Source organism: Pleurodeles waltl, chromosome 12 (assembly GCF_031143425.1).
Source record: "Pleurodeles waltl isolate 20211129_DDA chromosome 12, aPleWal1.hap1.20221129, whole genome shotgun sequence".
In the NCBI taxonomy this organism is placed as follows: Eukaryota; Metazoa; Chordata; class Amphibia; order Caudata; family Salamandridae; genus Pleurodeles; species Pleurodeles waltl.
Genome location: NC_090451.1, coordinates 166,816,341 through 166,888,429, shown reverse-complemented (window position 1 = coordinate 166,888,429; position 72,089 = coordinate 166,816,341).

The following is a 72,089-nucleotide window of genomic DNA, read 5'->3' as shown; positions in this document are numbered from 1 at the left end:
GTAATATGTCTGGGGCTCAGGTGCATCTGTTTTTTTAAAGCCATTACTTCCCAAGTTATATCTTAGTTTGATCACCTCCGAACCGCGCAGGATTTTACTTACTAGATTCCGTCTGAAATTTATGCATTTCTTATTGGCATTTCCTACTCAAGGTACCTGGTTCAGGAATCTGCCCCCATGTGGTTGTGATGGTAGTTCGCATCAAAGTACCTTTCATTTTATCCTCTTTTGTAATCTATATTGAGTCCCCAGAAGAAGGTTTTTACGCCTGGCCCTTGGGTATCAGATGCAGCTCCCCTGCCTTTTCCTATTTACAGGATTTTGGCAGAGAGGAGACAATAGAGACGGTGCTAAATTTCACAAATGCTGCTATCCAAATTCGTAATTGCTATTAACTGTTTTAATCTGTTTTTATATTTGACACTGTTATTTATTACGTTTTTTTATTATGATGCTTGTAATTGACTGCGTCTTTTATGGCTCTTCTGAGCCGAATAAAGTATTTTGATGATGATGGTGGTATGCTCAGACTAATTTTAAAATATGCAAAGACAGAAAAGAAAGGAGAAATAAAAGCATTTCTATAGGATAGCTCCTTTTTCAAAAGGTTGTTGTTTTTTAAGCTAAACGCAGTGTACTTTTTTTAGAAGGTGAGGGTTTGCATCAAAAAATATGGGTGGATGCATGGGAATGCCCATGCACCACCAATAGAATGCTTCTTGGTGCTAAGTTGTGCAAAGCAACGCTAGGCACTACTTTCAAGTGAAATTCCAGCACTTAACGAGTTTTGTGCTGGAAAATAAATTGGAAAAAAAATATTTTGCATTGATTTGCATCCCTTTTGTGATGAAAACCCCATGCAAAATCATAGTAATTATTCCCCTATGTGTGTCATCACAAGGAATGAATGGCAGTATTCATATTACTATTTAGTGTTAATGCTGCTTCCCTTAGTCACACTACATGTTGTGTTTGTTCTTAGATCTCCAAGCATACTTTTTGATTCTAGACAGCCATTTAACAGCAGTTTTTTTCATAGGTCTGCATGATGGCACGTGCATTATATTCTTTGGGCCAGATGTACGAAGCCAATTTGCATTTCTTAACGGTCCGAATCGGTATTTTGGGCCATTAAGAAATGCAAACTGGACTTTTCTAATGTACAGAGCCCTTTAAGGAATTGCAAATTACGATCTCTAACCTGAAGAAATTGCAATTTGCGATTCCCAGAATAGGAAATGCAAATATGGATTTTCTATTGTATATCCTATTCTGCATTTCCAAAATGCGATTTTGGCATTTTGGAGATGCAATTACCACAGACTTAAAGTCAGTGGTGCCCAGGTGAAAATTAAAAAAAGCACCCCAAGGTGTTTTGTTTAATTGCAATAGAGCACACACATGCCGCTTAGGCATATGTGTTCTCTACAGGTGCACCCCTATTTTTGAGGTGCACAAAAGTGGGCCCTTTTCTCTTTACCATCCCTGGTTTTGCATTTTCTAAATATGTATTTCTTAATAAGAAATTGCTATTTAGGAGATGCAAAACCGGGCCATTGACTCATATGCAATGGGATTTATTAATACTGATTTCCTAATAGCGATTCCTACTTTGCAGGAATCTCTATTAGGAAACCTGTATCTTTGTACACAGCATTTTGCATTTCTTAAATAGCAATTTCTGTGAAGTCGCTATTTAAGAAATGAAAGTTAGCATTTTCGTACATCTGGCCCAAAGTCTCTACAAATGAAGGATTCACTGGGTCCTTTGATAAATATCATGGAAAGAAGGAATTCTTTGTTGGTGTGTTTGTAAAAATGTAAAGGATGACTTGAGTATTGAAGTGTAAAACACATTCCAAACCTTCCGTTTCTAATGTTTATTCAGACTAATTTGCTAAAAGCTAAATTCTTGAAAACTCTCCATCAAAGCACAATGAATTTCCAATCTTCCTGCAAAGTATTTCCTACTGCAGCAACTATGCAGCTTGATAGTCTGGTAAGGAACACTCTGAAACCAAAGGAACTTATACTTTATTGAAGTTAGATGGCCACCACCATCACAAGCATTTTGACAGTATTTTGAAACTCTGGGAAATGGCAGGGCATATTTACAATGAATTGGCATAGGGCCACACCGCAAGTATTTTTGTGGCACTACCCTACCCCAATTTGAAATGGTAGGAATGAAACCGGTGCACAATTTGGGGTCATGTGCCAACACAGTGGTTTCTGCTGTGTAGGCAGGATTGTTTTTGTGCAGGAAAGGGCACGTTGCAGCGGAAGAATCAAGCATCCCTGAAGTTTGTTAGAACATCTCTCTGATCATGTTTAGTATACACAGGTGAGTGTGGGTGATGCATAATGGCAGTGCCTCCCACAAGGGTAAAATAAAATGGGTACAGGCCTAATCAGAGGATTTCAGTAGAACAGTCATAATAAGCAAAGAGCATGCAGACTAGAAGCAAGCTTCCATGATCACTCCTCAGTGCTGTGACCCTTCCAAGCCATTAAATAATGCAATTGTCTTTTAAGCCTTTTGCTGCTAGGCCTTTTCCCCTCTAGTGCGAAGTCTTTTGCGGCTATTTGGGGTAGTTTGCACTTAGATCTTCATAACGTGTTTTGTCCACATAAGCTATCCACGCCAAATTTGTGTCTTTTCCCAACACCCTCAGTACTCTAAAGTTACCCAGGGTTTGTGGATTACCCTGAAGAGGACTGAGAATATTAACCAAAATATAGCTACATTTTGGATTTTCGGAAGAAACATGGGAAAAAAATGATGATTGCGAAAGTGTCTGTTTTTTCCTGCAAATGGCGACAACAAAAGAGTTGGGGTGCTAAAATCACCATCTTCCTATCTTTCAGGAACAAGCAGATTTGATTCAGACAATCAAATGTTTTAAAACAGTTGTGGCATTTGTTGAAAGATAGCCCATTTTTCTTATTTTTTGTGCTTTCCAGCTACTTTCAGTCTGTTTTGGAAACAGGTATGAAACCCATGGTAGAGCCCGGTAAACTATACATTTCTGAAAACTAGACAAAGTTCTGAATTTAGCAAGGTGTCATTTGTGTAGATCCTTAAAGGTTTTCCCAAAGAAACTAAGGGCCAGATTACAAGTTTGGTGGAAAGGGTACCACCGTCAAAACAGCATCATAGGTCCCGGCTGCCAGCTTGGCGGTCTGCCCACCCAACTGCAAAGCAGGCAGGTGCAAATACTAATGGCAGCTGCTGCATCACCATTGCCACAGGAAATCTCAACCATTGCAGCGGTGGGATAGGCCAATGCATATGTCAGAGGGAAAATTTCCCTGCCGGCCCAATCACAATGCCCCTTCCTGCCAAGTGTGACTGTGGTGGCAAAACCCCCACACCTGAGTTGGCAAAAAGAGAGGGATAAAAGGCAGAAACTCACCTATACTCAGCTGAACAGTCCTCTGTCATTGTGGAGCCCATTGTACACATCCTGCTGCTGCTGCTTGATGACATAAAAAACACACACTGTTGTGGATGCAACCAATGAAAAGCCACAATCCTACCCGCTTACATTGCCATTTTAGTTAAAAGATGCACAGGCAGGTATGGCTCAAGGTGATAGGGGCCCTGGGCCAAACCTAATTTGGGAGTCCGTGTTCGGAACACCTTTGAATGTATGATTCAAAATATGCTCTTTGATGCTCTCTTTGGCCAGGTCACTGACACTGCACAGACACACTCTTCCAAATTCTAAATGTGTACACAACTAATATTCAGGGACAGTTATGAGCGCTTACAGTATTGTAATACAACAACAGCTCCACATTTACATTACAGCAAATAATCTATGAAATAAACTTAAGTAGTGATGTCTCATGAAACAGAAACACACCTTCTCTGCAAAATCTCTGAAATAGACTCTCAACCATCAGGCATATTAAAAAGTAACTTTGGGAAAATGGCATTTAAAACAATCTTTGTGAGAAGTATTGCAAGGTCATCAAGGAAAGACTCTCTGTAGAACAGGGCTGGCTCAATCAGGCCATCCCCTGAAACTCTTGGTTACTGGGCCAGAGACCACTTTGCTCATGCCCCAAAACGTCTGAGCACATGCCTTTGGGCTTTAAGTCTATCAGGAACAACTAGTAGCACCACCAAGTGCCATGCATATGTGTGTCATGTGTAAGTGCAAGCTATTGGAACAAAAAAATCAGTATCAGCATTTTTCACATACTACTAAAGTTTGTGTAAGGCACACACAAAATAGTGGACCCATCCAAAAAAGAAGACAAAAAGCTATGACAACTAACTACTCTCCAGGTGTTGATAAACAAATAACTCACTTGCACACATTCAACAGATATCCAACATATTCCATAGGGAGAAGAGTAAGCAATATTAGGTTGTCATTGCTCCAGACAAGCTGAAATCTTTACCATTTGAAATACCATCCACATTGATGTCTGGCCCAAATTGCCATAGAGCTGTGGATACTCAGCCAAGAAGAAGGACTGCTGTCTGCATCTTGATCATTGTGATCATTTTAACCACGCCAACACAATATTCACAATTTGTTTGATGATAAGTGGACCAACAAATGTGGGTTGCAACTTAGATGCTTATGCAAAGTATGTGCAAATAATGAGAATGTTTGTGTACTGCTGAACATCTATGGATAAGATGGACCACCAACAATATCTTTTGACTGTTTCTATCACTTTAATTGTTACAGGATGCTTAGTTATCTCAGAATCATGAAGCCAACTCATACCCTCACTTCTGTCTTCTGTGGTGCACCAATTGTACTCTTCTCATTTTCATGTTGTATTTTTCTTTAAGTGTTATGCAGCTGAAAGAGGAACTAACTACACTACTAAATCCATGATCACTGCTCATTACATAAGAGGATTCAAAGTTTGTGCTGAGAATAGACCTCCTCTCCTCTGGCCCCACGGTCTCAACTATTAGATGATTGAATGAGATGATATAACTTTTTAAATCTTGATGACCTTATCTGAAATTTAGAAACTCACTATTTAAGAAAAGAGCATCTGATTTCTGATCATTTCCTTGCAGAAGATTTAAACATTATACAGCAGTAGATCACTGTGCTCAACAAATAGAAAATACAAATTGGCAGAAATCCCTCTCAAATAAGATAGAACAAAGGACACTTCACTTTGTCTTGAATTGCCGTGTGTTAACATAGCAAATGCAACTGACAGGATGAATAAACAATAAAAATGTATGGGATTACCCGAAAAACTACCTGGGAGTGCTAGTGGAATTAAAATGTATACTTCTGGGCATAAATGCATGTAAGATTTTGGGGCCCTTAGTAGGTGTGGCAAGATCCAAAGACTAGAGGCAATGTCTTCTTACTGTGAGAGTCAGAGGCAAGGTCCAGGACAAGAGACAATGGCTTTTGAGTCTGAGAGCCTCTACTCCTTGGCTTTATTAGAGAACCTAATTCTCTGTTGGCGTGATATAACTTGGATTGTAAATTCTTATTTTTGATTTCATTACACTGCCTTCCTGTTGTAACTCTGTAACTAAGTCAAGGGTTTGAGACACCAATCAAGGTGGAATGAGAAAATGGTATACTGATAGACCTGGCATCCATAGTGTGGTATCCCCCTAACATTTGACCTTTAGACCTCTTTCTTTTGCTGGCCTCAGGACTCTGCACACTTTACCATTGTTAACCTATGCTAAAGTGCCTGTGCTCTTTCCCTAAAACATTGTAACATTGACTTATACCACATTTGCATATTTACCTTATTTGTAAGTCCATAGTAAAGTGGCTTTATCTGTGCTTAGCGCCTGTAAATTATATGCAACTACTAGGCCTGTAGCACGGGTGGTGCCATCCAATAAAGTAGCACTGTAAACATGTATCAGGCCTCCGATTGCTGAGCCTGTGTGTTCAGTTTAAACTGTCTTTCTGAACTTGCTAAATAAACCTTTTGCCAGGTCCAAACCTTCCTTCTTAATGCATGTAAGCCACCCTTAGGCTAGGCCCTGGACAGCCCAGAGGGCAGGGTGCAATGTTTTTAAAAAGCAGGACATGTACTTTAAAGTTTTAAATGTCCTGGTGCTGAACTCAATGCTGCCATGGCTGAACACGACTTCGACTGCGGTTGACCCATCAGGATCTATGATCAAGGCGGTGGCAGCAATCTCCTGTTGGTGTGTCTGCCAGGGTCGTAATCTGTTGGTCGGACTGCCACGAGTAGGGCAGTCTGACTGTAACAACGAATTTAGTGATCTCATGGCCACCAAACTCATCATGACCGCCAAACTTGTAATGAGGCCCTTAGTTTTAACATGTGTCTACAGCGAGTAGCCCCAAAAGCTATTTTTACTACAAAGGGCTTTGAGGAAAACTACTACTCTGAATAAAATACTATTTCCACTAGGTCTAGTTTTCAATATTTGATCAAAATTCAAATTTGCTGATGAAGTTGGATTTCTGCTAAATATTTAGGAAAAATAACTTTTGGGAAGGTGGATGTTGTCTCTGTGAAACACTGGGAGGCTAATTAGCCAGACAGTCAGAGATTGTACCCTGCATGTGCTTCCCCATAATGAATTATGAAAATTGCTCCCAAAGCAGAAACAATGGATTCGGCCTTTTGGCAAGAATACCTTTTGACAAGAAGACCTGGATTTGACGTATGTGACTGCTTTCAGCTGTGAAAGGGCAACAGGGCAGTATTTGTGAAATGCAATACCTTGAAAGGGAGTAGAGTATGGCCTACACATTCAAACCTAATAGAAAAGGGAGACTTGAAAAAAAGAAATCTTTGTTCCCTGGGCCAACTATAGCCATGCTGACACCAGCCTAGTAAGCCTAGTAAGTATGGGAGCTGGTCCCAGAATAAGTTTGGTATGGTTAATGAGGAGGCCGGGACACAGGCCACCTTCAAACACTAATGGGTTCTGTCATGTTGGAATTATCCTAGAATAGTGTGGGATAGTTTGCACACATGACACACAACTAGGAAGGGTTGCTTGTGGGAGCATTTTTTCATTAATTGATTAGGGGTTACCAGTACTCCCTAGCTAGTGAACCCTACAAAGGTGGCACCCACCCCAGCTCATGAGAGCACATTTAGACTAATGGAGGAACAAAAGAGGACTGGATCTGATTATTATGACCTTTGTTGACACCTGAGCGGCTGGCCTTGCTCCCATTTGCATCCAGAACTCTGAAGTGAACTCCAAGGGTGCCTGTTAATTGGCCTCTTTTGTGCCTACAGAGGCACAACAAGTTGTAAGAGTCCTTTTTCTTGGAGCGACCAACAGCTAAGTATGTCCTAGACCAAAACTGAACCCTGCTAGTGGCCTCTGCTGGAGCGAGTACTGGCCCATAGTGCTATCCCTGGGGTCTTGGGAGTCTGGTAAGAATCCAAGAGGAACTGCTCAAAAAAGTATGAAAAGTTGAGACTTACAAAATCAGAAGGGGCTCTTAGCTAAGGCGTGCAATCTCAAGTGAACTTTACTGGATACAGCCTGCAACCTTGCCCTGCTTGAGGATTTTGATTTCCATTTCAGAGTCTAAATCAAAAGGTAAAATATTCGACTGGTCCTTTTCAACTAACTACAAACTATAACTTTTGATTGGCACTTTTCTTTTTCTTGTCACATTTTGGCAAAAATTTAAGAAAAAAGCATAACTCTGGATCACCCTAGTAGATTTTAGTTGTTTTGGTTTATTGTTTCTAATTAAAAGTCTCTCTATTTTTAGAAACTGGTTGAAGGATTTTTGCTTGTGCTGTGTTTTGACTTTTTTAACTTATTTGGTACTGTTAATATACTATATACATGTTTCCTTAAGTTATACATGTCTCCTCTATGCAATAGCTACCAGGTTTGAGCCCAGGTTTATTAATTACTGCTATGTCTGACAAATTTTGAACTTATTAGTTTGCAAGCAGTCAGAAGCTTTCATTTATAACCCATTGTCTTGCACAATGCATGATGCTAATCATGCCCTCTCTCAAAGTAAGTTTCAAGGCATCATGCATGATATGTGCAGAGGATTCGTGTTCGTATTATTTGGATAACAAATGAGTAATTGTGTTCTTGATTTTTGTTAGGTAGCGGATCATTCAGTAGTTCCTCATTTAGGCCATTATTTTGGGGACAATGCTTGGTTTGCCAGCCTGGGAGACCAGGGGAGGCAATGGAATTGGAGATACTGCCTGCTCAGTGGGGTGGAGTTCTAAGTCTTCAGAGCAACTGCTGCTCTGGTTTCTCCGAAGGCTAAAGAGTTTGTTTTGCAGGTGCCATGTTTGTGCACTCTCTTTGGCAAACTTTTTTGTTTTCAAATAATACAATCCAAAGCTGGTCTTGAAAAACACCAACATAGATATCCCTGATGCATTGCACTTTTTCCTCCTACGGATGGGGTCCATTGAATAGCAGTTCCATGTTTAGAAAGTGTAACACCTATGGTACCAGAGTCTGAGGTAAAATTATAGACAAAAGTTAGCATTGGTTCTGTCTTTACCTTTTCTGCCCTTCACACCAGAATTTCAACTATCCTCAAATACATTTGGCATGGAAGAAACTAAAAAGAGGGAGATTGAGGCGGTCATTACAACATTGGTGGTAAAAGCCGCTTACCGCCGTGCAGAAGACCGCCAACACACCGCTGCTGCCACGGAAATCCGCCATAGCTATTATGACCCACATCACGGAACCTGCCAAAAGTCAGACACCCACACAAGTCCGCCACACCAAAGGTCAGTGATAAGCTGGTGAAAACAAATCCTCCACCATCACGGCAACAGAAATACGCCCACACTATCATGACACACAAATCCATGTGGTGTTTTTTCAACCGCGGTATTCCATTGGCGGTACACACCGCTGCGCTCAAAATACACACACATATACAAAACACAGCCACATTGGACAATTCCAAATACACACACCTGATACGCATACACACACCACTCCCACACACCCATTACAATATAAAACACACACCCACATCACCCACAAACCCCTACGACCAGAATTACTGAGAGAAGGCCAGAGAGAGACACTACAAACTACTACCAAGCATCCACAGGCACAAAATACCATCACCAACAGAACTTCCATGCACCTCACACAACACACCACTACATATCAGCACACTTCTTACCACACACACCACCCCACACATCACCCACACAACCCCATGGCCCGGCAAAGACACCCCAGGTTTTCTGAGGAGGAGCTCAGGGTCCTGGTGGAAGAAATCATCCGGGTAAAGCCACAGCTATTCGGATCACAGGTGCAGCACACCTCCATAGCTAGGAAGATGAAGCTATGGCGAAGGGTCAACGCAGTGGGACAGCAACCAAGAAATCGGGATGACATCAGGAAGAGGTGGAACGACCTACGGGGAAGGTGCGTTCCGTGGTATCAAGACACCATCTTGCGGTTCAGCGGACTGGCGGCGGACCCCCACCTCCTCCCCCACAACTAACAACATGGGAGGAGCAGGTCTTGGCGATTCTGCATCCTGAGGGCCTCGCAGGAGTAGATGGAGGAATGGACTCTGGTAATTCAAACCTTTACTATATCATCCCCCACCCTACCTGCATGCCATCACATACCCCCACCCTCACCCCATCACTCCAACTCCTCACAAATGTCCCAATATCACAAACCACCCATCCCACCACCAAGCCCTGCATGCAACAACAAAGCATGGACACCCATCACCAAAGCATGGCCACTGCACATACCCATACACCCCCCTAAACCATCATCACACAAGGTCCCAAACAGGACCTGTGATTTCGAAATGGTGTATTAGCAATTGCAGTGACAAAATGCTCTTTCAATTGTAATATCAACATACCTATGTCACACAGCTCTAGTCCATGAGGAAACAAAACAGATGTCACACTGTGGGACCCACATCTGTGAAATCATAAGGGAAAGTGACAACTCATTGACCATACACTGGGTGAAAACGACAGACAGTAGAGAGGTAGTAGTGTTAAAGGATATGTAGTAGGCAGGTCTGTACTCTTACCTGTGTATCACTGGAAATATTGCAAGATCACTGAGTTCCTGTTGTCCATGTCCTCTTCTTCTGCTTCCTCATCTTCACTGTCCACAGGCTCCACAGCTGCAAGAACACCGCCATCTGGACCATCCTCCTGCAGAAAAGGCACCTGTCGTCGCAAAGCTAAGTTGTGAAGAATACAGCAGGCCACAATGATCTGGCACACCTTCTTTGGTGAGTAGAATAGGGATCCACCTGTCATATGGAGGCACTTGAACCTGGCCTTCAGATGGCCGAAGGTCTGTTCTGTAATCCGCCGAGTTCGCCCATGGGCCTCATTGTAGCGTTCCTCTGCCCTTGTCCTGGGATTCCTCACTGGGGTCAGTAGCCATGACAGGTTGGGGTAACCAGAGTCACCGGCAAATGGCGAGGGACAACTGTTAGACACACACTAACCTGTAGGGATATCCCCAGACCCAGACAACCATTCCCACTGACTTGCTTCCAGGTGCTCACCTAATAGCCACACACGGTGCCTCTGGAGTTGACCCATCACATAAGGGATGCTGCTATTCCGCAGGATGTAGGTGTCATGCACTGAGCCAGGGAACTTGGCATTCACATGGGAGATGTACTGGTCTGCCAAACACACCATCTGCACATTCATCGAATGAAAACTCTTCCGGTTTCTGTACACCTGTTCACTCCTGCGGGGGGGACCAAAGCCACATGTGTCCCATCAATGGCACCAATGATGTTGGGGATATGTCTCAGGGCATAGAAATCACCTTTAACTGTAGGCAAATCCTCCACCTGAGGGAAATCGATGTAGCTCTGCATGTGTTTCAGCAGGGCAGACAACACTCTGGACAACACGTTGGAAAACATAGGCTGGGACATCCCTGATGCTATGGCCACTGTTGTTTGAAATGACCCACTTGCAAGGAAATGGAGTACTGACAGCACCTGCACTTGAGGGGGGATTCCTGTGGGATGGCGGATAGCTGACATCAGGTCTGGCTCCAGCTGGGTACACAGTTCATGGATTGTGGCACGGTCAAGCCTGTAGGTGATGATCACATGTCTTTCCTATATTGTCGACAGGTCCACCAGCGGTCCGTACACCGGAGGATGCCGCCATCTCCTCACATGTCCCAGCGGACAGTGCCTATGAAGGACAACAGCGAGCACAGAGTCAACCAACTCAGAGGTACGTACCCACAGCTTACACAGAACACAAATCCTAATCCGAAAAGTGGCCTGTATGTGTGTTGAGGCTAGGCCTAGGTATTTGTGACGCAGTTAAAAATTAAGCCATGTGGGCCCCTGAAATGGCGGCTGCCTGATGTAGGAGGCTGGTCTGGCTTGTAGTGGGTACCAGAGGTACTTACACCTTGTGCCAGGACCAGTTTTCCCTTATTAGTGTAGAAGAGGTGTTTCTAGCAGCTTAGACTGATAGAAGGTAGCTATGGCAAAGCAGCTTAGGCTGAACTAGGAGACATGTAAAGCTCCTACTATACCACTGGTGTCATATGCACAATATCATAAGAAAACACAATACACAGATATACTAAAAATAAAGGTACTTTATTTTTATGACAATATGCCAAAAGTATCTCAGTGAGTACCCTCAGTATGAGGATGAGAAATATACACAAGATATATGTACACAAACCAAAATTATGCAGAAAATAGCAAAAGGAAGTAATGCAAGCAATGTAAAGTTACAGTAGATTGCAATAGGAGCACATAGGTATAGGGACAAACCATATACTCCAAAAGTGGAATGCGAACCACAAATGGACCCCAAACCTATGTGAGCTTGTAGAGGGTCGTTGGGACTGGAAGAAAACAGTGAGGGTTAGATAAATAGCCCACCCCAAGACCCTGAAAGGTAGGTGTAAAGTGCACCTACTACCCCCAGAGAGCACAGAAGTCGTGATGGGGAATTCTGCAAGGAGAACAAATACCAGCAATGCAACAACAGTGGATTTCCAGACCTGAGTACCTGTAAGAAAAGGGGACCAAGTCCAAGAGTCGCGACAGTGTTGAGAGTGGGCAGGAGCCCAAGAAATGCCAGCTAAGGGTGCAAGGAAGCTGCCACCTGTTGGAAGAAGCTTAGTGTTCTGCAATAACGAAGAGGACTAGGAACCTCTCCTTTAGAGGATGGATGTCCCACGTCGTGAAGAAGCTTGCAGAGGTGTTACCACGCAGAAAGACCACAAACAAGCCTTGCTAGCTGCAAGGGTCACATTTTGGGTTTTTGGGTGCTGCTGTGGCCCAGAAGGGACCAGGATATCACCACTTGGAAGAGGAGACAGACGTGGCACCCAGCAATATAGGGAGCCCTCATAGAAGCAGGCAGCACCCACAGAAGTACCTGAAATGGCACTTAGAAGAAAAGTGAACCGGAGTCCACCCGAAGTCACAAAAGGGAGTCCCACGACGCCGGAGGACAACTTAGAAGGTTGTGCACTGTAGGTTATAGTGTTGGGGACCCAGGCTTGGCTGTGCACAAAGGAAATCCTGGAAGAGTCCACAGGGGCCAGAGCAGCTGCAAATCACGTGGTACCCAGCAATGCAGTCTAGCTTGGGGAGGCAAGGACTTACCTCCACCAAACTTGGACTGAAGAGTCACTGGACTGTGGGAGTCACTTGGACAGAGTTGCTGAGTTCCAGGGACCATGCTCGTTGTGCTGAGAGGGGACCCAGAGGACTGGTGATGCAGTCTTTTGTTGCCTGCGGTTGCAGGGGGAAGATTCCGTCGACCCACGGGAGATTTATTCAGGGCTCCTGGTGCAGAGAGGAGGCAGGCTACCCCCGGAGCATGCACCACCTGGAAACAGTCGAGAAAGCCAACAGCATGAAGCCATACAAGGTTGCTAGTAGTCGTCTTGCTACTTTGTTGCGGTTTTTTGCAGGCGTCCTGAGCAGTCAGCGGTCGATCCTTTGGCAGAAGGTGAAGAGGGAGATGCAGAGGAACTCTGGTGAGCTCTTGCATTCGTTATCTGGTGAGATCCCCAAAGCAGAGACCCTAAATAGCTAGAAAAGGAGGTTTGGCTACCTAGGAAGGAGGATTGGCTACCAAGAGAGGTAAGAGCCTATCAGAAGGAGCCTCTGACGTCACCTGCTGGCACTGGCCACTCAGAGCAGTCCAGTGTGCCACAAACACCTCTGTTTCCAAGATGGCAGAGGTCTGGGACACACTGGAGGAGCTCTGGGCACCTCCCCTGAGAGGTGCAGGTCAGGGGAGTGGTCACTCCCCTTTCCTTTGTCCAGTTTCGCGCCAGAGCAGGGCTCCCTGAACCGGTGTAGACTGACTTATGCAGAGATGAGCACCATCTGTGCCCCTCAAAGCATTTCCAGAGGCTGGGGGAGGCTACTCCTCCCCAGCCTTCACACCTATTTCCAAAGGGAGAGGGTGTTACACCTTCTCTCAGAGGAAGTCCTTTGTTCTGCCTTCCTGGGCCACGGCTGCCTGGACCCCAGGAGTGCAGAAACCTGTCTGAGGGGTTGGCAGCAGCAGCAGGTGCAGTGGAGACCCCGGAAAGGCAGTTTGGCAGTACCCAGGTTCTGTGCTAGAGACCCGGGGGATCATGGAATTCCATGATCTTAGACATGTTACATGGCCATGTTCAGAGTTACCATTGTGACGCTGTACATAGGTAGTGACCCCGCACTCACAAAGTCCGGGGAATTTGCCCTGAATGATGTGGGGGCACCTTGGATAGTGCCAGGGTGCCCTCACACTAAGTAACTTTGCACCTAACCTTCACCAGGTGAAGGTTAGACATATAGGTGACTTATAAGTTACTTAAGTGCAGTGGTAAATGTCTGTGAAATAACGTGGATGTTATTTCACTCAGGCTGCACTGGCAGGCCTGTGTAAGAATTGTCAGAGCTCCCTATGGGTGGCAAAAGAAATGCTGCAGCCCATAGGGATCTCCTGGAACCGCAATACCCTGGGTACCTCAGTACCATATACTAGGGAATTATATGGGTGTACCAGTATGCCAATGTGAATTGGTAAATTTAGTCACTAGCCTGTTAGTGACAAATTTGGAAAGCAGAGAGAGCATAACCACTGAGGTTCTGGTTAGCAGAGCCTCAGTGAGACAGTTAGGCATCACACAGGGAACACATACAGGGCACATACTTATGAGCACTGGGGCCCTGCCTGGCAGGGTCCCAGTGACACATAGAATAAAACAACATATATACAGTGAAATATGGGGGTAACATGCCAGGCAAGATGGTACTTTCCTACACCTGACCTCTAAACTGGGACAATGGGATGTGAGGTACCTGCGCTGGCATTGTACACCGTCGCGGTAGGCGGTCGAAGACCGCGGCGCAATGCTGCATTGGTTAACATTGGACCCTATGGGTCCCAGGAGCCAATGACAATGTATGCCGGCGGTGACGGTACGCACCGCCGCGGACGTGACCACCATTTTCTATCTGTTCAATCACTCGATACCTGATATTTGACAGGAGAGAACCTGCAATGCAAGTGCTGCTGTGACCTCGGTCTGGAAGAGACAGTGGCTCGAGTGTCTGGGGAAAGGGCCCCTTCCTTCACATCGGAGGAGTTGGAGAAACTCGTGGATGGGGTCCTCCCCCAGTACACGCTACTCTACGGTCCTCCAGACAAACAGGTAAGTACACTGGGAGCATGCTGTATGGGTTATGCCTGTGTGGAGTGGGGTGGATGAAAGAGGGGGGCGGGGAGATTGAGGCATGCATGAAACGACAATGAATGCATGTGCCACATGGCAAGGGTAGGGATGGGGTCCAATGACTGTGACGGTGCAGTTGGTAATAACATTTCTCTTCCCCTTGTACAATTCATGTAGGTAAGCGCCCACCAGAAAAAAGATATTTGGCGTTCCATCGTCAAGGACGTCCGGACCCTGGGGGTCTACCACAGACGGAGCACCCACTGCCGGAAAAGATGGGAGGACATTCGCCGCTGGAGCCAGAAGACAGCGGAGGCTCTGCTGGGGATGGCCTCCCAACGTGGGAGGGGTGTCCGTCGCACCATGACCCCCCTGATGTTCAGGATCCTGGCGGTGGTGTAGCCGGAGTTGGATGGGTGCTTGAGGGCATCACAGCAGCCACAAGGGGGTGAGTACACTCTCATCTTGCTGATTTTGTGCGCAGTGGAGGTGTCTGGGTGGGGGAGGCGGGCTGTGAGTTTCCCTAGGCCAGGGCGAGTTTAGTAGGCAAGGTCCCTCCGTAAGGCAGGCCATGTGGCACCCCACCCCACCTCTGTAGAGTGCCAAGTCCACCTAGTCATGCCCCTGTGTCATCCATGTGTGCAGATGTCGTCCATATCCTTGTAGGCCATGTCCCAGGGAATGAACAGTGGAGCCCAATAGCGGGCGTAGTGCAGGGGGCTTCTTTGTCTGTCGTGTCCGCCAACGGTTACTGTAATGCATGCACTCAACATGTCTTTCTTCTGTCATCCCCCCCTTTTGTGGTCTCCCTGTTCTTGTGTGCATTAGATCATCAGGCGGAGGAGCAGTGGCACCGGAGCAGGAGGGAGCTGCATCCCACATGGCCCTGGAGGGTGACACTATGGACTCAGAGTTCACCAGTGGGACGGAGGGCGAGGGGAGCTCCACGGCGGGGACAGGAGCTGACACCAGTGACACAGGCTCGTCCTCTGATGGGAGCTCCCTTGTGGTGGTGGCAACATCTGTGCCCCCCGCATCCACAGGTACAGCTGCCACCCCCCTACCAGCACTGCCCTTCCAGCAGCCCCTCAGCCTTTGCCCCGTGCCCGCTCACCCAGAAGGGTGAGCATCACCTTCACCCCAGGCACCTCAGGCCCTGCCCCAGTCACCCCTGCTGCCCTCAGTGAGGAAGCCATTGACCTCCTCTGGTCCCTCACTGTTGGGCAGTCTACCATTTGAATGCCACCCAGGGTGTAGAAAGGCAGTTGCAACAAACAAATGCATTCCTGGAGGGCATTTGTTCTGGTCAGGCGGCCCTTCAGCGAGCTTTTCAGACTCTGGCCTCAGCACTGATGTCAGCCATTGTTCCCGTCTCTAGCCTCCCCCCTCCAACTACCTCCACCCAGACCCAATCCCCTGTACCCCATCCTATCCTAAGCACACCATCAGACCAACATGCACACACGTCAACACACAAGGTATGCTCTGCCACACATAAGCACCACACATCCCACAGGCACTCACGCAAGCATCACACACATGCAGACCCACCAACATCCACTGCCTCCACTGTGTCCCCCTTCTCCTCGTCTCCCTTCTCCCTCCCAGTCTCGTCTACACTCACACCTGCATGCACTACATCTACAGCCACTACTGCCATCACCAGCACACACACCACCACACCTCGCTCACGTGCAGTCACCACCCCCACTACCATTCACACCTCCCCTGTGTCCTCTCCCATTGTGCCTGTGACACCACCTCCCAAGATACACAAATGCAGGCACACACCCACCCAACAGCCATCCACCCCACGACAGCCTCCAGCGCATGCACCTTCACCCAAAGTCACCAAACGAACACCTCCTACAACCACAACCTCTTCCTCCACTCCCAAACCCCCTCCAGCTACTCGTCCCAGTGTCTCCCAAAAACTTTTCCTGTCCAACCTTGACCTCTTTCCCACACCTCCCCCACCCATACGTCTCCTAGTGCCCGACTCTCCAGGTCACAACCTAGCACCTCAGCCACAACATCTCCGGGACCAGTGGTGCCTGTAGTCACCGGAATCTGGAGTGCACCGGCCACCAGGGCAGCCAGTGTGGCACGGAGCCACAGCACAGACAGTCCCCCACCTGTCAAGCATCAAAAGTTGCCCAGTGCCCGGCGGGAGAGGGGGAAGACTCCAGCCACCAAATCCGCTCCCAGGGATCCCGGTGGGAGTTTGGAGTCAGCTGCGACACCTTCCAAGGTGGGGAAGGGCCGCAAGAAACCCGGCAAGTCTGGGAAGAGCAGCACGGCGGAGAAGAACGCCATCATACCCGCTGCCCAGGAGGCCACCACCATCATCCCCGCTGCCCAGGAGGCCACCGCCAGCACCTGCCCTGCTGCCCAAGAGGCCACCGCCATCATCCCTGCTGCCCAGGAGGCCACCACCAGCACAAGCCCCACTGTGCTAGAGAGGACCGCCAGCACAAGCCCCGCTGAGCTAGAGAGGACAGCCAGCACAAGCCCCGCTGAGCTCGAGAGGGCCGCCAGCACAAGCCCCGCTGGGCTAGAGAGGACTGCCAGCACAAGCCCCGCTGGGCTAGAGAGGACCGCCAGCACAAACCCCGCTGGGCTAGAGAGGACCGCCAGCACAAGCCCCGCTGGGCTAGAGTGGACCGCCAGCACAAGCCCCGCTGGGCTAGAGAGAACCGCCAGCAGCTGAGTCACTGCAAAGGAGCCCGCCGCCACAAGCACCGCTGAACAGGGCACCGCCGCTACAACCACCACTGAACAGGGCACCGCAGCCACAAGCACCACTGAACAGGGCACCACCGCCACAAGCACCGCTGAACAGTGCACCGCCGCCACAAGCACCGCTGAACAGGGTACCGCCGCCACAAGCACCGCTGAACAGGGCACCACCGCCACAAGCACCGCTGAACAGGGCACCGCTGCCAAGGACACCGCCGCCACAAGCACCGCTGAGCAGGGCACCGCCGCCACAAGCACCGCTGAACAGGGCAACGCCGCCTCAAGCACGGCTGCCAAGGACACCGCCACCTCAAGCACTTCTGAACAGGGCACCGCCACCACAAGCACCGCTGAACAGGGCACCGCCACCTCAAGCACCGCTGCCAAGGACACCGCCGCCTCAAGCACCGCTGGCCCATGAGCACCAAGGGCACTAACGCAACTGAGTCCGTCATGAGCAGGATGAAGCACTCTGGGCACCATGCCCCCTCCAGAACCAGTGGAGATTCACATTCACTACCTCTGTCCTTAGCAGGATGAAGCACTCTGGGTACAATGCCCCCACCAGAACCAGTGGAGACTGTCATCCACTACCTCTGTCCTTAGCAGGATGAAGCACTCTGGGCACAATGCCCCCTCCAGAACCAGTGGAGATTCACATCCACTACCTCTGTCCTTAGCAGGATGAAGCACTCTGGGCACAATGCCCCCTCCAGAACCAGTGGAGACTGTTATCCACTTGAGAGACTGTGGCTTTACACTCCCCAGGATGGAACAGTGGGCAACCCACCCACTGTATTGACTTGAGAGACTGTGGCTTTGCACTCCCCAGGATGCAGCAGTGGGCAACCCACCCACTGTAGAGACTTGAGAGACTGTGGCTTTGCACTCCCCAGGATTGCACAGTGGGCACCCCACCCACTGTAGAGACATGAGAGACTGTGGCTTTGCACTCCCCAGGATTGCACAGTGGTCAACCCACCCACTGTAGAGACTTGAGAGACTGTGGCTTTGCACTCCCCAGGATTGCACAGTGGGCAACCCACCCACTGGAGAGACTTGAGAGACTGTGGCTTTGCACTCCCCAGGATGGAACAGTGGGCATGTGGCCCTCTCGTGGATTTGGTGTTGTGCACTCAAACGGCTGAGGTGCCCCCCCTTTCCCTCCCCATGAGGTGCCTGTTTTCTTGCTCTCTGATGCCCCTGGAGTGTTCTCTCCATCATGGTCGGGGATCTTGTGTGGGCCTCGCCTATACCATGTGGGCCCAGTGTTCCACGGACTTCATTGGAGAACTACCTGGGCTACTAAGCTTGGTGTATATGCTGTTTATAGTGTATATATATATATATATATATATTTTTGCGTACTTGATTTTAATATATTACAATGGTAACACTCATTTTCTTTTGTCTTTGCATTCTTCCAGGGGGGTTGGGGGGTGTAACTGTAATGTATCATGCTGTATTGGTGTGTGTGTTGTAGTGGGTGAGGGTGGGGGTGTTGTGTGTTGCATGTGCGTGTCCCTGTTTTTTCCCTCCCCCTTCCCCTGTGTCGTAGGTGCAGTACTCATCGTTGTCTTTGCCGCCGGCGTTCGTGCTCCTGGTAGAGCAGCAAGAAGATAAGGGCTGGCAGGATCTGCAGCTCTGGTTCCATGGCGTCCGAGTTCCTCGTGGGGTGTGTAGAGGTGAGCGTTTTCCCTTTGAAGTCCTGTTTCTGCCGTGTTTTTGTCCGCTGTGAATCGGCCCCAGAAAAGGTGGTGGATTGGTAGGTTGTGATACAGTGGGCGGTACTTTGTCTTCCTCCTGTCTGTTGGCTGTGACCGCCGCGCTGTTTGTTTGTACCGCCGTGGCGGTCGGAGTGTTAAAGTGGCTGTCTTTGTTGGCGGTTTCCGCCACGGTCGTAATTCCAATTTTTTTACCGCCGGCCTGTTGGCGGTCTTACCGCCGCTTTAACACCGTCCGCCCAGGGTTGTAATGATCCCCCTATGTGTTTTGATGCAGCTTTTAAATCTATGTTCTCAACCTCCATTCTGTGTCATGCTAACCTAGAGATATTCAAAACTGACTCCTACTCGTCCTACTAGGCAGGCTATCACAACGTCCAGAATCCTATTACTATACATGTGCTACACATTAATTGCATATATGTGTATTTCACACAGATGCAGAATGTCAGCACACTGTTATGGGTTTCAAATTGAAATTTATACCAGACGAGCCAGTAGGCTCTTCTTGCCTTGACACCGAGAAATAGGTCTGGTCAAACAAAAGATTCAGTGTGTCTAGACAGAATAGGAGTCAGAACAATGCATGCTGGAACCACGCATGCCTAAACAACGTAGTCGGAACAACGATCGCGTTGTTAACACAAATGCCTTTACCGCAAATGTCTTAACGACGATTTTTCGTTGTAAAGGCATTCCTGATAAAGGCATGCGTGAACGGCATGCGTGAACGGCATGTGTGGTTCCAGCATGCGATTCCCCCACCCCAACCCCCCACCGCTAAGACAATCATACCCCAACCAACCACCCCCACCCCTAAAAACAATTCTAACACTACCCCAACCCCCACCCCTAAAACATGAACTACCCCCACCCCTACAACTACCACGACCCTCCACCCCCTAAAAATTAAAAATACCCCAGCCCCCCACCCCTCCCATAAAAACTAAAAATATCCCAACCCCCACCCCGCCCCTAAAATTACACCAACTCCCCCACCCCTCCCCTAAAACTACACCGACCACCACCCCCCTGAAACCTAAACTACCTCGACCCCCCAACCCCACCCCTAAAACTACAGCAACCCCGACCCCCTAAAACCTAAACTACCTGATCCCTCCACCCCCCCTCTAAAACTACAGTGACCCCCCACCCCTAAAACTACAGCGAACCCCACCCCCCTAAAACCTAAACAACCCCGACCCCCCAACCCCGCCCCTAAAAACAAAAAATACCCGACTCCCCACCACCACCCCTAAAACAACTGTGACCACCTCCACCCACAAAGCCTAAACTACCCGACCCATCCCACCCCTAAAACTACCCAACCCACCACCCCACCCCACCCCAAAAAACTGATAATAACCCGACCCCCACCTCCGCCCCTAAACCTAAACTACCCCGACCCCCACCCCAAAACTAAAAATACCCCAACCCCCAACCCGGCCCTAAAACTAAAGTGACCCCCCACCCGACCCCTGAAACTAAAAATGCCCTGACCACCCCACCCCGCCCCTAAAACAGCCCCAGCCCCACTTACCTGAACGTGTCCTCCGACGAAGCTGACTCCCTTCTTCTGTGCCTTAACCATACATGTGCGTTGTTCAGTACATGCGTGGTTAAGGCACCAAACAAGGAAGTCGTGGTTAACTAAAGCGTTGTTCTACTTTCGTTGCCCACAACTTCATTGTTCGGGAGTCATGGTTGGGGATGTTTCCTAATGTATGACTAGAAAGACCACATTTCCTGCAGAGGCTACTGCTCTTGCTCTTGATAGTTCTAATACTCCTTGAATAATTTCTGTTAGTAATACACAGGTGATGGAAATGGCCCTCTCTGCAGGGCACCACTAACATTTTATCCTTTCCCTCCACTTTTTTTGCTGTATTCCATTTCGTTGGCCTTAAGATTCAGCGCATTTTACCACTGCTAACCAGGGCTCAAGTGCTCCCTCTCTAAAACATGGTTTGATTGGCATATACCCAATCAGAATATTTAATTTACTTATGGAATCCTAGTAAAGTGCACTATGTATGCTCAGAGCCTGTAAATTTAATACTACTAGCAGGCCGGCAGCACTGATGGTGCCATCCACGTAAGAAGCCCTTTAAACTAGTGTCAGACCTGCCATTGCAGAGACTGCTGGTGCAGTTCAAAGTACCATGCCAACCTTGCAAAATACCCTGTTTGCTAGGCCCAAACCTTACTTTCAAATACAAATAAGGCACTCCTAAGGTAGGCCCTAGGCAGTCCCAAGGGCAGGTTGCTGTGTATGTTACATGCCCTGATAGTTAAAAAAAATATTAAATCCAGTTTACACTACTGCAAGGCCTATCTCTCCCAAAGGCTAACACTGGGATTACTTTATTATAAGTGTAATTAGCAAACTAGAAATTTCTGGAAAGTTGGCCTTTTCCTATGTTAGCCATTTGGTGTTTGCTACCTGTCTTTGATCACATTTGGGATGGGTAACAGCTAGGCTTCGTGTATTCCCCGTAGACAACCACACACAAAGGGAGCTTAGGTGTGTCCTGGTGTGCGATCCTGGGCAGGATGGGAGGAAAAAGCTGCACACAGACTCACGTACACCTCAGTAGTGAGTCTGGAGCCAGGGCAGGCAGGGCAGGAATTCTGCACTTTAAAGGCATATTTTACAAGTCTCCTCACATCAAAAGAACCACTGGGTACAAGAACTGGACCTCAAACCCTACCACTTCAGTACACTTCTGGACTTGGGGATACTCTGCCATGAAGAAGGACTTATCTGCTCCTGAAGGTCTGCCCCCTGCTGGAATGCTGCTCTGGAAGAACTGACATGCTGTGCTGACCTGCTACCTAATGCCCTCCTTGCCTGATTGAAGAGGACTAGACCCACATCACTTGAACCCAACACCCATAGTGAATCAAAGGGTGAGCTGACTGGTTTCCTGTTTTCTGAAGTCTCAGGAACATAAAAGACTTCCAACCAACCCAACTGGACTCTGCTGGCTATGAGGGTATCCTGCTTACTGGTGCCACCCCAGTCCTGGACCTTTGGAGCTAGATCTTCAGTTGCTGCTCCAGTAGAGACACCACATGTCTGCTATTGCATGGACAGAACTGGTGCATCTCCATTGTTGCGTGAATAAAACTGGTGCATCACTTTTAGAAACAGCACTGCAGTGTTTCCCTTGGTGCAAAGTTCATGCTTTGATGTCAATGAAAGTCTCTATGGTGACTCCGAACTCCACATTGCAGCCACTGTGCTCATCCAAATCAGTGCATTTCCTTGACATCGACACGGCCATCTCCTGCACCTGAACTCCATTGTATTTCAGCTCCAACGCGTCACCCCCACTGCATGGGGAACATCGATGCACATCCTCGGCTGTGTGCGGAAAATCAATGCATCTCCTTGACGCATGATTCGGAAGTACCAGAATGCTCCCGCACTAGGAATTTAAGGTACTTTGGTTCAGTGGGCTCTACGGAACCCTGTAGCCAGCTCATGCTCCATTGCAGTCCGCCTGAATGTTTGTCTTTGTCGCAGTCTGGCACAACCAGATATCTCTGGTTGGCACTTGTTGTTCCTAAGCTAATTTTACAGTTTATTCTTTAAAAATTCGCAACTTCACAACTCAAGTTCTACTTCTTGGAGTTTTGTCATGTTGGTCTTGTTTTATTGTTTTATTCATTAAAAAGCTCTATTATTCTAACCAGGGGTGGTATCCTTTTGCGTGGTGTTTTTACTTGTAAGTTGAATCTGCTTGCTCTGAGCCAAGTTACCAGGAGCTGAGCACAGGTTAATTTAGGGTGCACAAGTTATAGTTACCTTAGGGCATGAGTTATAGTTACTTGAAATAACTCTAACGATAACAGCTGAGTTTCTATGGTTACCTATAGCCTTTGTTTATTTAACGTGAATTTATGCATATATATAAATATATATATATATATATATATATATATATATAAAATTCTTCACTTGATCGCATGAATCAGTGCCCTCACGGCAGACAGAGGTAGGGTTGCGAACCCCATAAATGCTTCTCCTTTTGTTTCTTCCCTTTGGAAAAAAAAACGCCTCTTTCACTCGATGTCCTCAAATCCAATTTATTTCGGCAAAACAAACACCTTACACATTTCAGGAGTTACTGCTCCCTTGATCAGAAGCATTTTAGTCCATACTTTGATTTCACTAAATACCCTCCACCAACTCAATAAACATAGAAAACAACCCAAATTTCTTATTGAAAATATGGCGCCCATTTTTAAACATGTTTTTCTTACAATCAACTAAACAATTTTATTTTTCACACATCTTGTCCCTTATTGTTACTATTCCCAAAAACAACTTATATCTCCTGTAATCTGCTATTTACCTCAGTATATAATTAGCAATCATACTTAATTATAGTTATAATTGTATACAAAAAGCTGTCAACATATCCACAAAAACTGTTACTAATCCTAATGGTATACTGTGCACATTATTACTTTAATTATTTTACCTCACACTTTTTATCAAATTTAACCAATTGATTCACCATTCAGCATTTCAGTATTACCATCTATTTATATTTTTATTTTTTATCTTGGCCAACTTATAAATACTGGTCAAGTAGCCCCAGTGGGAAAATTGTAATTCAAAATTCATCATGACAGCCATGCTTCTGTCCATCCCAACAGAAAATCCTATGATTGCTTTTTTTAACCTATTCAATTGCAAATTCTGAAATAATCTTTCTCATATCTTACAGACAACAAAGAGAATAAAAACATCACCAAATATTGTTTATGAGATATAGTAGAGTGTAGTATGAGATATAGTAGCTCCTCTGCATTTTCATTGACCGCTCATATTTTTCTTCTTATTTTTCTCTCTAAAAGAGAGAAAAATAAGAAGAAAAATAGGAGCGGTCAATGAAAATGCAGAGGAGCTACTATATCTCATAAACAATATTTGGTGATATTTGTATTCTCTTTGTTGTCTATAGTAACAATAAGGGACAAGATGTGTGAAAAATAAAATTGTGTATTTGATTGTAGGAAAAACAGGTTTAAAAATGGCTGCCATATTTTCAATAAGAAATTTGTTTTTTTTTCTATGTTTATTGAGTTGATGGAGGGTATTTAGTGAAATCAAAGTATGGACTAAAATGCTCGTGATCAAGGGCCACAGACAGGGCACCCAGTGTGCTATAGGACCACTGGGGGTGCCTCAAAGCCCTTGTGGGCACCTTAGGACATAGCAGGAGCCAGCCGTGGGGGGGTGGTCCCCGGGCCATATATAACTCCAGGAGGGGGGCTGCACAGTGCCCCTCCTTCTTTTTTCATGGGCCACTCTGGGAAGGTTTTACTCACCCTTTATTCCAATATGGCCAACGGAGAAGACTCCTTATGGTGAATATGCCCAGTGATGATCTGGCACCTAGTTTGGACTTTGCCCAAAGAGCTTCAGTGGGTCCATCAGCATTGGCCGACATTCTTCAACAGATGGTAGCGTTGATGGTTAATGACCACAGATATGATCTTTTTCCTTCCTTGGAAGCTACTGGGTCTCTACCTAGAATGTCCTCCAACACTTTGGATGCTGCAGAATCAGATTCTTCCCATTTCTCTGAGCCTGAATGCACAGATAACCCTAAACCCACGGGTAAATGCAAACACAAATCCCGCAACATCGAGAAAGAGAACCAAACCCAAAAAATATTATCTTTTGACCCAGAGGCCATCATTTACTGAGTGGGTTCCCTGCGCTGAAGTAGCTCACTACGTGCAGGATAGAATACGTTAAAGTTTTGATTGCGACATGCGTAGCATCCTGCGCTCAGAATGTCCTCCCCCATCCCTTTTAGGGAAAGTCAGAGATACCTCTGAATTGGATCCGAACCTGACAACTTTTATCAAAATATTTACAAAAGATCCCAAGAAAGGTTTGGATAGAGCCTGGAAAGGGTGCAATGAACGTTGTTGGACTTTTCTGGTCCCATCACCAAAATCCTTGAACTTGCTGTGCTGTCTAAAGAATCAAACTCTCCACTGGACCCAGACACCATTTTGCAATGGTCTAAGAGGAATATATGCCTTCTTGGCAATGCAAACCCTTCTATTTCCATTGAGAGGCGGCAGTTCTTCCTTATGAGGATCGACCCGAAATTAGCAGAACTAGCCCCCAATGAGGCGGACCCTTTAGTGAATAGGATGCTGTTCGGAGACAAATTTGTTAAGGATTTAGGAAAATATGTGGCCACCTTTTCAGCTTTGGGCAAAGCACAGTCATTCATCAAGATGTTTAGCGGGGACCTTTTTGCCAGGGCAGGGTGGTTCAGAGGCCGAGCACCAGGCCATGGTTTCCACCAGGCCTCAGGAGGATATGGGCAACGAGGTAGAGGTTTTTCCTATGCCTCATCAAATTTGTACCCCTCCAGAGCATGCAGAGTGTACAGCTGTGGGTCCTGAGGCAGTAACCGTGGCAGTTCCTCCACTTCAGGCAACAACACAACAGGTGAGAGTTATTCCATTTTTAGACGTAATCCTGGGGGGCAGAATACAAATTTGTGCATAATGTTGGGAAAGTCTTTCTCCAGATCCTTGGGTTTGGCAAACTGTTCAAGGGTTCAAACTAGAGTTCTATGTAACCCCCCCACAACTCAAAGTACCTCAGGTTCTACATTTTTCCCAAGAAGAGAGTTCTTTCATAGACGTAGAGATTTCCGCCTTGCTTCACAAACACGCCATAGTCCAGACGACTCCACATCCTCTGGGCTTTATCAGCCCCATTTTTCTAGTGCAAAAGAAAGGCGGAAGTTCTCGCCTAGTTCTCAATCTGAGAGAGTTCTATTCTTGGATAGTCGATCGTCACTTCAAAATGGGAGGCATCCATCTTCTAAGAGACTTCTTGCAGGGGAGCGATTATATGGTGAGACTAGATCTCAAAGACGTTTACCTTACCATTCCAGTTTTCAAACCACATCAAAGCCTTCCCCAATTCTTCTGCAAAGACCAATGTTACCAGTTTACCTTCCTTCCTTTTGGCCTTTCATCCACCCGTGGTGTTTTACCAAGCTCTTATGCCCAGTGGTTCAATCCCTCAGAGAAAGAGGTGTTTGTCTAATTATTTCTCTAGACGGCATTCTGATCATGGCCCAGTCCAAGGAAGCTCTCATGCAGCATCTGTCACGGACGATCTGTCTTCTCCAAGACTTGGGTTTTCTTATCAGTCTAGAAAAGTCGATCCTGACTCCTTCCCAGAACATACAATTATTAGGATTTCAAGTAGACTCAGTAAAAGCTCAGCTTCTGTTACCTCTTTCAAAGTGAACTTCTATCAAGAAAGAGTTGAGGAGAGCCCTTGCCTCTCCAAATATGTCCTTGAGGACTTTGGCTCGCCTTGTCAGTCTGCTAGCCTCCTCCATTCAAGCAATTTTCCCGGGTCCTCTCCATTATCTAGCCCTACAACGCCTGAAGATCATACACCTTCACAGGGGTCAAACCTATTCAGAACAGATTCAACTTTCCAAAGAGGCCAAAGTGGAGATCTCTTGGTGGTTGGATCACATTGATGTCTGGAATGGCAGAACAATATTTTCAGCCACTCCAGAATCAGTAATAGAGTCGTATGCCATCCTTTGGGGCTGGGGAGCCAGTTGCAGCTCAGTGACTACCGGAGGGAGATGGACCCTGGAGAAAAAGCTCTTCATACCAATTATCTGGAACTTTTGGTGGGATCCTTTGTGATTCGGTCACTATCCTTCACAAAGCAAGTTGTTGCATTCTGCTCTGCATGGACAATGTTTCAGTGGTACGATACATAAACCATCTGGGGGGGACCAGATCCCAAGTGCTGGAGTCAATAGCCAACGAGTCTTGAGAGTATTGTCTCCAGCACCAGATAAAAGTTTTGGCTGAGTACATTCCGGGCAGGTCTAACCTGATTGCGGACTGAAACTCTTGTTTCCTGTACTATGGCAGCAACTGGAAACTGGACCCTCAGAGGATCTCCAGACTCAATCAGATCTGAATGTGCAACTCCCTGGTTATTTCAGTTGGAGACCAGACCCTCTGGCTATGGGGTTGGATGCTTTCCTGCAATCGTAGGAGATGGGGATATTATATAACTTTCCTCCGTTCTCCATGAATCCGAGAGTACTCTCTCAGGTGAGGAGGCAATCGGCGGAATTAGCCCTGGGGACTCTGCTTTAGAAAGCTCAACCATAGTTCCCAGTGCCCATGGAATTATTATCCGTCTCTCCACTTCGAATTCCCTCTCACCGGTCCCTGCTTCTGACCCAGCAGGACCACCTGATCCCATAATAATGATGGGACAATTGTCCCTCATGGAATGGAGAATTTCAGGAAATGTTGGCAGGTGTCAGGAGTTTCAGACAACGCTTTGTTTTTCCTGTCCCAATCCTGGGCCCCCTCCACTCACAAGTGGTATGAATCATCTTGGAGAAGATGGACCTGTTGTTGTAGTGAACAGAGTGTTGATCCCTTGGTGGCAAACATTAGCTTAATTATGAATTTCCTTTCGGAATTAGCAACCCAAGGTTTATCATATATGTTAGAAATGGGGTTTTTGGTTGGCAGTCAGGTTGCCCCCTGTCCAAGCAAAAGCCCTCACTCTAGTCAGGGTAAGTCACACACAATCCAAGATCAGCCTGTGCCCACCCTCTGGTAGCTTGGCACGATCAGTCAGGCTTAACTTAGAAGGCAATGTGTAAAGCATTTGTGCAATAAATCATACAATACCATAATATAACACCCCAAAAATACACCACACAGTGTTTAGAAAAATATATAATATTTATCTGGGTATTTGCAGGTCAAAATGATCAAAGATGCAATATGAATTTGTAAAGATATCACTAAAAAGTGATATAAAGTGTCTTAAGTCTTTAAAAAGCAAACAAAGGGCCTCATTCTGATTCTGGCGGGCGGCGGAGGCCGCCCGCCAGAATTCAGCCCTCCATAATACCGCTCCGCGGTCAAAAGACCGCGGAGGGTATTATGAGTTTTTCCCTGGGCTGGTGGGCGGTCTCCAAAAGACCGCCCGCCAGCCCAGGGAAAAACTCCCTTCCCACGAGGATGCCGGCTCGTAATCGAGCCGGCGGAGTGGGAAGGTGCGACGGGTGCTGTTGCACCCGTCGCGTATTTCACTGTCTGCAAGGCAGACAGTGAAATACATTTTGGGGCCCTCTTACGGGGGCCCGCGACTCCCCCTCCCGCCATCCGGTTCCCGGCGGGAGAACCGCCAGGAACTGGATGGCGGGAGGGGGAGTCAGAATCCCCAAGCCGGCGCAGCAAGCTGCGCCGGCTTGGAGGATTCCTTGGGGGCATCGGGAAACCGGCGGGAGACCGCCGGTTTCCCTTCTCTGACCGCGGCTAAGCCACCGCGGTCAGAATGCCCCGCGGGGCACCGCCGGCCTGTCGGCGGTGCTCCCGTGTGCCGCGGCCCTGGCGGTTCTATACCGCCAGGGTCGTAATGAGGGCCAAAGTCTCTTTCAAGCACAAAGTACCTGGTCTCTGGTGGAAAATCTCCGCAGAGGGCCGCAGAAGAGGTGATGCGTGGAAAAATGGTGTGTGTGTCGGTTACGCCCCTTCACACAAAGACTTGCGTCGTTATTTTTCACTCGGAGAAAGACTTGCGTCGTTTTCCGGCATGCGGACCGTCTCCTTCTATGGTTCGCGGGGATTACCAGATGTCCCGGGTCTGTGCGTGGATTCTCCTGCTTGTTTTCCGGCTGCGCGTCGTTCCGCGGGGCTGTGCGTTGAAATTTCGCTCTCACGGCAGGCGTCGCGTCGATTTCTCCTTGGAAGTCAGGCGGCGTTGTCCTTGCGAGGCCGTGCGTCGAAGTTCCGATCGTCCCGAAGGCGTTGCGTCGATCAGCGTCAGTGTGCGGCGTTTTTATCGCCGCGGAACAAGCTGTGCGTCGAAAATTTCGGCGCACGAAGCGTCCAAGTGAAAGAGAAAAGTCTTTTTGGTCCTGAGACTTCAGGGAACAGGAGGCAAGCTCTATCCAAGCCCTTGGAGAGCACTTTTACAGCCAGACAAGAGTTCAGCAAGGCAGCAGACCAACAGCAAGGCAGCAGTACTTTGTAGAAAAGCAGACAGGTGAGTCCTTTGAGCAGCCAGGCAGTTCTTCTTGGCAGGATGTCGTTTCTGGTTCAGGTTTCTTCTCCAGCAAGTGTCTGATGAGGTAGGGCAGAGGCCCTGTTTTATACTAAGTTGTGCCTTTGAAGTGGGGGTGACTTCAAAGAGTGTCTAAGAAATGCACCAAGCCCCCTTTCAGTTCAATCCTGTCTGCCAGAGTCCCAGTAGGGGGTGTGGCAGTCCTTTGTGTGAGGGCAGGCTCTCCACCCTCCCAGCCCAGGAAGACCCATTCAAAATGCAGATGTATGCAAGTGAGGCTGAGTACCCTGTGTTTGGGGTGTGTCTGAGTGAATGCACAAGGAGCTGTCAACTAAACCTAGCCAGACGTGGATTGAAGGGCACAGAAAGATTTAAGTGCAAAGAAATGCTCACTTTCTAAAAGTGGCATTTCTAGAATAGTAATATTAAATCCGACTTCACCAGTCAGCAGGATTTTGTATTACCATTCTGGTCATACTAAATATGACCTTCCTGCCCCTTTCAGATCAGCAGCTGCCACTTCAACAATGTATGAGGGCAGCCCCAATGTTAGCCTATGAAGGGAGCAGGCCTCACAGTAGTGTAAAAACGAATTTAGGAGTTTTACACTACCAGGACATATAACTACACAGGTACATGTCCTGCCTTTTACCCACACAGCACCCTGCTCTAGGGGTTACCTAGGGCACACATTAGAGGTGACTTATATGTAGAAAAAGGGGAGTTCTAGGCTTGGCAAGTACTTTTAAATGCCAAGTCGAAGTGGCAGTGAAACTGCACACACAGGCCTTGCAATGGCAGGCCTGAGACAAGGTTAAGTGCTACTGAAGTGGGTGGCACAACCAGTACTGCAGGCCCACTAGTAGCATTTAATCTACATGCCCTAGGCACATGTAGTGCACTCTACTAGGGACTTACAAGTAAATTAAATAGCCAATCATGGATAAACCAATCAATAGTACAATTTACACAGAGAGCATATGCACTTTAGCACTGGTTAGCCGTGGTAAAGTGCCCAGAGGTCAAAAGCCAACAACAACAGGTCAGAAAAAATAGGAGGAAGGAGGCAAAAAGTTTGGGGATGACCCTGTCAAAAAGCCAGGTACAACATGACCCCCTACCAGCCTAAAGCCAGGGGAGAACAATCAGTATCCTGATGTACTTCCCTGTTTGAGGCGACAGAACAAGGAGCCAGGCCCACAACAGCAGGGGCATGCTCCAGTTCTTCACCTTCCTGACTCCAATTGGATCCCTCTGTCCATACTCTCAGGGCCCACTAAGCCAACCCATGGGGAACCTTTCTCCTTACCTGCGGATCCCATCTGTGCAGCGCCTATCCTTATTTTGCTCACAGATGTATCCCAGGAGCAGGATAGTACCACCAGGACCAACACAGTGGTGTTGCCCACTCTACCCCCGGGGTGTGACACTTGTCCCCTCCCCAGGGATAACTCTGTCCACCCGGACAGCAAGCAACAGTGGTTACTGACAGCTGCCAGGGATGAGAGCCGGGCCCTAGGCCTCTCAAAGCTCTCCCACCACTGTGGCTGTGGAGGGTGGGGGGCGGTAGCCCCAGGTGCTGGGCACCCTTTAACCACTCTCCCTTCCACCAGGTCAGGGATGACAGCCTGAACCTGGTCCTCCCCTCTGGGGCTCTGTACCCTCCCTCCTGGAGCGGTACCCCCAGAGTCCAACATGGTCTGGGTGCTTATAGAAGTCGCCCTGTACCATTCCTCCACCAGTGCAGGGCTGTTAACCTGCAACTGGCCCTCCAACCTGGGGTCTGTACCTTCAGGTTGGACTAGGGCCCGGGGTGAGGCTTCCTTCCCCCTGCCCTCCCTTCTAGGGTCCAGCACTCTCCCACTAGGAGTGGCCTCCTCAGAAGACAAGATGGTAGGAGCACTGTTATCAGTAGCCCCTCCCTCCAGGTCCGGGGACACACCCTGAACCTGGCCTTCCAGCCCAGGGTCTGTACCCTCAGACTGGATCACTGCCTGGCAAACCAGGGCTTTCTGGGGGGGCACACCTACCCCCCACCAGGTCAGAGTTTAACCTCTGCACCTGACCATCCAATCCAGAGTCACCACCCTGAGGTTGAACAATTGCCTGGCATGCCAGGACTTTCTGGGAGGCACACCTACCCCCCACCAGGTCAGAGTTTAACCTCTGAACCTGGCCATCCAACCCAGAGTCAACACCCTGAGGTTGGACAACTGCCTGGCACACCAGGACTTTCTGGGGGGCACACCTACCCCCCACCGGTTCAGAGTTTAACCTCTGAACCTGGGTATCCAACCCAGAGTCACCACCCTGAGGTTGAACCATTGCCTGGCCTACCAGGTCTTTCTGGGGGGCACACCTACCCCCCACCAGGTCAGAGTTTAACTGCTGAACCTGGTTAGCCAACCCAGAGTCACCACCCTGAGGTTGAACCATTGCCTGGCATACCAGGACTTTCTGGGGGGCACACCTACCCTCCACCAGGTCAGAGTTTAATCTCTGAACCTGGTTATCCAACCCAGAGTCACCATACTGAGGTTGAATCTTTGCCTGGCATGCCAGGACTTCCTGGGGGGCACTCTCACCCCCCACAAGGGACACACCGTCCCCAAGGGCCACACAAGAGTCTGGTTGGCGCAGGTCTCCTGACCTCTGCCCATCCGGCAGAGTCTGGGTCTCCCCCAAACCAGAAACGGTTTCACCTGGGTCATTCCTGGGGGGCTCTGCTCTCAGAGCTGACCCCTGACTCTCCAGGTCCTCCACTGGGGTCTGCAACCCCCTCTCAACCCTATATCTGGACTTCTGCGCCCCCTCACTAGGAGTGGTACTGCCAGACACCAGAACTGTTGGGATGCTGGCTACAGTCACCCCCCCAAGTTCTTCTGACACTGCAGAGCTTCCCTCAAAAGGTGGCCCTACGGTACAGGCCAGGCTTCCCTCCTGGTGTTTCCTCATGGAACCCTCTAGGACCTGGGACCTACCTGGGACACTACAATCCTCTCCCACCTCACTTGGTTGGGAACCACCTAGACCACTCCCTTCAGGAGCACCCCCAAATGCCTCTTCAGACTCTCTGGTACTCACCCAGAAGTCTGCCTCCATTGTAAGTTCCCTGGGGTCAGAGAACTCACACTCCACCTGGTGTTGGTGTAGCTCTGGAAAATAAGGACCAGACATATGCTCTCCAGCAATTACATCACTCTGCCCTTCACATGTATTAACCACAGTACCCTTCACCCAACCATCCAGTGACTCAACCTTGAAAAAGCACTCTACATCACACTTCTGAGACTGGTGAGACAGTATCTGACTGTCCCTGACACTCAACCCACACTCTTCTGGGATGTCTCTACACTCTATATCCAGGACGTCCACCAGGGGGGAACCCTTTTCTCTGTCACTCTCTGCTAGAGCCAGTAAAGTGTCCCTCCCCCAAGTAGGAATATGACTCCCTGTGCCAGTTCCCCAATCCTTCTCAGGGACCCTGTGCATAACGGGAACTACCTCATACCCTTGAACCACCTGGGGTGTGTCAACTCCCTTCTTCAAGTTGGGCACCACATCTCTGGGCTTGTGCCCTTCTTCAGCAGTACTGGATGCAAGATTTTTGCTGCCACCATCTGAACTGGACTCAGCCCTTCCGGCCTCCAGTTTCAGCTCTTCACAGCTCAGCTCTTGAGCTGCAGTACTTTCTTCTTCTAGGGCTAAGAGTCTTGCTGCCTCAGCCCTTTCAAGCTGCTCATCTAGCTCTTCCATCCAACTCTCTTGAGCTAGGAGCCATTCATCTCTCACTGGTTCTCTTTCCTCATCTGAGTAGTCTTCCTCCTCATTTGAGCAGTCCCCCTCCTCATCTGAGGGGTACTTAGTCATTTTTTTTTTTTTTTGCCTCTCTCTCTGCCCATCTTTCTTCCCCCCAGACTATGTAGGCATGTAGCATTTCCACCTTAGTAGATCTCCTTGATACAGGAAGGCCCCATTTTCTGCAAAGCCTCCATAGGTCAGCCTTAGTGAGGTGGTCAGTAGGCACTAAGAGTGAGTAGGTAAGTAGTCTCATTGCTGATAAGGTCTTACCGGCAAAAACCAAAATCCAAAGTCCAAAATATCAATAGTATATCCAGGAGGACATCAGAGAACCAAAAGCAAAAAGATAAAAAATCAAGTTGACCTTCAACTGTGGGTAGGTAGTGAAATACTTAGCTACTGTATGTCACTGCACAAACACAAGTCCTATCCTCACCGCTGATCACCAATGTTAAAAATTGGGTTTTTGGTTGGCAGTCAGGTTACCCCCTGTCCAAGCAAAAGCCCTCACTCTAGTCAGGGTGAGTCACACACAATCCAAGATCAGCCTGTGCCCACCCTCTGGTAGCTTGGCACGAGCAGTCAGGTTTAACTTAGAAGGCAATGTGTAAAGCATTTGTGCAATAAATCATACAATACCATAATATAACACCCCAAAAATACACCACACAGTGTTTAGAAAAATATTTAATATTTATCTGGGTATTTGCAGGTCAAAACGATCAAAGATGCAATATGAATTTGTAAAGATATCACTAAAAAGTGATATAAAGGGGTTCATTCTGACCCCGGCGGTCATGGACCGCCGGGGCCAGGGTTGGAGGGAGCACCGCCAACAGGCTGGCGGTGCTCCACAGGGTATTCTGACCGCGGCGGTTCAGCCGCGGCCAGAAAGGGAAAACCGGCGGTCTCCCGCCGGTTTTCCGCTGCCCTGTAGAATCCTCCATGGCGGCGCAGCGAGGACAGCCCATACCGCCATCCTGTTCCTGGCGGTTCTCCCGCCAGGAACAGGATGGCGGTATGGGTTGTCGTGGGGCCCCTGGGGGCCCCTGCAGTGCCCATGCCAATGGCATGGGCACTGCAGGGGCCCCCGTAAGAGAGCCCCACTTTGTATTTCAGTGTCTGCTTTGCAGACACTGAAATACGCGACGGGTGCCACTGCACCCGTCGCACCTTCCCACTCCGCCAGCTCAATTCTGAGCCGGCGTCCTCGTGGGAAGGCTCTTTTGCACTGGGCTGGCGGGCGGCCTTTTGGCGGCCGCCCGCCAGCCCAGTGCAAAAGCCAGAATACCCTCCGCGGTCTCACGACCGCGGAGCGGTATTTTGGAGGGGGGAACTCTGGCGGGAGGCCTCCGCCGCCCGCCAGGGTGAGAATCACCCCCAAAGTGTCTTAAGTCTTTAAAAAGCAAACAAAGGGGGTGATTCCGACCCCGGCGGTCCTTGACCGCCAGGGCCGGGGTCGGCGGGAGCACCGCCAACAGGCTGGCGGTGCTCCTAAGGGCATTCTGACTGCGGCGGTATGGCCGCGGTCAGAAACGGAAAACCGGCGGTGTCCCGCCGGTTTTCCGCTGCCCTGAGGAATCCCCCATGGCGGCGCAGCTTGCTGCGCCGCCATGGGGGATTCCGACCCCCTCACCGCCATCCTGTTCCTGGTGGTTTCGACTGCCAGGAACAGGATGGCGGTGAGGGGTGTCGTGGGGCCCCTGGGGGCCCCTGCAGGGCCCATGCCAATGGCATGGGCACTGCAGGGGCCCCCGTAAGAGGGCCCCACTTTGAATTTCAGTGTCTGCTTAGCAGACACTGAAATTCGCGACGGGTGCTACTGCACCCGTCGCACACCTTCCACTCCGCCGGCTCCATTCGGAGCCGGCTTCCTCGTAGAAGGGTGTTTCCCACTGGGCTGGCAGGCGGCCTTTTGGCGGTCGCCCGCCAGCCCAGTGGGAAACCGAGAATGACCGCTGCGGTCTTTTGACCGCGGTACGGTCTTCTGGCGGTTCCCGCTTGGCGGGCGGCGCTTGGAATGACCCCCAAAGTCTCTTTCAAGGACAAAGTACCTGGTCTCTGGTGGAAAATCTCCGCAGAGGGCCGCAGAGGAGGAGATGCGTGGAAAAATGGTGTGTGTGTTGGTTACGCCCCTTCACACACGGACTTGTGTCATTATTTTTCACGCGGGGAGACGTGCGTCGTTCTGCGGGAGGAAAAATGGTGTGTGCGTCGGTTGCGCCCCTTCGCACACGGACTTGCGTCGTTATTTTTCACTCGGGGGAAGACTTGCGTCATTTTCCGGCATGCGGACCGTCTCCTTCTATGGTTCGCGGGGATTACCAGATGTCCCGGGTCTGTGCGTGGATTCTCCTGCTTGTTTTCCGGCTGCGCGTTCTTTCCGCGGGGCTGTGCGTCTAAATTTCGCTCTCACGGCAGGCCTCGCGTCGATTTCTCCTTGGAAGTCAGGCGGCGAAGTCAGCACCCTGCTCTAGGGGTTACCTAGGGCACACATTAGAGGTGACTTATATGTAGAAAAAGGGGAGTTCTAGGCTTGGCAAGTACTTTTAAATGCCAAGTCGAAGTGGCAGTGAAACTGCACAAACAGGCCTTGCAATGGCAGGCCTGAGACAAGGTAAAGGGCTACTGAAGTGGGTGGCACAACCAGAGCTGCAGGCCCACTAGTAGCATTTAATCTACATGCCCTAGGCACATGTAGTACACTCTACTAGGGACTTACAAGTAAATTAAATAGCCAATCATGGATAAACCAATCAATAGTACAATTTACACAGAGAGCATATGCACTTTAGCACTGGTTTGCAGTGGTAAAGTGCCCAGAGGTCAAAAGCCAACAACAACAGGTCAGAAAAAATAGGAGGAAGGAGGCAAAAAGTTTGGGGATGACCCTGTCAAAAAGCCAGGTACAACAATATAGAACAATCAACAATTTTAGGTCAGCGATATCTGCAGTACACCCTCATATTGACGGTAAATCAGTGGTAGAACACCCCTTAGTTTGTAAACTATTAAAAGGTTTCAGGTTGGTTAATCCTCCAGAGCCAAAATATTCTGTTCTTTGGGATGTTGATGTGGTATTACAATTTCTGAAGGCTTGGCAGTGCAACAAAGACCTTTCACGCAAACAGTTAGAACCAAAACTTACTATTCTACTTTGCCTCATCTCATGTCAAAGGGTTTCAGATGTAAGAGCTTTGGACTTGGCAGGTAGAGTATTTACTCCTTCCGAGTATCTTTTACCATTTCAAGAAGAACAATGACTGATTCTAAATGTATTTCTTATCCTGCTTTTCCCCATCATCAAAAAATTGTGTGTGGCTAAATGTTTGAAAGTGTATGAGGAGTCTACTCTGGAGGTTTCGACACCTCCAGGGTCAACTGCTTATCTCACTGAAAAAACCTTTTGGTCCAGTGTCTTCTGTTACCTTAGCCAGGTGGGTTATATGGTTGATGAATGAAGCAGGGATTGTTACCTCAATTTTTTTAGCACATTCTGTCAGAGGAGCTATGGCCTCTAAGGCTTTTGTTACAGTTTCTCGTTTAGAGGACATTATGGCAGCGGCAGATTGGTCAGCCGATTCTTCTTTTAATTTTTTTTTTACCATAAACCTATTGTAGATGTGGCTTCTGTCATTGTGGATCAGCTTTGAACTAGCATAATCCAAAGCCTCTGGTCCTGACATAGAATTAAAAAAAATCTAGCTATCGCATCAATAATTTTTAATTCTATTAAGGACACGGAGGCAAGGATTATCCTTCCCTTTTTGAATTACATAAAAGTAACAGACTTTTGTATGTTGTTGACTAACAAGGTGTTACATTGATGTGAAGAATTGCCATGTTGTTAACTCTCAACTGTTTTTTCTAGTGCCAAAGACCTTTAGTATGAGTTCTTTATTTGTACTTTATTCTAGATGTGGATAAGAATTTGTGAGACACGAAGAGCAGATCGTGTATGCTGCAGAGGTTGAAGTTCCATTGGTTCGCCTTAAACGTTTGGTTCAGCGTTTGTTCGTTGAGGACACTGTGTTGATTGCAACCGTCGCAAAGAAAGAGGAAGGACTTCGTGGATCTTGACATTTACATACAAGGGTTATATATGATTGGACAATGTGATGGACTACTGGGATTCTTGGAAAACATTGGCCCTCATTAGGACCTTGGCGGTGAGAGAGCGTAGCATATATAATTTATATTAACATGAAACATATATATATCAATGTGTGATGATGCTGCATAGAAAACTATAATAATAGCGATTTGCTTAAACGTGCACCTGAATTGTGACCACGAGGAGTGGGCACCATTGTATACGCAGACTTATAATGATGAGTGAAGTGTTTATGTTATGATTAATTAAGCTTGTATTGGCATTTGTACTACTGAATCTGTGTTGAAAAGCCTTATGGGCCTTGGGTTGGCGTGGGCTCCGGGTTTTGGCTGCCTGGCTCTCATGTTGAGTGCATTTTTCTGTTTTTCCAGTGTGCTGGCTCGCGGGGGGCCATGACCATGCAAATGTTCTTTTTCTTCGACATGGAGGATGAATATGGCCATGTGGGATCCGTTCCCAGGCGCATATTCGGTGCCTTGGTTTAGGGGTTGTGAGTAGGTTGAAACAAGTGTGGATTGGTGGGATGTGCGGGGTCACTTGGACCGATGGACGATGGATCTGCTGATCCAGGAGACGTGCCAGGGAATGAAGTGGCGCCGGATGTGCCACATCTGGGGACGTCGGTTGTGAGGGCCAGTCAAGGACCCGTGAATTAATGTGGGGTGATAATTGGGATTGCCGGATGTTGAATTTGATGGGTTGAGGATGGTGGGGTATGGTGGGTGTCCGGTGGAGTTTTGGGGGAGTGTGCTGCGAGGGGGGGGGTGAAGGCCCATGTCGCAGAAAGGTCGGGGGAGTTGGGTGGGGAATGCTGTTGATTTTGTCTGGAGACTGTTTGGTGACTTTGAGACTTGTTGGAGCCATCCTCGCCCATGGACTGCCCATTTGCACTTTTCCTCCTTGTGGGGGAAGTGCCTCTATGCCCTTTAGTTAAACCCTGACTGATGGCGTTTTGACCGGTGTCCTGAAGACGAAGGCTGAACCTGTGCGCTGACCCAATCCTTGAAGGGTAATTATGACAATGCAATTTGTAATTTGTCTGTTTGCTTTTCCTTTCTAGGTACCAACTGCTTGCTTTTGACAAAGACCATAGCTAGATGTTTTTCTAAATTGGTGTTCTTAATTGTTTTGCATGAAGCACAACATGCCAATGCAAATTAGTGGTTAGGACAGGTGATCATCAAATTGACGCAAATAGACAAACGACTGACATTATGCTATGTTGAACTGACGCGCATTTGCCACTCTGCTATATTTGACCTATGTTTACGCCGTGCTATGTCCTAATGTTTGTGATTTTTGCCTTATTGAAATCTTATCAAAGTTACCATATCGTAACTATGCTGTTGTGTTTCTTGGCTTTGAGATTGACGCACTTAATCTTAGATTGTAACTAATAGGGAATACATCTAATAAAATATTATTAAATGGTGTGGTTTTTCATGGCTGAAAGGTCATGGTTGCGTCGTCAATTAATTAATGACTTTGACTAAAGTGAAATGTATTGTTGTGATAAATATTGATGACATTATTGATATATTGATTGACATATTGATCAGCTATCTCGTCCTACAGTGTCTCTCAACTGGGTCAAAAGATTAATTGGCCTAAAACGAGTCCTACTGTGTAATAAATTAACATAAAAGGACACGTTAACAGCGGCAAATGCTGCCTACCGCCATGGTGATGGCCGCCAACATACCGTCGCCGTGGCTACCTACATCCATGCCATTATGACCATACCCAGAATTCCCCCAGAAGGCTGGCGGAATTCCGGCCTCGGTCATGGCGGCCCACAGGGGTAAGGTGGAACAGCTGGCAGCAGCAGCACCACGCCAGCAAAACACCACCCACCTAGCGTATCATGGCGGTGTTTTGCTGGCAGAGGACCCACTGCAAGCAGGTAAGTCGGGTTCACTGACAGGAAAGGGGGTGGGTGGTGTTGTGTGCGTGTCTGGGGGTGTGTGTGACTGTGTGTGAATGCATGCACATGTGTGTAATGCGTGTGTGCATGAGTGTGTGTGTGTATGTGCATGTTGTGTTGTGTGCTTGCGTGTGTGCCTGGATGTATGTTTGTGAGTGTTGCTATGAGTGTGTATGAATGTATGCATGTATGGGTGAATGTGTGTATGGGTGTGTCTGTATGTGTGTGTATGTGGGGGGGTGGGAGGGGGCATGGGAGGAGGGCGGGAAGACCCCTATCAGTGCCAGGGAAGGAATTGCCTGGCACTGATAGTGCCTGCCGCCATGTTTTCCGTGGCTGTACAGAAACCTCAGAAACCATGGCGGTGCACGGGGTCAGAATGCCATGGGTGGCCTAGTGACAGCCGCCGGACTTGAGACTGTAGTCTCCAGCCCGGCATTTGTTACCTCCATGGCGGTCAGTGTGTTAACTTGGCAGTTTGGCTTTGGCCAGACCGCCAATGTCATAATAGTGGAGGTAGGTACCACTAGCCTGTTGGCGGTAATACCTCCCCTATAGCACCGACCGCCGGGCTCATAATGACCCCCATAGTTTTTCTGTTTTAAATGTTTTCATTGGCTGCTGTTAGTTTTACAGTAAAGAGAGAGAAAGCATAATCCTTGCCTCCGTGTCCTTAATAGAATTGAAAATTCTTAACGCAATAGCTAGAAAAAAGTTTCAATCATCACAATAAAAGATGGTCAAAAACAAATCATGCATGATTAGAAACGTTAGCGGCCATCTTCCAATATCTAATCTTGCTGTCTGCTGGTCTCTAAAATGCTACATATTCCACTGCTGAGTGCGTTCATTGACATTAATCTTTTCTATTTCTCATGATTCTACTGTCTCCCCTATTATTATGGCGCAGTCCATCCAAAATTAACAAATATCACAAACACCGTACACAATTATTCATCAAACTGAATGCAGCTCAAAGCTAATGATTGATGAGACGTTAGCTGTCATATTATAATAACAAGTGTGTCTATTGTACCTTTGTGGATGGGATCAAACATTGTCTCATGCATTAACTTCTGTTCGCCATTAAAAATTATTTCACAATTATTGACCATAATCACATTAAATACATGCAACAATCAATAATGTTCAAATTAAATTCCAGACACATATATCCATCCTTTCTGTCAACAATCACGAATATCATACTATCACGCCCTAAATGGGCCTTTACCCCCTGTTGTCTTATATAATGGATATTACCCGAAATTTACATACATCAGTTGAATCCGAGGGAAATCAATCTTTCCCTCATTCATTAGCACCCAAATGAAGTAACTGCAGGTTATCTCCCCTTGACCAACATTGCAGCAGTGTTTAATAAATGAGTGGTTTGATTACCAGCAATAAGACCAGTTTCCGATCTTTTATGTAGTTTACATAAACCAATTCAATGTGTAAATACCTCTAAGATGGTTTAGTATAGCAGGTTTATGGGTTTAAAGTAAGTGGTGGGAGTGACACAGGAAACAGTGAAAAGACTCGGGACCTATTGGGAAATCTTCTGATTTCTAGTTGAAGTGCTAAATCTGCAGAAGGATCTACCGGTGGAATTTCTTCCTCTATAAATGAGGCCAGTGATATTAGAGGCGAAATCACTCCCGCACTACTTCAACTCCTGCGAAATTCCTACATGGCGTATGAGACGAGTTCTGTTCAGTATTTCTCTCCAAGATGCTCTGTTGATACATACATTTAAATACAAACGAATACAAATGAGAGTCAACATAACGTAGTTACTTTAATACGGCGGTGAGATCACTGTAATGGCCGGATCATCATATTCAGCAACATTTGACTCGAGTAAACAGAACAAATAATGTTCCTCGGCCAGAGCAATATATCTCACACATGCTAAACGTTGTTCCGCTGCCCGGATCCCTTAATGCAGGCAGAGAACATTGCTTTCAGGTTAACGATTGAACAAGGACTGCAGTGTGCTTGATGGAAAAGGACATGCACAGTGGCACGCGACTTCATACTCATTATACAGTGCTGTGAGAGCCGGCTTCAGGTGGCTGCTGCCCACAGGAGCGCTATGATGAATGTGGTGCGGATTATAAGATATTAATCATTCTTTCCGCTACCTGAGCAATGGAAGCTGATCAGTGAAACACAGGAATGCATTTTGTGTTATGTCCAGAAAACTTTGTTTAATAAAGATGGAACTTCACTTTAAAGAATAATATGACTGATGATACAGGTGATAATAAAATTGCAAACTATAACAAATACTGCTACTATCACTAAAAATAATAATAATGTACGTTAGTGCTTCAATCTCACAAAGAAAGCAAGTGCTACATTATAACAGCCTTTAAAACTGAAATTTCTGTATAGCTAAACAAATGATTATATATGGGGAAACACGAGTTCTATTTTAGACCTGGTTATAGCACCGTAGTAGACGTCATGTCATCACATCTTCAAAAAAGTACAATAGAAAGCAACTGAGAGAGTGGGTTTTGGGCCAGACCCCATCAGCTGGTGGCGTTTGTGTTTGCAGGGTTTGCCATTGCTTGGATGGGCTGACAAACAAGGGGATGACAATTCATGGAGGTTTCATTATTCCCATTGTATTAGTGGTTTTAGTAGACTAGCGCCTCTTTGTGATCTGTGATGTATTTACTTGCATTGCATCTTTTTAACCGTTGGTGTTTCGCTTTTTTAGGAAGTATATGCTATTCGAGACTTACAATAAGCAGAATGGTATATTCACTATTCACTCTTGCATGTTCATGTGTTTCACTTCGCTGTACTCAACAAGTTGTTTGATTCCAGTTTTCTTGTTTACAAAGCAAAGGCAGTTGCACACACAGGCCTTTCTAAATATGCAATAAAAGCCAAAGGTATCTACTATGCAGATGTTTGCATTTGATGCCTTTTACATTGAGCACTTACAATACAAGCTTCATGTTTTTGGCTTTCTCTGATAGCACTTTTCTTTCAGGACATTGCTTAATTTTCCTGATGCAGTCGGTTAAAAAATTAGGATTTCTTTTCCTGTCTTTGCACATATTTTGGTAGCTGCATGGACTTCATAAATATTGGTTGGACTTAATTTCATCTCCGGACAATAGTTTCCTTTAGGTTCTGAGGTCTTGGGACATGGACTACTGGTAATGATCTAAAAATGTTCAGGAGGCAATGGGTGATGTTATCAGGAATAACTAGACGCCTTATTTCCTGAGTTTTCTTTTCTGATTCTGAAAGCAATGGATACTAATTAAATCAGGATAAGGAGATCACTGTACACCCTCAGATATTGCAGCAACATATGGGCTCCCATGAAGAGAATGCAGCATAAAAGCCCTTTCAAGGTAACCTCATCTTTTAGTTAACATGGCAGAAAACCTCAAGACGTTAAGGTTACCCACATTGCGGGTCACAGGGACTAGTATTAACATATACAGACGGGCAACAGTGAATAACGGGGATGTTTTTCACTGAGGGGTCCTCAGGGACATCGATTAGAGGAGAGCAAAGCTTGAGCTGTCCTTAACGTCACTCAGAACTGTTGATTGACATCGACCCATATTCGTTATTCTCTTGATTTTCTATAATACGAAACTATTTTTGGTGTTCATCTGCTGAAGAGCAGTTTTAGTTTAGGAAATACTTGAGTTTGAATAATCAATTATTGTCTCAATGTATTATCTTTGGCAATACTACTATGTTTACATTGTTTGTAGGGTTTTATCATAAAACCGTAGTCTCAACGTAACTCCTTTCTACCTCCCTAAACTTTGCTGCTTAATTTGAAATGCAACATTGTCCTGATCTGGAAGGATTGCTAGTACCTTTAGGCAAACGTTTATAACTCTTCCTAGTTCACGGCAGACAGAAACCAAATCAGCCTGTGAAAACAGATTATACTGGCCAGAGACACATGGGCACATTTTTAATGAGATATTACTGCCTCCAAATATACATAAAATAAGAGTACCCATCAATATTTTTGAATCCTGCTTGATTTTAGTGAGGTTATTCCTCATACATTTCGGTGATTTTGCATCTGATTGAAATGTTCTTCTACAATCTTCACATGCAATATACGGGCCAGTAAAGTCTACTTTTTATTCCAACAGGTTCACATATGTTAGAGGGCTAATATTTCAACTTCTTATTTAACTAATGTGAAATAAATAAGAAATGAATCATGAAGCCAGTGAAAGTCTGGACACAGTTTAATAGCAAAAGCAGCACAGTAGCAATATTATTCTAAGTCTGATATGTGGCTTGGATGAACCAGAGCTCTGTCTGTAAAACAATCTTTGGAGCATGTATGCTAACTAGTATAACTTTCACACTGCTTTGTATAGGTTTGTACTACATTGGAGTAAACGAAATCAAAGCATGTGATGTAAACCGATACAGCTATGTATGTCTCTGGTACATAGCAGCTCTTTCTCTGCTGAGAGCCCAGCTGTGTGTCCTTGAGATGTTTCAAAGCGAGGGACGCCAAGCTCTGGTTTCAGCCAAATAAGGAAATACTGATTAAGACAGAAAGTTTGGAAGCAAGGTCAGGCTTCTGAGCAGTGAGGGCTAATGAACAGCACAACATCATGGTAGATCTTGTGGACACTTTTTAATACCTGAGGTATGACAGTAGAATTTGCTTTTAGCACTGATTAATTTGTAAGTAAAAGCGTGTGGGTGCCCAGAGCTCTCCTCTGAAACACGTGGCTGTTGCACTTAAATGTGCGAGCGCAGAATACTGAGGCAGTAATCCTGAAGCCATCTCAGGCCTCTTCAATCCATTTAAAGCCACTCCCTGCCCCTTCAGCTCATTCTTTCAGCTTTCTGCTTTCTCCCTTTGTGACTCCTTTTCGTTTTTCTCTTCCTTCGTTTTTCCAATATGTGTCTTTCGCTTGCAGTAAATGATGAGGCAGAAGAATAATTGCCTGCCCTCATAAATAAGTGTGGTGCCCCCGAACCGGAAACCACCAGCTCAAATTAAGCACTGGCTTTTAGGAAAATCTTTCTTAATGTCCTGACTTTTTTGATGTTTTGGGAAAACCCCTACAGTTTAACTATTGCACATAGTCTCAAAACGTATTGTTGAAATTCAGGAGAGCATGTCATGTCTACCTCATTGCAACCGCCCTTTTCATCAGTTTGTAAAGCAAGTAAAAGGTCAAAGACTGTCTGTGTTATAGTGCTGTTGCGCAGGAAAACATTTGAAAAAGCAAAATCACATAAACACAGCGTTTGATTTCAAAGATCTTCAAAACCCAACGATGTCTAGCAGACAGGATCAGGTTCCAGCTACATTAAAATCAAAATTCTTCTGTGCTTTGTGAACTTTCGTAGTACTATTTCTTACATTATCTACTTACTTGTTTTTACGGAGGAAAGTGCTTAGAAGATGAGTGCAGTTTTCAGTACTTTTCTATAGCACAAAGCCCCCCCCCCTTTTCCACTAAAATATAGTATAAAGACATTCTGTTCAGGATCAACATCTTAGCACGTGCGTCTAACTGATCTACCATTAATGCAGCGGAATGAGTGATTTCCTACATGATTTTGACATTTCACCAAGTTTTATCTAAGGCAACAGTTATAACGTACATTGGAATTAAATTAGAAAATGTATTCATAGTTGAAGTGGCCTGTCTACCCTGCCTCTGCTGCAAAAGATGGACACCAAGGTGTCTTATTGCAGGAATATTGCATTATATATTTGGGATGACAGGTGAGAGTGTAGTCTCAGAGCAGCAGTTGATGTCTGGGACTGCAAATGAAATATGCATAACCCCCTGCTGACAAACCTATTACACAACAGTCACGTGGGAAGGTGGAACATTTTAGGGAGTAGATCACAAAATGAATGTTCTTTACAAGAAAGTCACATTTACTCTTTCAAACGAAAACACTGGAGTCATTTTTCTTACAGTGATCACACATACGTCCTGGCTCAGTCAGTGCAACAAGTCACATCTGGCCTATTCTGGCTGGAAGGATTGCTAAACTTTTAGTGGGCCTGTAAGAAGTGAGGGATATGGTGACACACTCTGGCACACATTGTCCATGGTAGAAGAGATCAAGGCAAGTGTCATTAGGACTGATAGGAACTCCAATCGAAGGGATAATGCCCTCACATCAACAGGCAAATCTAGCAAGAAGGAAGATTAATTGTTTGTCTGCACTTATGTAGCAAGGCGATGTGGAGTTGTTAGCAGAAGTGGAGCACCCACTTTTGTGGATAGGCTAGGCAGTGGAGTCCAGATAAGACCAGGCTGCATTTCCCACCAGAGAGAGAGATATCAGATGAAAACCATGCCGTGATACTGTAGAAAAACAGCAAAAGCCATTTCCTCAATAGAATTCAGTACTTGGCACACCACCAGTCACTGTGGACAGAGGTTGTAGTGGTGACGAAGAAGATAGGATGCATCCTGGAGGGGATGGAGCAGAAGGTGACAGGGGCTGTGCCCCCTTCTGAGTTGGCAGTGCATACCAACTGGGTCCAATCTTCCGGAAGCAGGCCCAAAAGTTGCTGAATGGCCAAGTGAAACAAGTGGGTGTTCATCTGAAGGCGGTGTAGCCTGCTTGCACTGTAAGAAGTGGATCCTACACCCCTGGCCACAACACTCAAGCGCTATGTGGTGATAAGAAGGATCCGATATGGCTCCTTCCCTTCCAGCGAGGCTGCAAGGAGGATTTTCTCTAGAATGCCCAAATGAACACCCACTCATTGAGATGAAGTGGATTACATACCTCTAATAGGCAGTCAGGTAGGGCAGTTCAAACCTACAAATGCAAAGTGCAGAATCCTTGAATCAACTGTCTGCAGTATTGTAGAACATAATGTTCAGATTTGATGCTCACACAGGTGGGTCTGAAGAGTAACATAGGTAGGACCATAATGATTCCATTTCGGCTTAATGAAGTTCTTTTGGATGGTATTTAGTCATAAAGCTATAGCCAGAATGTAGGGCCATTTCAACTGTGTTTTGGAGCAAATTTTAGCTATCTTATTCTCAAGTATGGCATCATGGCTTTCTACACGTCCTGAGGATTCTGGGAGGTAGGCACCATTGAAATGTGTATGATTCTTCAAGCTTTGCATATCAACTGTACTACTGTTGAAATAAAGTATGTTCGCAAATCGCTTCCACCACAAAGTGGACTTCCAAATTTAGGAATAAAATTCTGAAGGAGCTTCTTGGCCACTGAGATTGCAACTGCTCTGTCACAGGGACAGGCCTTTACCCAACATGAGAACATATATAAAATACTGAAAACATATGAGTAGGAGGCTCATTTAGGCAGCTGGACAACATTAATCTACAGGGAAACAAATAGACCCCAAAAGGTGTATCAGCAGGGTGCACTTAGAGTGTAAGCCCTAACCTTGTCTTTCAAGTGACTCAGATGATACTCTACTCTCTGATGAGTGTCGTGCAAGCTGTATGATTTAGCCTCATGTTTCTTCCTATTTGTTTCTTCCGCTAGTGTACAAATGCTGGCCACTTCTCAGCCTCAGTTTTGTTTTCAAGATCCTTCAATTTCTTCCTTAAATTGACTAAGCACTATTGGTCAAAGGTACCATTTTCCAGGAAACACTTCTTACAATAATCAGTAGTGAGTACAAAACACTGTTTTAAGAACTTGTGCATGCTATTATCATATGCTTGGTAAATAGCATGGGCACCAGTCTCTTTGGAGGGAGCCCTTGAGCTTCTTGTTTTCAGACCTAATCCTAACTCCAGGTCAGTCAGACATAGGATCACAGGATAAAGGTGTCTGAAGACTTTAAGTTGCACCTTATCGCATGGAGAGAAGGAGGAAAGGAAATGGGACTCACAGAAAGAATTTTAAATTACTCAGTTGTTCTCAACCTTTCAAATTTCTTTGGACCCCCGCTTTATCATTACTGGAATCCAGGGACACCCACTGAATCATTATGGGAATCCGGGGACACCCCATTGACTAATTACTGGAAAGCGGGGACCCTGGCCTAAACATTGTCAATGATTTCAACTGGAAATCCAATTTCTAGTTTTAGCATGGGGGCAATGAGGGGGGAGGCGGAATCAAATGTAAATAAATCTTCATTGCCAAATAATTAAAACCATTGCAAATATAAATAACACTTAGAACCTCAAGGAATCGTTAATGCACTAAACACAACAAGTGCAAACATATAATAAAATCAATAATTAAAATCAATTAAATACATGCAAATGGGGGACAGCTTCAAAATGCATGAGAGGATTCACAGTTGGTTACACCGTCTGTTGTTTCTATGTGCTAAAGTGCAAGATTGACTGCTAGGCGGAAACGTGCCTGGTGGATGGTGAGTGGCTATTATGCCCTGTGATGCTAGGGTTATGCTATAAGGCTTGTTATTTACATTAGGGCCCACTTTATAGGTAGTCAATAAACCTATACTTTTGGCACAGTGGCTAAAAGGTAAAAAACCTTTAGAAGCATGTAGTTTGTGTGTTAACAAGCAAGAACAACATAAAATAATACCACAGTGATTAGTCTCTAAATTGCAACTAAGAATGTGCAAGTTAGCTTTGAAAAGTCGCTGTTTGTCTGACACTGAGGCTATTTTGCCCTCCATTAGCTCACATTAGCACAGGTACCCCATAGTACTTTAACATTTATATAACCGGAAGCTAATGTGTTGCAAGGGTGTAAGTGGAAAGACTGCCCTTTAAATGGTTAAAGTGTTAGGAGCAGCGTTCTCAATTTTTCCAGGAATTTTGTAGCCCGACAAGCGAGCTGAATGTTATGAGCATTTAAAAGCACCGGAACAGCATCACGATGTGTTAATCTGAAGCACCCTCAAAGCGGGGCATATCAGCCGCTGTCGCACGCGAGAAACCATCAGGCAGATGCACAGGAAGTGAAGTACACTTTCTTCCAAAAGACCAGACAGACGACAGTTAGCATCCGGCCAGGTTTGCTTCCAGCTCGGAACTTGGTCCTTTGAGGATTAAGGCGCCCATATGAAGTAAAAGAAGAGAGTGTTGGACGGGCACAGCTAAATGAATTACAAGGTACAGTTGTGGGCACCATGATGAGTAGGACTACTAGCCATGCCTCTTTCTGCAAAATAATACTCATAAAATACAGAAACAAGCATTTATCAAACACATACACAAATGATATTTTTTTATTTAATTTGAAACAATGTAAAAAATAACAAAATAATTTTAATAGGAAGTTTGGAGCTTTTCTAAATTCAATTGAAACCATACATCATACACACTGTATTCTGTTTGATGTACCTGTACTGCTCCATTAACTCAAACTGAGGATACTAATTTAATTTTTAGTCTCCAATTTCAAATTCCTTGACATTTACAGTTTTCAAGTTTTCATTCATATATTTAGCGATTTTATATGCACTTTATAAATCAGTTAATATTATTTGAATTTTTAAGCTGTCGCGGACCCCCTGAGCAGACTTTGTGGACCCTTAGGGTTCCCCCGACCATGGGTTGGGAAATACCAACTGGTAGCCATGGAGCGAGGGTGAAAGGGAGGGAGGCCCCTGATGGTTAGTGGAGGGGCCCTTCCCTACCTATTTTATGAGCAATGTGGATGGTAATTACAAAAACAATTACCATTCACATATCCTTTAGAAAGCACTGCCTTGGCCTGCCAGATGTGGCACTTGTTAACATGGACGTCAGGCAGTTTTCATGAGGCATAAGCACTAGTGTGCATGTGTCAGTTAACTGATTTTGTTTGTGGTGAAATTTGAGCAGTCCAGGAGCCAACATGGTACTAGCCCTGGCAGACGACACTTTGGGTCCTTAGAGATGCAAAGCAGCGTCACTTTTTGACGCAAACGTGGAAGTGTATAGCATCAGCCCAATTGCACAGATGCCGAGGCTGAGCTTGTCTTCTCCCCTTCTTTTTGGTTACACCTCTCCTACCCTTTTCCTTCACTCAGCTTCCTTTGCTCCATTCTATCCCAACTTGTCATAGGGTGGTGTTAAGGAGCTTGTGACTCAACATCATAGTCCATGAGAACTTCATGTTAGGTCGTCAGGTCACATTTACATTTTGCATGTGCTGTTATGAATTTCATAACTCAGAGCCCCAGGGGAGTGCAATTTTGATTATCAATAAATCAAGACTAGATTCTGTCTCTGCTATGAAGTCAAGATTTGTGATCTGACATGACCTCAACCAGCATGATCACCAAAGCAGTGCACTGCTTGAAAAACAAAAACATGTTAGGTGGAATTTCTGAGTGCTTATCTGTTGAACAAAATGACAAAAACAACTGTTTTTATCTCTGCTCTCCACTCCCTTCCCTAATCTATCTCCTCCCCACCAGACTGCAGCAACTCTGAAAAACTGTAACATTTGCCTGACAATGTATTATTCCTAAAACAGACTGTAACACATTACAAAGGAATAGTTGCATGACTTGCTTGCCTCCACCCCATTCATTATGTGCTCCAGCAACAATGCAAAGTTTCATTGAAATCACGATGTGCTGGTCAGTAGGGAAGTGGGAAACTTCACCAAGCACTGGTCTCTTCTCAGAGCTGGTAGAGCTGAGGAAGAGTCAGTAAGCGCCTGACTTAAAGCATATTGTGCTCATCACTATCAGTCTTTCAGCGATATCATGCCGATCCAAGGTCAGACTAGGAACAAAAATCAGCCCTGGCAAAAAAGTTCAAACCAATCCCAGGCTTCAGGTGGCTGGCACAAGAATGGAAACAAAACAGGACGGTTTATAGGTTGATTAATGGCATCTCTTCCAGTGCTGAAAGGAGCCCCTTTGCTGCAGCACTGTGGACATAGCCAAAGTGGCAGAATGGCCATTCAGGCCTTTGGTCAATCCATGTCATAGCACTGAGGAAAATGTAACATAACATAACATAACCTAACATAACACAACATATCATTGGAATGAGTGAGTCAGAGTGAGACTGACTGAAACTGAGTGAAACTAAGTGAGACTGAGCAAGTCATGGAGAGATTGAGACAGAATGAGACTGAGTGAGTCAGAGTGAGACTGGGTGGACCAGAAGGAGTAAGAAGTAGTGGGACTAAGTGAAAGTAACTGAGACTGAGTGGGTCACAGTGAGAATGAGTAGGGCTCCGTGAGTCAGTGAGACTGAATGGGTCAGAGTAAGTGAAAGTGAGTGCAAGTGTCAATGAAAGTAAGTGAGTGAGACCAAGTGAGAATGAGTGAAAGAGTAAGTCCTTCCTCCTGATGTAGCCGACAGTCTTGGTGCACGAATTCAGGGCATCACATATGCTTTTAATATTATCATAGCAACAATAAGCACACACAATTTGCATCAATTATTGAAGCAGTTAGCAAACCATGAAAAACACAGATTAAAAAGTGCTCAGACTTCACTTTCCAATTCTGTACTGTCACCCTTCCAGAAGGTGTTCCAGTTCTCACACTATTCACCATCCCAATGCTACAGGGAAACCTGCCTTCTGAGTTTCATGTGCAATGGTTTCTGGTGTAGTGGTCTGTCTGCTGTCTCTCCGGTATTTCCCAAGGTGATGTTAGTTTCCAGGGCCCATGCACTCTGTGCAAAATAAAACATAAATTATACAGGAAGCCAGTGAAAGTCTGAGTCAGTTTAAGAGCAAAACCAGCAAGTAGCAGGATTATTCTAATTTACATAGTTGGCTCGGATGGACCAGAGCTCTGTCTGTAAACAAATTGTTGGAACATATATGCTAACAAGTATAACTGTCACACTATTTTTTATAGGTTTTCACTACAGTAAAGTGAAACATCTACTTGAAACTGATACAGATATGCAGATCTCTGGTAGAGGGCAGCTCTTTCTTGTGAGAACCCAACTGTGTGTCCTTGAAATGTTTAAAAACAAAGGACGAGAAGTGCTAAGACATTTTGGGGGTCATTTTGACCCTTGCGGTACGGGACCGCCAGGGCTAAAATGGGAGAAGCACCGCCAACAGGCTGGCGGTGCTTTCAGGCGTATTATGACCGCGGCAGAAGTGCCGCGGCCACACCGCCGGGGCCGGCGGTATACCGCCATTTTAGCCCTGGCGGTGATAATTCGCCAGGGCAGCGCTGCAAGCAGCGCTGCCCTGGGGATTATGACCCCCCTACCGCCAGCCTGTTTCTGGCAGGCTGGCGGTACGGGGAGTCGTGGGGCCCCTGGGGGCCCCTGCACTGCCCATGCCACTGGCATGGGCAGTGCAGGAGCCCCCTGACAGGGCCCCATGGGGCTTTTCACTGTCTGCACAGCAGACAGTGAAAAGCACGACGGGTGCAACTGCACCCGTCGCACGGTCGCAACACCGCCGGCTCCATTTGGAGCCGGCTCCCATGTTGCGGCCCACATCCCCGCTGGGCCGGCGGGAAGAAACTTGGTTTCCGCCCGCCGGCCCAGCACGGATGTCCAAATGGGCACCGCGGGAGTGCGGCCGCATTGGCGACCGCCTGCCAATGTTGTAATGAGGCCCTTTGTCCTCCCAGTCAGTATTTGAAAACACTTTCTCCTGAGGTCGATGGGATCTTTGGACCCAGTGAGGAGCGTGGATAAATGCATACAATCATTCCAATCTCAATCAATACAACAATAAATTTAAACACCATGACTAATGTGGCCTCGGAAACAACACTCCAATCCGTACAAAGTTTTAAAGCTTTATTACAACCACAGAGCCAAAGTAACATAAATTGTGCGCAAGATCAAGTTACACAAATAAAGGAAAACCATAGGCTGACCAAATCTATGAAACAAGTTTAGTCTACTCAATATCAACACCATTAAACATTCCAAAAAAAGTACGTATACACCAAAGAAACAATTTTCGGAACAGAAGCAGATTTCAAATAATTTGTTGATGGCATTAGTCAAGCCAAGTTCACACATCAATATCTCAAATTGGGTGGAGAAATTGAAGGGACAACATACTACTGTCGCAAAAGGGCTAAGTTAGTCTAGCTAAAAAATTAAAATGGGCAGGTGTTAACATGCTAACTCTAATTAGAAAAACAAGGCAAATGCATTTGAATATACCTCTCCTGGGATCAGCATAGAATTCAGATTCATCAGCAAAGCAATTAATTTTCATCAAAGTTTTTTAGAAGCATTATCAGGGGAAAAGTGCAGAACACGGGCTGCACATGGAAAATCAGGAAAAAGTCCAAGAGACAAGTTAACAATTCAAGAGCAAAGTGGAGAATGACACTGAAACATACCAGTCTATCCTTATTCTGGAATATGCAAAACAGTTCTGTTGGTCTATTTGGTGAGTCTCAATTGCGCAAAAAATGGCAATATCCAATGAGAATTAAAACACAAGCTGAATTTGCAACAATGATGAAGATTCCCAGGTCTCGGTGAAGTCATCTCTCCTTCCGTGTGACACCGACAATAACTAGCAACTCTGTTAATTACTTGATACATTCCAACATCTTCTCACAGCTCATGGTGGTTACAATATTTCTCATGAGAAAGGACAGTGGAACAATAGGGTCTGTCTTGGTTTCCAAATCTCCAGCTCCTAATGTACCATATTCAAGGTGAGTGGTGAAAAAGTTTACACATAATACAATAGGACTCTTTACTATTCATGTGAAACAACCTAATGGAAAAATTAATGTTAGAGGAATAGATGATGACTCAACATTTCATGTTACTGCAATATGAAACTTAAGGTTTAGTTATGCTAACACAAGAAATAAAATGCATGAATATAGCCATTAATAAAACACACATAATATGAAAACTTATAAATTCATCATGAATAATATATCATAAAAAATAAGCGAAACCATTTTATCACTAACTGCAAACTTTGCAGAAGCAGTACATTAAATATGACAGAGCTTTGCATTTATTTTTCTGCACACATGCAAATTCAAACTAATAAATAATGAATCAACATAAATCATATTAATTTCTACTCATAATAATTAATTCTAATGATTAAACTATATTTCAATATTGTTATATCATGTTAGTACGTTGATAGTTCTGGTAGGCACAATGTCTTCCATGGTAGGCACAATGTCCACCATCAATTGAAACAACTACATTTTAAAATACGTTAGTGCAACTGTCTACATTTAGGCTTATAAATGCAAATATAAAAGTCACCTAGTGCTGACTTCTGTGCACTAAAGCATTACTTAAACTTATGGTCCAACAGAAGTACTAGTTTCAGCTACATAATGAGATGAGGCAAAAGACACAAGGCCCATATTTACAGGAAAATGACAGAACGCAACGCTGTGCCAAAATTGTCAGTGCCAGTGTCATTTTCACAATGCAGGGATGCGCAATATTTAATTGAATCCTGCGCGCCCCTGTGTTATCCCTTGCGATGGCGCTAAATTTAGCTACCAACGCAGGCATCCTTGCACCCTTGTTCAAGGATGTCTGTGTTGAGGGGTGTGATTGTTTATGGGTGGGAAGGTGTCCCTTCCTGCACATAAACAACCACTAATGGCACTTTGGGACTTCTTTGTGTGCTGCAGAATGCAGCACATTCAGATGTGCCAAAGCGTCATTTTGAAATGATTGTTTATGTGCAGGAAGGGACACCTTCCCGCATATAAGTAATCATTTCTGACATTTTGCTCTTTCTAAGTGTGCTGCAAAATGCAGCACACATAGAAAAAGCAAAAAAATTAGGAGGAATAAAAGTATTCCTCCTTGTTGCGCCTTGCTAATGCCACACCAGGGATGGCGTTAGATTCTGGTGCTGCCTCAGGTTATAAATCTGAGGCAGCGTCAAAATGCAACACCCATTGCACGCCCCTCTGACACAGAAAACTGCATGGGAGGGGCCCATACTTAGAAGGAGTTATAATGCCACACATAGTGGCGTTATACCTCCTTGTAAATATGGAGCAGAGGTTAGCGCCATTGGAGCGTAACGTAAAGTGACGCTGCAGTGACGCTACTGGCTCTTAAAAATGCCCCAAAGTTTGAAAACAAGGTCATATTTCTTGACAATGAGGCCTATTGTGCAGTACAAGAAAGTGGAAGATTCAGACTGCAATTTCAGATATATCTGAGGTGCAATTTAGAATACATTTTTACTGTAAGTTAGTAGAACTGTACCACCTCGGCATCATTGTGGACAGTAAACTCACAATAAAATCACAGATGAACATAGTCTCCTCCACATGGTTCCATGTTCTCTGCATGCTCCGAAAAATCTTCAAATGGCTCCCTACCAGCATGAGAAAAACAGTCATGCAAGCCTTAGGTGGTCATTACAACCCTGGCGGTCAGTGCTAAAGCGGCGGTAAAAGCGCCAACAGGCCGGCGGGAAAAAAAATGGAATCACGACTGTGGTGGAAACCGCCAACAAAGACAGCCACTTTAACACTCCGACCGCCACGGCGGTACAAACAAACAGCGCGGCGGTCACCGCCAACAGACAGGCGGGAGTCAAAGTACCGCCCACAGTATCACAACAGTCCAATCCGCCACCTTTTCCGGGGCGGATTCACCGCTGATAAAAACACGGCGGAAACAGCCATTTCAAAGGGAAAATGCTCACCTCTACACACCCCACGAGGAACGAGGACACCATGGACCCGGAACTCCAAATCCTCCCAGCTATAGTCTTCCTGCTCCTCTACCAGGAGCACATACGCCGGCGCAGAAGACAACGGTGAGTACTGCACCTACGACACATGGAAGGGGGGAGGGAAAAAACAGTGACACACACACGCAACACCCCCACCCCCACCCCCACCCTCACCCACTACAACACACACACTAATACATATCTATACATCACAGTTACACCCCCCAGACCCCTTGGAAGAATGCAAAGACAAAAGGAAATGACTGTAACCATTGAAATATATTGAAATACAGCAATCAAAAATATATACACACTAAAAACTATTATATACACCAAATTCACAAGTCCAGGCATTGTCCGTGGACCACTGGGCCCAAAAAACATGGGCAAAGCCCACACCGGATACCAGACCTAAACGGAGAGAACACTGCAGGGGCATCAGATAGCAAAACTACAGGCACCTCAGGGGGAAGGGAAGGGGGGGCACCTCAGCCGGATGAGTGCACGACGCCAGATCCACAAGGGGCCTCCATGCCCACTGTTCCATCCTGGGGAGTGCAAAGCCGCAGTCTCTCAAATCTCTACAATGGGTGGGTTTCCCACTGTGCCATCCTGGGGAGTGCAAAGCCACAGTCTCTCAAGTCTCTACAGTGGGTGGGTTTCCCACTGTTCCATCCTGGGGAGTGCAAAGCCACAGTCTCTCAAGTCTCTACAATGGGTGGGTTTCCCACTGTTCCATCCTGGGGAGTGCAAAGCCACAGTCTCTCAAGTCTCTACAATGGGTGGGTTTCCCACTGTTCCATCCTGGGGAGTGCAAAGCCACAGTCTCTCAAGTGGATAACAGTCTCCACTGGTTCTGGAGTGTGCCTGTTGGCCAGAGTGCTTCTTCCTGTGCAGGAATGAGTTAGTGGATGCATGTCTCCACTGGTTCTGGAGGGGGCCTGGTGCCCATAGTGCATCGTGCAGCCCTGTCCGACACAGATGCGGCACTGCCCCTGCCGCTCATGGTCCAGCGGTGCTTGAGATGGCGGTCCCCTGTTCAGCGGTGCTTGAGATGGCCGTGCCCTGTTCAGCGGTGCGCCCTGTTCAGCAGTGCTTCACATGGCGGTCCCCTGTTCAGCTGTGCTTTAGATGGCGGTCCCCTGTTCAGCGGTGCTTGAGATAGCCGTGCCCTGTTCAGCGGTGCTTGAGATGGCGGTCCCCTGTTCAGCGGTGCTTGGGATAGCCGTGCTCTGTTCAGCGGTGCCTCAGATGGCGGTCCCCTGTTCAGCGGTGCTTCAGATGGTGGTCCCCTGTTCAGCAGTGCTTCAGATGGCGGTCCCTGTTCAGCGGTGCTTCAGATGGCGGTCCCCTGTTCAGCGGTGCTTGGGATAACCGTGCCCTGTTCAGCGGTGCTTCAGATGGCGCTCCCCTGTTCAGCGGTGCTTCAGATGGTGGTCCCCTGTTCAGCGGTGCTTCAGATGGCCGTGCCCTGTTCAGCGGTGCTTGAGATGGCGGTCCCCTGTTCAGCGGTGCTTGGGATGGCGGTCCCCTGTTCAGCGTTGCTGGTCATGCCGGGGTGCTCATGTGCCATCTGGCCTGGGCCTGGCGGGGCCCTCCTGCCCACCTGTCCTGTGGGTGCCGGGGCCCTCCTGGGCAGCTGTGCTGGGGCTTTTGGTGGCCTCCTGGCCAGCTGGGATGGGGCTTGCGGGGCCCTCCTGGCCAGATGGGCTGATGGCGGTGTTGTCGGGCGTGCTGCCCTTCCTAGCTTTTCCTGCTCTCCTGTGGCCCTTCCCCACCTTGGCCGGTGTCCCAGCTGCCTCGACACTCCCGCCGGGAGCCCTGGTAGGGGTTTTTGTCCCTGGTGTCTTGACCCTCTGCTGCCGTTCACTGGCAATTTTTGGATGTTTCTGAGGGGGGGGGGCTGGCTGTGCTGTGGCTCCGTACCAGACTGGCTGCCCTGGTGGGCGGTGCACTCCAGTGACCATGTACGACATGCACCACCGGGCCCGGTGATGTAGTGGCTGAGGTGCTAGCTCTGGGCCTATGACATGGATAGGGTGGGGGAGTTGAGGGAAAGAGGTTAAGTTTGGACAGGAAAAAAATGTTGGGAGCAGTGGGACGGGTAGGTGTAGTGGGTATGGGAGTGGAGGAAGAGGTTGTGGTTGTAGGAGGTGTAAGTGCGGTGGCTTTGGGTGCAGGTGCCTGGGCTGTAGGCTGTCGTGAGGTGGATGGCTGTTGGGTAGGTGGCTGCCTGCGTTTGTGTATCTTGGGAGGGGGTGGCACAGACACACTGGGAGAGGACACAGGGGATGTGTAAATGGCAGTGGGGGTGGTGAGTGCACGTGTGCGGGGTGTTCTGGTGTGTGTGCTGCTGAGGGACGTAGTGGCTGAAGATGCTGTGCATGCAGGTGTGAGTGGAGACAAGACTGGCAGGGAGGAGGGAGACGTGGAGGTTGGGGACACAGTGGAGGCAGTGGATGTTGGTATGTCTGTATGTGGATGTTGCTTGTGTTACTGCCTGTGGGATGTGTGTTGCTTATGTCTGCGTGAGCTGCCCTTGGGTGTTGAGGTGTGTGCAGGCTGGTCTGATGGTGTGCTTGGGATAGGCAGAGGTACAGGGGATTGGGTCTGGGTGTAGGAAGTTGGAGGGGGGAGTCTAGAAACAGAAGAAAGACATGTTAAGTGCATGCATTCCCGCTACCGTTGGCGGACAGCACAGACACAGAAGCCCCCTGCACTACGCCGCACACTTGGGGTCCACTTTGCAATCCCTGGGATATGGCCTACAAGGCTATGGACACCATCTGCACACATAGGTGACACAGGGCCATGAATAGCTGTACTTGGTACCCTACAGAGGTGGGGGACGGGGGCACAGGGCCGTGCCTTATGGAGGGGCCTATCCTACGGAACGCGCCCTGGCCTAGGGATACCCACAGCCCTCCTCCCCCACCCAGACACCTCCACAGCGCGCAAAGTTAGCAGAATGTGAGTGTACTCACCCCCTTGTGTCTGCTGTGATGCCCTCATGCGCCCATCCAACTCGGGGTAGGCCACCGCCAGGATCTGGAACATCAGGGGGGTCAAGGTCCGACGGGCACCCCTCCCATGTTGGGAGGCCATCCCCAGCTGAGCCTCCGCCGTCTTCCTGCTCCAGCGGCGAATGTCCTCCCATCTCTTCCGGCAGTGGGTGCCCCGTCTGTGGTGGACCCCCAGGGTCCGGACGTCCTTGGCGATGGCATGCCATATATCCATCTTCTGGTGGGCGCTGACCTATATGAAATGTACAGGGGGATAAGAAAATGTAATTACCTTCTGCACCATCAATGTGAGTGTCCCCCCATCCCTACCCTTGCCATGCGGCACATGCACTCACCGTCGTTTCAAGCATGCCTCAATCTCTCCCCCCCCCATCTTTCATCCACCCCACTCAACACAGGCATAGCCCATACAGCATGCTCCCAGTGTATTTACCTGTATGTCTGGAGGACCTTAGAGTAGCGCGTACTGGGGGAGGACCCCATCCACAAGCTTCTCCAACTCCTCAGATGTGAAGGCAGGGGCCCTTTCCCCAGTTGCATGAGCCATTGTCCCTTCCAGACTGAGGTCACAGCAGCACTTGCAGTGTAGGTCCTCTCCTGTCGAAGATCAGGTATCGAGTGAATTAACAGAGAGAAAATGGCAGTCACGTCCGCGGCGGTGCGTACCGCGACCGCCGGCGCACATCGTCATTGGCTCCTGAGACCCATAGGGTCCAATGTTAACCAATGCAGCATTGCGCCGCGGTCTTCGACCGCCTACCGCCACGGTGTGCAACGCCAACGCATTTACCTCACATCCCATTGTCACACTTTACAGGTCAGGCAGCAGCCATTTCAGGGGCCCACATGCCTTACTTTTTGTACTGCGTCAGACATACCTAGGCCTTGCATCCACACTCATTCAAGCCATTCGATGGGTTAAGATCCGTGTTTTTTTAAAGCTGGGGTTACGTACCTCTGGGATGTTTGACTCTGTGCTCGCTGTTGTCCTTCATAGGCACCGTCCGCTGGGACATGTGAGGAGATGGTGGCATCCTCTGGTGTACAGACCGCTGGTGGACCTGTCGACAATGGAGGAGAGACATCTCATCCTGACATACAGGCTTGACCGTGCCACTATTCTGGAACTGTGTGCCCAGCTGGAGCCAGACCTGATGTCAGCTATCCGCCATCCCACAGGAATCCCCCCTCAAGTGCAGGTGCTGTCAGTACTCCATTTCCTAGCAAGTGGGTCATTTCAAACAACAGTGGCCATAGCATCAGGGATTTCCCAGCCTATGTTTTCCAACGTGTTGTCCAGAGTGTTGTCTGCCCTGCTGAAACACATGCGGAGCTGCATCGTTTTCCCTGAGGTGGAGGATTTGGCTACAGTGAAAGGTGACTTCTATGCCCTTGGACATATCCCCAACATCATAGGTGCCATTGATGGGATCCATGTGGCTTTGGTCCCCCTCCCACAGGAGTGAACAGGTGTACAGAAACCGGAAGAATTATCATTCCATGAATGTCCAGATGGTATGTTTGGCAGACCAGTACATCTGCCATGTGAATGCCATGTTCCCTGGCTCAGTGCATGACACCTACATCCTGCGGAATAGCAGCATCCCTTATGTGATGGCTCAGCTCCAGAGGCACCGTGTGTGGCTAATTGGTGACTCTGGTTTCTCAACCTGTCATGGCTACTGACCCCAGTGAGGAATCCCAGGACTAGGACAGAGGAACGCTACAATGAGGCCCATGGGCGAACCAGGAGGGTGATCGAGCAGACCTTCGGCCTCCTGAAGGCCAGGTTCCGGTGCCTCCATATGACAGGTGGATCCCTATTCTACTCACCAAAGAAGGTGTGCCAGATCATCGTGGCATGCTGTATGCTTCACAACCTGGCTTTGCGTCGCCAGGTGCCTTTTCTGAAGGAGGATGGTCCAGATGGTGGTGTTGTAGAAGCTGTGGAGCCTGTGGAGAGTGAAGAGGAGGAAGACGAAGAAGACGACATAGACAACAGGAACACGGTGATACTGCAATATTTCCAATGAACAGAGGTAAGAATACAAACCGGCCTACTACCTGTACTTAAACACTACTACCTCTGTACTGTCTGTCCTTTTCACCCAGTGTATGGTAACTGAGTTGTCACTTCCCCTTATGATTTCAGAGATCTGGGTCCCACAGTGTGACATCTGCTTTGTTTCCCCATGGACTACAGCTGTTTGACATTGGTATGTTGGCATCACAATGTAAATAAGCATTTTGGCACTGTAATTACAGATAAATATATTCACATTCACAGACAGACTCATGATTGATTTGTGCAATAACGGTGTTTATTAAGGTGCTAATTATTGGAGGGCGGTTGTAAATTGGTGAGGGGTGATGGTGGAGGAATGTCCATGGCAGAGTCCAGTCTATTAGTCTCACAGGTGCATTGCCCAAATGTGTCTGGGAAGTGGAGCTGGGGCAGTTTAAGGATGGACAGGGTGACAAAGTGGGACAGTGGGATGACTATCAGGGTGGTGTCCTTTCTTGGCGGGGGTCTTGGCATCTTACTCTGTCCTCTTCCTGGATCTCTGGGACCGCTTGCGGGGTGGTTCTCCTTCTGCAAGGGGTGGGTGCTGGTGGCCTGTTGGTTCTGTGGCGGTGCCTCCTGTCCACTAGCGCTGGCGGAGATGGTGTGCAGTTCTTGGTCCATGCTAGTGTCAGGGACCCTTTGTGGTGCCACAGTGTCCCTCAAAGTGGTCACTACCAGATTCAGCACCCCTACGATGGTGCCCAGGGCGGAGCTGATGGTTCTGAGTTCTTCCCTGAAGCCCAAATACTGTTCCTCCTGCATGCGCTGGGTCTCCTGAAACTTGGCCAGTACCGTAGCCATCGTCTCCTGGGAGTGGTGGTATGCTCCCATGATGGAGGAGAGGGCCTCGTGGAGAGTGGGTTCCCTGGGCCTGTCCCCACCATGTCGCACAGCAGCCCTCCCAGTTCCCCTGTTTCCCTGGGCCTCTGTCCCCTGGACCGTGTGCCCACTGCCACTGCCCCCAGGTCCCTGTTGTTGTTGGGATGGTGGGTTAACCCGGGTGCCCTGTAGTGGTGAACACACTGCTGCTTGACGTGTCCTGTAGACAGAGGTGTGGGCCCGCTGGGTGGGTGCTGTGCTAGTGTTTCCAGAGGGGGGTCGGTCTGCAGTGGCCTGTGGCTGTGTGAGGGGAACCGACTGTCCTGAGGTCCCCGATGGGCCGGGCTGGTCATCTAGATCCAGGTCGACAGAGCTGCAGTCATCACTGTGAGCCTCTTCTGGGGGGGGGTGGACATTTGTGGACCCTCCTGTGCGGTGACGTTGCGTAGGAGTCCTGCAGGGGTATAAAAGCATGATTATTGTATCTGTGTGTGGAATGGTGTGCAATGGGTGGGTGTCCGTGTCCCCCAGTGCTTGCATTCCTGTGTGGGGGCTTTTGTGTCGGTGGTTTGGGGGGGGTATGGGTATGTGCAGTGGGCATGCTTTGGTGATGGGTGTCCATGCTTTGTGGTCGCATGCAGGTCTTGTTGTTGGGATGGGTGGGTTGTGATGGTGGGACATTTGCAAGGAGTAGGAGTGATGGGGGTGAGGCTGAGGGTGGGGGGGGAAACATCCTGAACAACTAGGTCTAAACCACTACTTGCCTGAACCACTACTGCTAAACAACTAAAAAGTCTCTACAACTAAGTACTGAACAACTACTGTCTAAACAACAATTGTGCCTGAATAACAATTGCCTGAACAACTAATTTTAAGGTAAGGTTTTCCTTTTGGTTTTTATGGTTTATTAGTTGTTTAGAATATATATATATATTAGTTGTTCAGGCAATTGTTATTCAGACACAATAGTTGTTCAGACAGTAGTTGTTCAGTACTTAGTTGTAGAGACTTTTTAGTTGTTTAGCAGTAGTGGTTTAGGCTATAGTTGTTTAGGACCTAGTTGTTCTGTCACATATTCCTCCAGATACTCCGCCGAGGCCCTCAGGATGCAGGATCGCCAAGACCTGCTCCTCCCATGTCGTAAATTCTGGGGGAGGAGGTGGGGGTCCGCCGCCAGTCTTCTGCACTGCAATCCGGTGTCTGGATACCATGGAACGCACCTTCCCCCGTAGGTCGTTCCACCTCTTCCTGATGTCATCCCGATTTCTTGGGTGCTGTCCCACTGCGTTGACCCTGTCGACTATTCTGCTCCATAGCTCCATCTTCCTTGCAATGGACGTCTGCTGCACCTGTGCTACGAATAGCTGTGGCTCTACCCGGATGATTTCCTCCACCATGACCCTGAGTTCCTCCTCCGAAAACCTGGGGTGTCTTTGCGGTGCCATGGGGTGGTGTAGGTGATGTGTGGGGTGGAATGTGTGGTGATAAGTGTGGTGATGTGTATTGGTGTGTTGTGTGAAGTGCGTGGTATTTGTGTGGGTGATGGTAATATGTGCGTCTGGGTGCTCGATTCTTCTATATGGTCTCTCTCTCTGTGCGTCGTCCTGATTTTTTTGTGGTGGGGGTTTGTGGGTGATGTGGGTGTGTGTTTTATATTGTATTGGGTGTGTGGGAGTGGTGTTTGTATGTGTATCAGGTGTGTGTATTTGGATTTGTCCAATGTGGCGGCGTTTTGGAGATGTGTGTGTATTTTGAGCTCGGCGGTGTGTACCGCCAATGGGATACCGCGGTTGAAAGACCGCCGCGTGGATTCGTGTGTCGTGATAGTGTGGGTGTATTTCTGTTGGCGTGACGGTGTCGGTTTGGTTATCGCCAGTTTATTGCTGGCCTTTGGTGTGGCGGACTTCTGTGGGTGTCTGTATTTTGGCGGTTTCCGAGTTGTGGGTCATAATGACCGTGGCGGTTTACCGCGGCCACGGCGGTGTGTTGGCGGTCTTCTGCACGGCGGTAAGCGGATTTTACCGCCAGGGTTGTAATGAGGGCCTTAATCATCTGCTAGCTGAACTATGGAAACGCACTGTATGCAGGAACTACCACCAAACTCATGAGAAGACTCCAGACAATACAAAACTAAGTGCCCAGACTGATCCTTAACCTGCCTAAATGAACCCACTTCACCCCACACCTTAGGAACCTCCAATGGCTACAAGTCCAGAAAAGATGCCAATTCAAGATATTGAAACATGCCTACAAAGCCCTCCACAACCTAGGAGCAGCATTCATCAATCACCCCCTGAACCTCCACCAACCATCCAGAAACCTTTGCTCTGCCTCCCTCACCCTTGCATAGATGCTGCACAGATATCACACATCCACGGTTGCCACAGCGGAGACTGTTCCTTCTCCGGCCTCACCGCTAAGTTCTGGAACGGCTTGCCCCTCCAAATCCGAACATCACCTCTGCAAGCGGACTTCAGGAACAGACTCAAGACCTGGATTTTCAACTAAGCCAAGCAAGCCAGCGCCTGGAGACCCTCCTGGGTGATAAGCTGTGCTTCACAAATACTGACTGATTGATAGAGTGAAACATTTAGTCACCGTAGTCAATGGGTACTCTGATTCCACTCATGTGTCTCCCAGGACCAGTGTTAGTGGATGCAAGTGTAATCAGGTTCCTGGTATCGTTTTCATCATGGATTATCAGCTGTTTTTGGAACCTTCTCCGTGCTATGCTCTTTTAATAAGGCTTCTATGAGTGTTCCGTCTCTTGTTACTGCTTTTCTTCCCTTTTCATTTGCCCTATGGCCTAATTGATTAAATCTGACCGTTTCTGATCTCTGTATATTGTATTGTGAGTTTTATTATGTCATATTTTGGAGTTTCCTTTTCCACTAATCGGTACCTCAATGTGGCTTTGTTATGAGGCAGCAAATAAAAAAAATAAAAAAAGCCCTTACGAATGTTGTCTGGTAGAAAGTTTGGGATATTCAGTATGGGTGTTAAATGAGATTGATATGTTGTCACTTCTCCAGTTCTAACTGAAGCATTCCAATGTTGCATTGTAATGTGTGTTGCAAACAGAAGGTTTTCGTACTCCCGTCTCACTTAGGGGGAGCCAAGGCAGAATAAAAATGGTTTTGAGGTGTATTTGGCTTCCACTCTGACCTATAGTTTATCCCACTCGCTTCACCCTCTATCAGTCCCATGCTTAATGGGGCATCCACCTTCCAATTGAATGCCAATAATTTTCCTTGGATTTTCCTCCATATCCCTTTTGGGAATATTAGTGGTAGAGTTAGTGTTACATAATCTGGGGCTAAAGTACATTGTGATGCAAGCGATCATGCCTAACCAGCACATATCTAATCTGATCTACATAAATCATTAAAAAGGGCATCTAGGAGCCGTGAGGTATCTACCGTGTATACTTTGTTTATGTTTTTGGCAATTTTCACTCCCAGGTATTCTATGAGGCTTGTGGATGACTTCAGCCCACGGTCAGGCGTTTCAGTGTTTGATACAGGTGGGATTCCCATGCCACGTGGATTTAGAGTAATTAGCCTTGACGCCTGAATCATTTGAGAAATTTTCGAGTTTCTTGAAAGAAATTCCTGGTTTTGTGATGAAACATAAAATATCATCCTTATAGGCTATACCCTAGAACGGTACTCCTTTAAACTAGGGTAGCATTTTTTTGTTACTGGCACCTCCAGTTCTAGGGCAAAGATGCTTCTGGAAAGTGGACATTTCTGTCTTGTTCCCCTATTCAAGTGTATTTTTAGGCTTCCGATTTTATTTAATTTCAGTGCAATGGATGGGTGTTCACAGCTGGCTTAATGCAACTTTTCATTTGTAGGCCAATGTTAGTTTTATACTGTGCTTTAAACATTTACCTCCAGTCTAGCCTATTAATCACCTTCTCAACATCAGGTAAGAGAAGGAGCATTTGAGTATTTTTATCTGTAGTCACCTGGCAGAGGATTAATGCCAATCGAACATTACCTCTAGGTTGTCTTTCTTTGATCAACTTGGATTGTACTGGGTGTGCAATTCAGGGCCATTATTGGGTTGTTGAATGAGTATATTGGTTTATATTTTCAAACCTATATTTTACATCTATATTTCACAGCTGTGGGTTAATAGGACCCCCAAACTCCCAGCCCTTTTTTCAGATTAGGAATCTGTGACATTTCAGACTCCATAATTGTGCTGGTCACCTCTTGTGGGGACCGGGATGAGTTAAATGGTTATGCTACATATATTTCTGTTTTTTTTCTTAAAAGCTTAATTGAATGAGGCAATATGGCCATTCGGGCTGAGTGCCTTCTTGCTCGGCAATTTAACACTTTTTGGGATGTAATGTTTTCTTCTAGAGGATCAAGCAAGTCAGGAGATGTAACGTTAAATCTTATATTCTTTAAACAATCTTTCTGTTCTGTTGCTTGGGTATTTTCCCTGGAATAAAGTATTTAGCTGAAGTCAGTGAATTCCTGTGTGCTAACATCTGTCTTAGTTATTCTTACCCCATGTAATGTTTTATTGCATTTTATAATATTCCTGCTTTGAGCTATTCTAATTTTATAGGCAAAGAATCAGTCCCCCCCCCCCCCTTTTTCATAGTATAGGTATTTGGTTTGCAGCACAATGCATACTGTTTCTCCTAGTAAAATGTGTTGAGGTTCACCTGTAAGTCTTTGCATTTAATTAAATGCTCTATAATAGCAGGCACACACGTGGCTGGTTCTGGGGAATACATTTATTTTCTAGTTCCAGTTTATAAGCCCAATTTCTTCTAAAAACAGTTAGTGGTATTTGTTATCAATTCTCCCTCCTTACCGTTTTAGCTGTGTCCCCTCTAATTGATAATACCATTGAGTTGTCACCATTCTCTTGAAATTAATGATCTAGCGCATCTCGGGTACCACCCCTCACCAATGGATCTCGGAAAGCAATGTTATTCATGCCCCATTGCACGTACCTGCAAAGGATTTTTTTGTTGTTAGGCTATATTGAATTGTTAGTGGGGCTTGGTAGTGCAGAAACTGTGCGCCAATCAGGCTAGTTGGAACCACCCAGAGAACGTCTTTCATGTAAATAACATGCCCTTTGTAGAGAAGGTTCTATTGCCACTGAAGAAGAAAGTGCAGTCTCTCCCTAAGGATTGTTGAGATTTCCATATATTCACCAAATCTATGTCTCGGAGGCCTTTCTTGTAATATAATCAGTGGGTTGGGTGTACCAACTCCCCTGTCGGATGCACAGTCATATCCATTGATGCATTAAATCCTTCCCCTCTATTAGCATGCCCCTATATTCTCTGCCAAGGTCAAAAATAATTAATTGAATATTTATTTTTCTCTGTAGCGCCATATGTACAAGTCAAGGTTATTGGTTTGTCTTCTAGTTTCTCCCTAAGGATTAGGAGCTGTCTGTGCCTCTCACTATATATGAACTTAGAAATTTAGCTCTGACTGTCAACCCTTTCTTACACAAAACAGCAAAACCTTGGTTTTTGTAACTCCTGAGGAATGGCATTCTAGGGCGAATAGAGGCAAATAGAGTCTGTCCACGACTTCTAGGATTTAGTGAGATTCTTGCAGGAATGTTATTGTGATAAATCTAGCATTTACCCATATTAATTGTGTCTTTCTCTTCCTTGGCGAATTCAAGCCATGAGTGTTTAATGTTAATATTTTGTTCAGTGTAATTATGGGTGAGAAAGTACCCTAATCAATGAGGGCTAAGGTAAGGTTTTACCCTGATCTGGGTTAGCTAGTCTTGTGCATTAGGAGTGGTCAAGAGCACCCTAACAGGAGGGGTATTGCAGCCCCCGTTCCCCAGGGTGGTGTGTATTCATTTTCCAGTATCAATGAATAATTTTCACGACTTACGTGCTGCTTAAACTTGGAGTCCGCAGAACGAGTGGCGTGGGTCTTGTTCTTGAAGGTTCGGCCTTGGCCCCGGTAGGGGCGCCTCTTTCTGGTAGCCACAGTGCTGCAGGGAATGGAAATGCCAAGAGCAGACCGTGTCCCTCAGAAGTAGCGCCAGAGGGAAAAAAATCCTGAAAAGGGGAAAAAACCTCCAAAGAGATAGGTTCCTGAAACAGGAACATAAAAAAACAGGAATCAACAGAGGCAAATACAGGAAAATATATTGGACCCGACAAGAACCAGCACAGGAAGGAAAAGAAATAGGAGCGAAGACACCATCCAAACAGAAAGTGTTGCAGCGCAAGGAGAGAAAGAATCACAGCCCTTAAATACCAACAAACAGGAAGCGACCAACAGGAAGTACAAGGACACCATCTTAGATAGGGAAAAAACATATAGAATAGAATGGACTAGGAGCCATAGAGAGTATGGAACAAGGAATGCTGGGAAGAGAAGGGAAATATGGGAAGGGAGAAAAAACATAAAGGAAGGCACAACCAGATAGCCAGAAAAAGCAGAAAAGAAAAGAACAGGTGAGTGGGGGGTCAGACCTGCCTGTGAGCGCGGTGCGTGAAAATATAACGAGGCCCCATGCCCAATTTTGGGCCTTAGAGAATGCAGAGCAGCCTAGGGGCCGAATGTGCGGCTCGTACCGCGTGCAGCGGCGTGACAGTAGTTCCCCCCCGAAGGTCCAGGTTTGTGTGGAAACAAGCGGTGAAAGTGGCGAATCAGAAGAGGTGCGTGAACTGAAGAGGCATCTTCCCTAGAGCATTCACTGAGAGGATAACCCTTCCAATGAATCAGATACTGAAGACGTTTGTGAAAGATACAAGAGTCACAAATCTCTTGTACCACATATTCAGGTACATCATCCACTAACACAGGAGGAGGACAAGGAAACTGACGAGAGTAAGGATCAGGTACATAGGGTTTGAGCTGGGAAACATGAAAGACCGGATGAATCCTCCAGTTACAAGGTAAGTGAAGACGGACAGTGACAGGATTAATCAGCTGAAGGATACGGAAAGGTCTTAGTAACGAGGTGTGAACTTATTCTGAGAAAGGAGTAAAGGCAAACATTTTGACGAAAGCCAGACTTTATCATGAAGGTGATATTCTGGAGCATCCCTACGTTTCTTGTCTGCTATTTTCTTCATGTATCTCTTGGTGTTCAACAAGTTAGATTGAATCAATCTATGGATCTGTAAAAGTCGTCTGGAAAAGGAAGTAACAGCAGGCAGAGAACAGGTAGACGGAGGAGTAGTAGGAAAGGAGGTAGGATGATAGCCATAAGAACAGAAAAAAGGAGTGACCTTGGAGGCACTATGGACAGTGTTATTGTAAGTGAATTCAGCGATAGGAAGGTAAGTGTTCCAGTTGCTCTGGGTAGAATTACAAAAGCAGCAAAGGTACTGCTCCAATCCTTGGTTGAGACGCTCAGTCTGTCCATTGGTTTGAGGATGGAAACCTGATGATAGTGCTATATTGATATTCAGTGTCCTACAAAAATGTTTCCAAAACCGGGAGATGTACTGAGGTCCTCTGTCAGATACAATGCTATGTGGAAGTCCATGGAGACGGAAAATATGATGGAGAAATATCTGACTTAGTTCTTGGGATGTAGGTAACTTTTTCAGGGCAGTGAAGTGAGCCATCTTAGTAAAGGAATCTCTGGTGACCATGATAACCCGGTGTCCTGCTGATGGAGGGAGTGAACACATGAAATCAGTAGAAATGGTGTGCCAGGGAGCTGGTGAAACAGGTAATGGTTGTAGTAATCCTGCAGGTCTGGTACGGGGAATCTTTACTTGAGCACATATGGGACAAGCCTGAACGTATCTTTCGACATCCGATTTCCAGGTAGGCCGCCAGAAAGATCGTGAGAGTAGTTCTTGTGTGGCCTTGATGCCTCTATGACCAGCAACCGGCAAATCATGGCACATTTGTAGTGCTTTTTCTCTTACTCCATTAGTAGGGAGGAACAACAGGTTCTGATAATAATAATACCCTTGATGTTTACATATAAGGGGGTTTCGTTTTTTTAATTCTTGATCAGACAGGTTGGAATATTCCAGTTGCACCTCATCCAGGAAAGACTGAGCTACTCCGATGATTTTACTAGGCTCAAGTAGATACTGTGATGGGGTAGGAGTACAATCTGGATTACGGCGAGACAGAGCATCAGCCAGAATGTTTTGGGATCCAGGAATATAGGTGACATAAAAGTCATACTGACTGAAGAAAAAGGCCCAACGAGCCTGACGACTGTTCTGGCGTAAAAAATTATGTAAACATTGTAAATTACGATGGTCTGTTCTCACCTCGAAGGGTTCCTTGGAACCCATAAGTAACTGTCTCTACTCTAGGCAGGCTGTTTTCAGAGCTAAAAACTCCCTTTCTAGTACTGAGTAATGTTGTTCCGACGCAGAGAGTACATGGGACAAATAGAAAACAGGATGTTCAAGACCATCATCTTCTTCTTGTTGGAGTAAGGCAGCTCCGATGGCTCTTTCGGAAGCATCTGTAACAACAATAAATTGTTTATTGGTATCTGGGTGTCTCAATATTGGAGCTTGAGTGAAAGCCTTCTTTAGACCTTGAAAAGCTATTTCAGCCGCCCTAGTCCAAACAAAGCCTTTCTTTAAATTCTCCTTTTTTAATGTTTGAGTTATGTGGCTGGTTTGTTCTGCAAAGTCTAAGATAAACTGCCGATAAAAAGTAGCCAATCCTAGAAAACATTGTGTTTCCTTAACAGAGGAAGGAGAAGCCAATCTAGGATGGCTTGTACCTTTTCTTGGTCCATAGCTATGCCAGTGGGACTAAGGTGATATCCCATATATTTGACTTCGGTCTTGTCAAACTCACACATTTCTGGTTTACAGGACAGTTGATGTTCCCGGAGTCTTTGGAGGACTTGTTTCACATGAGAGGAATGCAGTTCAGGACGTCTAGAATAAATAAGGATATCGTCTAAGTATGACAACCGTGTGGTTCAAGAGATCAGAGAATACTGAGTCCATAAATCTTTGGAAAATGGAGGGGGCATTAGTGAGACCAAAAGGCATAACTCTGTACTCATAATGACCAAATGGGGTCCTGAAAGCAGTCTTCTACTCGTCTCCTTCCTTAAAACTCAAAAGGTGGTAGGCTCCCCGTAGATCCAGTTTGGTAAATCGTTGAGCCCCTCTGACTGCCTCTAATATATCCTTTATGAGGGGCAAAGGATAACGGTCTTTTATAGTTATCTTATTTAGGCCTCGAAAATACAGGCAGGTACGAAGATCCTTCGTCTTCTTGGGTACAGAAAAGAGGGGAGCCCCTGCCGGAGAGGACAATGGTACAATAAGACTGCTATGTAAGTTCTCTTCCAGATACTCCTTTAGAACTTTCCTTTCGGGTTCTGTGAGTGAATACATCCTCCCAAAGGGAACGATAGTTCCAGGTTCCAAGGGAATAGCACAATCGTAATCTCAATGTGGGGGTAACACAGGTCTGGATGGTTTTTGGAATACATCTTGAAATTCTAGATAGTGATCAGGCACTCCTAGGACTGTATTGATGGAACATCCGGTAGTAATTTCAGTAGGCATCAATCTCTTGGGTGACCAATATGTGTCTGAAGCAAAGCAGTTCTCATGACAAAACTGTGAGGACAAGGAAATAGTCCAGGTTTCCCAATTTACATAAGAGTTATGTCTTATGAACCACGGAATTCCTAAAATGATAGTATGGTTGTGGGATGATATGAGATCAAATGAGATGTGTTCTTGGTGGTTACCAAATTGTAAACTTAATGGCAGGGTGGTAGTATCAACTGGACCAGAGGATATTAAGGACCCATCCACTGTGTGCACTTGTTCTGGAATTTCTTTGGGTTGTGTTGGTGTTTGTTGAGTAGTGGCCCAAGTCTTATCCATGTACATGCCACTAGCACCACAATCAAGTAAAGCCATTGTTCTTTCTTGACGGCCGGCCGGTAACTGTAACATCACAGGTAACATAAACAAAGTCATGGCATTGTCCTTGAATGAACTGATGGAAGGTATAGCCGATGATTCCATCCCCTCCCTTCTTTCAGAGGATGGGAAGTGGCGTTTCCCGATGGCCTTTGAGGATGAACGGGGCAGGTACGAAGCACAGCACAGGAAGGCAAAGAAATAGGAGCGAAGACACCATCCAAACAGAAAGTGTTGCAGCACAAGGAGAGAAAGAATCCCAGCCCTTAAATACCAACAAATAGGAAGCGACCAACAGGAAGTACAAGGACACCATCTAAGATAGGGAAAAAACACATAGAATAGAATGCACTAGGAGCCATAGAGAATAGGGAACAAGGGATGCTGGGAAGAGAAGGGAAATATGGGAAGGGAGAAAAAACATAAAGGAAGGCACAACCAGATAGCCAGAAAAAGCAGAAAAGAAAAGAACAGGTGAGTGGGGGGTCAGACCTTCCTGTGAGCGCGGTGCGTGAAAATAGAACGAGGCCCATGCCCAATTTGGGGCCTCGGAGAATGCAGAGCAGCCTAGGGGCGCGGCGCATCTTGTGACCACGCACCGCGGGCCGAGCCAAATGTTCAGCTCGTGCTGCGCGCAGCGGCGCGACAATAATCACATTTTGTGCACTGCAATGTAGCCAAAGAATTATAGGTCTCGATTGTTTCCTGTTGTTCATCTACAGGCTCCACCATCCGTTCCCTCTCCCACTGGTTGCACAGGGACCTAATCATCTTTTTATACTTGGACGTTTGTTGTGTTACTACAGAGTAGCAATATTTTGTTTCTTCTGGAGCTCTTCCTTGGTATCTTCTTGTGTCTTCATTTTTACGATATGTGCTGCTTCGTCTCTTGCCTAGAGTGTAAATCTCTTTATATGGATGAAAATAGCAGTCAAAACAGGAAGCCCCAGCAATAAAGGATGTTATGATCTCTCAAATAGGTAGTGGCAGTCCATTTAGTGCACGTGCAGTAACATAGTAAGAACATCAGGTGTGAGATTTTTCTTCCTCTGGAACTCAGGGTAGATCCTATGTGTCATATCTGAAAAAATTATCTTGGTGTCCTTTGAAACCCACAGCAGTTTCTGATACTACTTTTGTACATATTCCTGTGCTCATACCTCTTATTTGTGGGTTATTTCAGAATTTACAATTTTCTCCATTTTCCATGTTATTCCGTTGGATCGCTGAGCTCTCGCCAGAGCTGCTACTCTATCAAAGACTGTTTTTTCTTGTGCTTTGTTCTGCAATGCTCCCTTGTAGCTCATAAACCCTGTCTTCCACTTTCTGTAGATGATTGTTTAGGTTACTGAAGGATTTGATAATTTAGTGTCGTAAAGTAGTCATCTCCTTTCAGAATTCTTTCACTAACATGTAGAAATCACCTTTAGTCCACTGAGCCGTCATCTCTTGGCCTGACAGTATAGTCACATCTGCATTCTTTCAATTTTCTGCTCATTAGAGCTTCCTAAACGGATGTACTTATTATGGCTTTTGGTTTGCTAGAGGCCATTGTATGCTTGTCACCATTTTTGGTAGTTCAAATTTTTGAGATCGCTGTTCAGGGTATTTTTTCAGATTTCCAACAGTC